A 63840-nucleotide genomic window follows, 5' to 3' on the forward strand; every position below is an offset into this window, starting at 1 on the left:
AGGATTTACGTGCTGCGGAGATGGGCAGTAAGGTGTAATAAGCATAATAAATCGCTTAAGAAAATGTGTTAGGGAGCTTTCATACCAAATGAGAATACGAGCCCGGGAGTTAATCGCAGGCTGTCCATACACACACACACACACACACACGCACACACACACACACACACACACACACACACACACACACACACACACACACACACACACACACACTTTTTTCTTTCAGCCATTCACTAACTAGATCATCCATTCACAAAACTGCGGCCATTAATTCACGAGAGAGAGAGAGAGAGAGAGAGAGAGAGAGAGAGAAAGTAAACGCTACCATGATTAAGACACCTTGTAATGATTTCCTTACGGTAATATTCATCTCTCTCTCTCTCTCTCTCTCTCTCTCTCTCTCTCTCCATTTTCATTCATTTGTTCATTGTTCAGTCATTCACCCATTTATCCACGCTTTATTCACTGACTCACCCTTTGCTCATTCACTCATTTACCCATTCATTCATTCACTCACTCATTCATCAACCCATTCATTCATATATTCTCCCAACCACTTGTTCATTCATCCACCCATCCATCGATCATTCATTCACTTATACACCAGGCTGTCCATTCATTCATCCAACCATCTATCCATTCACCCATTCATTCATTCAGTCATCTATCCACTCACCCATTCATTCATCCAGTCATCTATCCATTCACCCAGTTATTCATCCAGTTATCTATTCATTCACCCATTCATTCATCCAGTCATCCATCCATTCACCCATTCATTCATCCATCCATTCATCCAATCATCTATCCATTCATTCATCCAGTCATCTAGCCATTCACTCATTCATTCATTCAGCCATTCATTCATCCAGTCATCTATCCATTCACCATTCATTCATCCAGTCATCTGTTCATTCTCCATTCATTCATCCAGTCATCCATCCATTCACCCATTCATTCATTCATCACAGCCTCCAAAAAATCACTACCACACCCTACAACGCCATCTACAGGAGCTACCACGGCCCCACCACCACCCCCTGTCACTCACACACACTCACCATAAATCTGCCTGCCTCACCCCACACCCTGCCTCACCCCTTCCCTGCCTAACTCCTATCCTGCCTCACCCCACACCCTGCCTCACCCCTTCCCTGGCTAACCCCTTCCCTGCCTCACCCCACTCCCTGCCTAACTCCTATCCTGCCTCACCCCACACCCTTGCCTCCCTCACACCCTGCCTCATCCCTCCTCCCGCCTAGCCCCATCCACTGCCTCTCCTCAGCTGTTTAAACCACCCTCTGTTTACCTCCACCAGCTGTTTAAATCACCTTCTGTTTACCTCTATCAGCTGTTTAAACCACCCTGTTTACCTCCATCAGCTGTTTAAACCACCCTGTTTACCTCCACCAGCTGTTTAAATCACCCTCTGTTTACCTCCATTAGCTGTTTAAATCACCCTCTGTTTACCTCCACCAGCTGTTTGACCTCATCACTCAGGTAAGGGGGGGATGGGGTCAACTTGGATCATTAGCGAGACACGTGTGTTTTTTTTTTTGCACCTCTCTCACTCCTGGCTCTATTAATCACTCTCACTCCTCCCCCCCTCCCCTCACTCCTCCCCCCTCCCCTCTCCCCACCCACTCACTTCCACTGAGAAACTGTCCATCTTATTAATTTGCAGTTTAAATGATTCTCTCTCTCTCTCTCTCTCTCTCTCTCTCTCCCGTTATTAATTTCCAGTTTATATGATCCTTGCTGTGTGTCTTGTGAGAAAGTGCTTAATTTCTCTCTCTCTCTCTCTCTCTCTCTCTCTCTCTCTCTCTCTCTCTCTCTCTCAAATAAAATCGTCTGGCAGCAGCAAAAATCTATATAAAAAAAAAAGGCTACGTCCTCGGGGTGAAGAAGTTAATAATAAAAATAATGTATTAAAAACAAATCTTTATTAATCTTTATTACTTATTTAGTGCATTTTTTTACCCTGTATTTTTTCTTCACTATTTTCAAATTTCTAGAAAACTTAATAATGGGGTCAAGCATAGAAATGTGAGAGAGAGAGAGAGAGAGAGAGAGAGAGAGAGAGAGAGAGAGAGAGAGACAGACAGACAGACAGGAAACTAGGGCCAGAAAATTAAAAAAAAAAAAAAGGAGAAAATAAAAAAGCAAGTGAGAGAGGCCAGGCTTTCTTCCCTCCCAGTGCCAGTGCCTCTCAAGATTGATTAAGGCAGTTTTCTTTCTCCTTCTGCCTCGCTGCCTCTTGTGCTTAGGTTGGGGTTTCTTAGATGGGGTCAAAGCTCTCTCTCTCTCTCTCTCTCTCTCTCACACACACACACACAGACACAGACACAGACACACACACACACACACACACACACACACACACACACACACACACACACACACACTTCCTTTTCCTCACAATCCAACCTTCATTAACTCCTCCACCAGGTGACTTTCCCTGAGATAAACAAAACCCTCAGTCGCGAAAAAATATAATAATAATAATAATAATAATAATAATAATAATAATAATAAATTAAAGCTACGTCATCAGAGTGAAGGGACGTAACACTTACAACCATCGACTTATCCACGCTAATAAATAAATAAATATATATATATAAATAGATAAGTAAATTAAATCAATAAATGAAGATAAAAAATAAATTAATAATAAATAAACTAGATAAATAAATGAAAATAAATCCTCTGACAGTAAAAAATACACTAAGAAAATTACATATTATGGTGGAGTAGTGGACGTTTTTATTTTTCTTTATCTTTTTTTATTATCGTACATTTATCATATTGGGGAATTTGCTCAGCAGTGTAAATATACCGGAGAATTTCACGTGTCGCAACTTCGGCACCAATACCCACCGTCCGTACTGTGGTTGTTTGTTTACTCGTGAAGAAAGAAGGACAGGCCGAAAGAGAGAGAGAGAGAGAGAGAGAGAGAGAGAGAGAGAGAGAGAGAGAGAGAGAGCATATGTGGGAGTATACAATAGTGCCATTTGACGTGACACATTCACTTTCGCTATTTACACAAGAGATCCCACTCCCTCCCTCTGACGCATTTCTTTAAGTCCAGAGCTAATGAGAGAGAGAGAGAGAGAGAGAGAGAGAGAGAGAGAGAGAGAGAGAGAGAGAGAGAGAGAGAGAGAGAGAGAGAGAGAGAGAGAGAGAGAGAGAATAGCTATATTTCTACGTCATTCGCTATACTTCCTTCACCTTAACCTGGTCCAGATTATCGTCCTTTGGCACCTTATTTTCCGTGCGCTATATCCTCTCCATAGCACTTCTTCGTGATTAGCACCGCACTTTACAATAAATCTATTCTTTGCCGCTTGCTTATCGTTGTTCAGTGGCGGTTTAAGATCATGCTTCGGCTCTGGATCATTTCCATAGCACTTCTTCGTGACTAGCGTAAATCTATTGGTATTACGCATTATTGAAGACTGAGATGGCAATGCTAGGTCAGTTATAAATACAGCATAACACATGACAGGACACACTGCCAACACCCACTCAGAATATCATCATCATCATCATCACCACCACCACCATCACCACCACCACCACCATCTCCACCACCACCACCATCACCACCACCACCACCATCATCATCATCATCACCACCACCACCAACACCATCATCCTCATCATCACCACCACCATCACCATCACCACCACCATCATCCTCATCATCATCACCACCACCACCATCATCATCATCATCAAAAGTGGGTGACCTGGGAAACCTATCAACGGTATATATACCCAGAAAAATGGGCCAGACACTCATTCGCATTACCTTCAAGCCCTTGGAGTCCTGGCTGCACCTCACGATAACGATGTGTGTGTGTGTGTGTGTGTGTGTGTGTGTGTGTGTGGTATCGAAAACTGTAGGTGCGTACAGTGTGTGTGTGTGTGTGTGTGAGTGTGTGTGTGTGTGTGTGTGTGTGTGTGTGTGTGTGTGTGTGTGTGTGTTGCATCGAAAGCTGTGTATGTGTAGTATGTATGTATGTATGTATGTGAGTGTGTGATGTATTAAAAACTGTGTGTGTGTGTGTGTGTGTGTGTGTGTGTGTGTGTGTGTGTGTGAGGTGTGAAAGGCTGGTAGAAGGTGTGGGCGGTGGTGAAAGGTGAAGGAGCACTGAAGGAACCAAAGGAGCTTATGAAGGAGGGAGGGAGGGAGAGAAAGGTGAAGGGAAGGAGAGAGAGAGAGAGAGAGAGAGAGAGAGAGAGAGAGAGAGAGAGAGAGAGAGAGAAAGAAAGGAAAGGAAGGGAGTGAAAAAGGAAAGAAAGATGAAAGAATAGATTGAGAGAGAGAGAGAGAGAGAGAGAGAGAGAGAGAGAGAGAGAGAGAGAGAGAGAGAGAGAGAGAGAGAGACCTTTTATAAGAGGTTTTCTATATTGAGTATACACCAATATGTATACTGTAGGTTGCATCACTTCACTCTACAGATATTTCATACCATAAACAGTCATACATAAGCAGGTATACTATTTCACCATCTATCTATATATTGTCAGATGCCTCAATCCCGTAAGGGGTGGCCACAAACAAATCGCCTCCATGTCGCCCTGTTCAACACCATTTCACTGCCTTGCTCCCAGCTCACACACCCCTCTCTCATATACCTCTTCACTCCATCCCTCCATCTCATCCTTGGCCTCCCCCTCCTTGTCCCAACTCCCCTCCACCTCACTCGTATAAATTCTCCTGGTTAGTCTCGCTCTCCATCCTCTCCACATGGCCAAACCACCTCTCCTAACGCTTCCTGTCACATCCACATCCACACCACAACGCTCCTTCACTTCCTCATTTGTCAATTTGTCTCTCCACGTAACTCCTCATGCTCCTCTCAAATAACTCATTTCCACTGCTCTCCCTCTTGACTTGTGTCCTTCTAACAAAGTCCAGGCTTCACTTCCGTACGTTAGAGTTGGTATCACAACGCTGTCATGCAACGACTTTTTTATTCCCATGCTCACTTCCCTGTTCCTTATCACTGCCTTTAAGGAACCAGCAACCTTTCTTCCCTGTTGTACCCTTTCAAGCACTTCACCCTCTAAACTTCCATCCTTACTCATCACACTACCCAAGTACTTAAACGCACTCACATTTTCCATTTCTTTTTTTACTTTCCATTCACTCTTTTCACACTCATAATACCACAAATCACCATATAAACATTTCCTCCAATAAAAGGCCACATATATCATCCTCTCTCTATAAAAACGTTTTCTCTCCTTAAACGTTTTCAATTTCCTGTGGGCTTCTATCATTTTGCGGCAGTTTTCAAGACGGTTTGAGTGTTTCATGGTTCGCTTAATATCAGGCCCCCTCAGGTGTGTGTGTGTGTGTGTGTGTGTGTGTGTGTGTGTGTGTGTGTGTGTGTGTGTGTAATATTTAAGTCTGTCTCTCTCAGCCTCTCTCTCTCTCTCTCTCTCTCTCTCTCTCTCTCACACACACACACACTGACTCATCCATTCCACATATAACATTAAGATGACATGATAACATCCCTGGGTTTCGAAACTCACTAATAAGCACTTCCTTTATATCTTTATTAAGTGTATCATTATTCATGTCCGCCACTCAATAAATAAAGCGACTAATTAGCCTATGAATGGCAGATGCTTAACCCCTTCAGCCCGAGACGTATATTTTATTTTACCTACTTCATCATCATCATCACCGCATCATTATCATCACCATCGCCATCATCATCATCAACAACATCAAGAATTCCTTTTTCACATTTATTTATTTATTTATTTATTCATTTATTTTTCCTGCTAGCTTTGGACGATGTAATTATATTTAGTGGAAAATTTCCGAACTCTGCTATAATTCTTTCACTGGGGCTGGAGAGGGGGACCTTCACGCGGTGGCACGGATATGACCGGTCGGCTCCACTGCCCGGTTATACAATCGTCCCTCAACTCCCTCCCTATCCTCATGAGAGGAGCCTGGGGTTACTACTACTACCAGTACTACTTCTTCTACTACTACTACTATTACTACAACTACTACTGCTACTACTACTCACTATACCACCAAACTTATATAATTACAAGATGTATGCTGCATGTGTGGCTAGTTTGTTAATGTCAGGTATACATGAGAGAGAGAGAGAGAGAGAGAGAGAGAGAGAGAGAGAGAGAGAGAGAGAGAGAGAGAGAGAGAGAGAGAGAGAGAGAGAGAGAGAGAGAGAGAGAGAGAGAGAGAGAGAGAGATTTCTGACCAGCGGACACTAAGCCCTGAAGGGACCCACCGAAGTACTAAACCTATGTGTGTGTGTGTGTGTGTGTGTGTGTGTGTGTAGGAAAGATGCAAGACTCAGATACTGTCCCTGGTGAAGAAAAATAAGAGGATGTGTGTGTGTGTATGTGTGTGTGTGTGTGTGTGTGTGTGTGTGTGTGTGTGTGTGTGTGTGTGTGTGTGTGTGTGTGTGTGTGTGTGTGTGTGACTCCGTGGAATAAAAACTGAGACACGTGAAATGTACACCGAGATACACATGCCTCTGAGGTGCACATCATGAAAACATGTGTACACGTGTGAGTAAATGAGTCCACGTACATGTGTATACCTGTAGATGTATACGTGAGATATGCGTACATGAAGTATATAAAAATTCACTTATATGTATGGAAAGAGAGTACAGTAAAAAAAATACACACGTACACGCTAAGTGCACACGCATGGAAAGTCTACACAAGGGAAAAACCGTACATGGACGAGGGAAGAGGTCAGTAAGCCATCCGGGACCCCCTTGACCACAAACCTCTCTCTTTCTCTCTCTCCGTCACCACCCACTCGTGTCTTCTCCAGTACCACTTTTTTACCTGTGACTTCTCTCTCTCTCTCTCTCTCTCTCTCTCTCTCTCTCTCATTCTTTCCCAACTCTGTTCCATCCCTTTCGTCTCCGCCTTTTTCATTTAAACTGCTTCTCCGTTTCTTCTGTTTTTCTCTTCCATTTCTTCCTGTTTCACTTTGTTTCATTTCTTCTGTACCTGTGTTTCTTTTTATATCATTTATGGACCTCCGTAGCTCTAATAACACCTTCACTACGATGACGGGTCCTGGTGGGTCGCCTTCACTTGGTGGCGTAGATATAACGGGGCGGTGGAGCTGCCCGGTTATACAAACGTCCCCCGACTCCCTCCCTATCCCCCGAAAACAGGATTGTGGGCTGCAGGAGAGGAGTAACTTCAGCCTGCAGTCCACTGGGTTCACGTTCAGATGAGCCTAGGGTTGCAACTACTACCACTACTACTACTGCCACCACCACCACTACTAATACCACCACCACCACTACTACTACTACTGCCACCACCACTACTATTACTACCATCATTACCACCACCACTGTTGTTACTACCACCATCACCACACTACTACCACCATCATTACCACCTCCACCACCACTACTACCACCATCATTACCACCACCACCACCACCACCTTCCTCTCCCCACTCGCCAACATAATCTCCGGTGACGTAGTACCCTCCACCTCAGTCCACAAGCCGAGGCAAAACACACAGGCAGTAGATGTCACCTAAACGTATGGGGTAGGCGGCCAGCGCTTGGAATTCATGGATCCAATATGGCGGCGTGTTGACGGAGGGCGCGGGGGTAAACAGAGAGAGAGAGAGAGAGAGAGAGAGAGAGAGAGTTAAACGATACACCAGTTCGCCCTTTTGAAACGCGCAAAAAAATAAAAAAATAAAAACTAATAATAATATAGAGAAATAGAGGATCGTATTCTAAGAGGCCTTAGGAAGTTCGTAGCTCCTCTTCCTTAGTGATTTATTCTCCAAATTCTACAATCCACATCCTCTTGTATGTGTTGGTTATTCTGTTAGCTGTTGCACGATCGTCATTCAAAGCCAGGCGGTGAATGGCCTCCACTTGATCATCCGTGGTCAATGATTTAGGGCGTTCTCCCTGCCCCGCTTTAAATCAGCAGCCAACTTCTTTATAGCCGAATAGCAAAGACAATCCCAACACACACACCACAAAGCCAGTCAGGAGACAGGACGTGTGCTGGGCATTCCCCAGGTCCTGTTCTCCCCACTTACTCTTTTTTTTTAATCAGCCCATACACCACTGACTGGGCTAATGTATGGCCCGGCCTGCGCTATATGTGCAGGGAATCTTCCAACAACAACAACAATCCCAACCAAATGTGTTTACCATCTCTTAGCGGATTTTCTTGGAGGTCATACCCTTGTTTTACATATATCTGATCACAGCGCGGGCATTTTTCTTGTCTGTTTTGGGGGCTGTTGCTCTGACCTACAGAACGTCAAAGAATGATGTAAGTTCTTGTTTACGGTCATATGAGGCTTTATATTATAGCCATATCCAAATGTTGTGGTTACTCCCCTTGTTTCTGGACGAGGCCGAGAAATTTCTGAATGACCATCGTACTGGAAAAAAAAAAAAAAAAAAGTTATCTCACGGCCATGATGACTCAGATTTTACCAGATGTTAACTAAATATGGTGGAAATGGTGAGGGCCATCCAAGGACGTTTTTTTTTTTTTTTTTTTTTTTAAGCTGACCATTGCGTGCGTGCGTGCGTGCGTGTGTGTGTGTGTGTTAACGAAATAGCCTAACTTTAGTAGTTTTGATCAGATTTTAGCCAACTCAGTGTTATAATGATACCTTTTAAAATAATACAAGTCCCAGCCTCAACCTGTAAAGAAAACGTTCGGGACTATGGGTAACGTTAGTAAAGATAATTTCTGTGCGTCTTTCCTGCTTGACCTTCAGCGACGTTCCCCAGAGCGTTGAGGTTTGTACTGAATGGTAAATAAAGAATCTAAATAAACCCAGAGTCTTTTCCTCCTCAAGTCGTCCCGTGTTTCTTTACTGGGTTTGTAAATGAACTGAATATGATCATTTTTAGTTTTTTACCCCATGCGCCAGTGTCTCCCTTTGCTTTCATGCTTTTTTTTTTTTTTCTGAATGTTAAATAAAGAATCTAAATCTAAATTAAAAATGTAAGGTGCTCAATGAAACTCAGGGTGAATCTAATGAGAAATACAGGTAATAATGACAAACAGGTAATCAATCATACATCTAAGAATAATTTTGAGGTGTTGCCCATATCGCTTTCCAGAGTAATAAGGGTTTGGCATCCTCTTTCTCTCAGTTAAGTTACATTTGTTACTGGAAGGGTTAAGGGTCACCCAACGAGGAACTCCACATTAAGAACAGGTAAAAAATCAAGATCACACACACACACACACACACACACACATAGGCCAAAATACTGTCCCTGCTTCATAACCCCGAAACACAGGGGCCCAAACTCACAGCCTCCACGTAAACATCAGCAGTTCCTAATTGCCTTGTGTACTCGTAGTTGACCCGCCTACGTAACAACCACCCTCACCCCTCCTGACCCTTCCCTCCCTCACCCTGACTTCCCTTCCTTACTCCACCCCCTCCCTAACCACCATCACACTTTGCCCTCACTTCCACCCAGATCCCCTCCTACACCCCCACTTCACCCCCTGTACCCCCCTCCCTCCCCTCCCCATCCCATCACCTCTCTGTCTCCCTTCCACTCTATCCCCCTGATCTCCTTCCACACTCCACACCACCCCCTCCCTGACTCCCTCCCCCTTCCCACCCCCCTCACTTATACCCTCCACACCCAACCTCCTCCCAGACCCTCTCCCCCACCCTCACTTTACTCCTCCCTAACTCCCTCCCCCATCCCTCTCCCTGCCTAACCCCCTCCCCTACTGAGTGATTCACATTTACCTTTATTTACGGAAGGTACTGAGGTGATTTTAATGCTAGATGTTTATTCCAGTATAATAATAACAATAATAATAATAATAATAATAATAATAATAATAATAGTAATAATAATAATAACAAAGAGCAATTATGATGATGATGACGATGATAGTAGTAGTAGCAGTAGTAGTAATCGTAGTAGTTGTTGCTGTTGTAGTAGAGTAGTAGTAGTAGCAGTAGGAGGAGAAGGAGGAGGAGGAGGAGTAATAGCAGTACTAAATGAATGAAGGAATGAATGACTAAACAAAAATCTTTCTCCAAACACGCAGCCCTAAATACCTATCCTTCATAAGTCACTCTTCATCCACTCACTATCCCCCTAGAGAGAGAGAGAGAGAGAGAGAGAGAGAGAGAGAGAGTTTAAATTTTCCCCTCAGAACTCAACGCCTAGGATATATCATTTTCTTTTTTCTCATGGGTTTTTATATTCGTTTGTTTTCATCTGACGGGACTGGGCCACTCTCACAGCTTCAGTGCTAAATATTGATTGTATGAAATTGATAAGCCTCAGTTATGAGGATGAAGTGTCTCCGTAATTACTACTGTATACTCTATTCACTTCAAATACGTGTAAAATTGTCATCCCTCCATCCTAAATACTGAGCTGTAGCATTACTCGTAGAATATGGTGTTAGTCACGAAGAAGTGCTATGGAAAGGATATAGGGTCGTAGTACCGTCTTATTCTGCCACTGAGCTACAGGAAATAAGCTGCAACAGGGTGAAAATTTCGTTAATCGAAATCTCTCCATCCGAAAACCTAAGCTATAACAAATTAGCACTGGAATATGGTGCTAATCACGAAGAAGTTCGTTCGTTTCGTTTAAAGATTTCCTGCACAGACAGGTATAGTGCGGACTGGGCCATACATTAGCCCGGTCAATGGGATATGGGCTGGTTAAAAAAAGTGTAAGGGGGGAGGACAGGAACTGGGGATTGCCCAGCACACACGTCCTGTCTCATGGCTGGCTTTGTGGTGTGTGTGGCACGAAGAAGTGCTACAGAAAGGATACACAGTCGTAATATTCCCTCATTGTGTACCGAGCTGCGGGAAATAAACTGAAAAAGACCTACCGTAGATCTCCAAAATACACGTACTATTGGTGTAAATAATGCTGAGCTATAACAAGAAATTAACACTCAAATAGTATACTAGTCACGAAGAAGTGCTACAGAAGTCTCATTCCGCCACCAAGCTACGAGAAATACGCTGAAAAGAAAAGGAGCAAAAAGCCAGTTTAATCTGAACGAACACTAGGTTATTTTATGATTTATCGCGAGTGTCTAGTGAAGGAAGGGATGTTTTTTATGGGGCGTTAAATATTCCCTGTAAGTTATTTGTGCGAATTATGGCGATAGAAATGGAATATACTCGTTTATGACATGCGAGAGTGGTGTGTGAGTTTCTATGAGTGATCTAGTGCTGGCAGTAGGTGGAGGAGGAGGAGGAGAAAAGAGCAACATAATAATAATAATAATAATAATAATAATAATGATGATGATGATGATGATGGTGAGGAGGAGAAGGAGGAGGGGGAACCGGTGAAGAGGAGAAGTACGGTAGTAAAAGAAGAAGAAAGAGAAGGAGGAGCGGAAGAAGGAAGAGGAGAAGTAGTAGAAGAAGCAGAAGGAGGAAGAGGAGGAGGAGGAGGAGAAGAAGAACAAGAAAAGACGAAAGAGTAGTAGTAGCAGTAGTAGTAGCAGCAGCAACCCCAGGCTCATCTGAACGTAAACCCACCTAGTGGACTGCAAGGGTGAAGTCCTCCTCCAGTCCACTATCCTCCTTTCGGGGCAAAGGGAGAGTTGAGGGGGGTCTGTTTGACTGAGTAGTTGAGCAGCTTGGTTACATTAGTGCCACAACATGAAGGCATCACTCTTTTGCACCAAGAATGAGTAAAGAAAATTGCAGAGAGAGAGAGAGAGAGAGAGAGAGAGAGAGAGATTAAAACTACAAAATGATCTCAGTCATAAAAAGGTGCCATGGAAAGGCTAACCGTTGTATTACCTGCCACTGAACCACGGGAAGGAAGTAAACTGCAATGGGACAAAAATCTCCGGCAAGTTAAATATAAATAAATAAATAAATAAAATTAATCAAAATAAAAAAATATTACATCATGCAGGCACACAAATTGCAACCTTCATACCTCCTGGTGCTCTGCCTACGATTTTACTTTTTTTTTCCTTTTTCCGGGATTTACTCTGTTCACTCCTCCCTGAATGAGTCATTCAAGGAGGAGTGAACAGACCGACATAATAATATGTAGCAGAAAAGTCCAATGAAAAGGATGTAGAGCAGAGTTATTTTTGTATTCAAAGCGAGTGAACTACCGTATAACAAAATCACGAAGATCAATTCCGTCAAAACTATACACTTTTCACTATCTCGGCCTTGAATTTACGTATCTCCATCTTGAATGCTGATATGAAACAACAGATAAACACCAGAATATGATGCTACTAATGCAAGGACGTAAAGTCGTAGCATTATCAGATTTTGCCACTAAGCTATGTGAAAAAGACAGTTATGGAGAGTGCAAGGAAAGTAAGACCTCCCATTGCTCTTCTTCTTTCTGCAAGAACAAAATTAATCAATGTTATGAGTAAAATTATCGTGAGTTATTTTGTTTTGAAGGAAGAACATTCTTCTTTTTCCTGCGTGTTCACTTTACATGCCCATGCCCCCTTAAAGGGTTCTTGGGCCACCCTTATATAAACCTGGCCTGCCCAGTTTTTTATAATCCTAGCTATGTTCCTGAATATTATGTAATCATAGCAGACTGTCAAGCCATAATTAGCAGGGGAACATGGCGGTCTGGTGGCGTCGTCCTGGCACATGCGCAAGTTGAAAATTGATTCACATCCACGGTATGTTCTTTCGATAATAAAGAAATAAAAAGGTACCTCTTCCCCATTTTATTTATACATATTTATATAAGTGAGTGTTTTCGCAATATCAAAATATATTTAGTAAGCTCAGAATCATTGGCATAAAAATAGGTGTAAGACTTTTACCGGATACAGTTGAAGACATCCTTGGCAATCTACCTCGTGCCGTACTCGCCCAGTAAACATTTATATAATGCAAACCAGATAACGTTTATAACTGTATTAGTGTGTGCAGTAACAGAAGGGAGGCAGCAGTATGTCAGACCTCAGCCCTGTCCATCAGATGATCTCATCATGTACTGGGGCTGTTATTACATCGCTATTTAGTAAGTTGCAACTGCTTATTCTTATGCCATGTCATGGTTACAAAATTCATATTTTGTGTTACTGGTGGTAAATGTAGCACTTGACAAGTATCATTAAGCCTCTTAAACTGTTGTACAATGCCAGAGCTTCCACTAAGCAGCAGGCAAATTCACAGTACTTTCTTACATACATGAAAGAGCCTAACTGATGAGAGTTCATCGTGTTACTAAGGCCCCATTTACATCACGGAATATATGTGAAGTTAGGCATGCACTACCCACAGTTTCCTTCTTAGAATCTGATTAAAAGTGGGATGTGAAAAGCACTCAGGGAATAATTTGAACATCTGATTATAAGTGGTATGTGAAAGGCACTCTGGGAATAGTTTCATCTGAAAATGTGGGATGGAAAGCACTGTGGGTGGGGATCTTAGTATTTTTTTAGGTTTGGACATTGGGGAATTTCAAATACTGTATTAACCTCCTCAGTCTTCAGATCTCCTTATCTGGAGTGTTTTGAACTGTTGAACGCCCAATTGGAAATTAATAATACCGTCATAAATGATTTTACAAATTTTTTCGGTGTTTTGGAACAGCCTATGTCAGGAAATCTTTCACATGTCATGACAGGGCTCCTGTTTGTTCGTACGTTCATTATTAGTTGCCAGTCAACGTGTGCTGTGGTTGACCATGTTTTTTTAGGGGACAGCTGATTGGTGCTTTTGTTTTCATCTCCACCAGTCACAGGTTGGCATAACTGGTGGTCACTTCGCGCCGGATAATTTGCATTTCAGTATCAGGATGGCATCTCCGTTTTCTGGCCGTGAGAGTAATTGCAAAATTTCACAGGGATTATTCAGACAAATCTGACGCTACAGTATTAAGTTTTTAAGACATTATGGTGTTCTGGCAGCTCAGGTAACTGTAAAAATCCGTGTTGCTTCAGAGATGATAAACTTATTTGTTTTTTTGGCCATAGCAACCCCATTCCAAAAACAAAAACAAAAGAGAAGAAAGTTTGATTGCCAAGTGTCTGATTTTAAGGGTACTTGATGTGGGTAAGCTAGGTTAGTATAGGTTCAGCTGGGTTAGGTAAGGTTAGGTTAAGGATTTAGGCTAGACATGCAAACTACTGGTATGTTTTCCGATGTTTTTTTATGAGTTTTGAACAGTTCTGACCATTATTTCTATTAGAAAGTGCTAGTTTTTGTGATTTTGCCCTAGCAAATCCCCAAGGTGGGGATGGAAGAAAATTGCAAAAACTAGCGATTTATGATAGAAATGAAGGTCAGAATCGTTCAGACCACATCAGAAGCCACTGGAAAAACATTGTTTTGCATGTTGAAATCCAGAGATGTCTGAAACTAAAAAATTTACTAGGATTTTTTCCCCCAACATGGAATGGGGAGAAACATCAGAGAACATTCAGTACCATCCAAGTCCCTACCCCCATGAATTTGAGATTATCAGATACATAAATAGGTTTTAAGTGACAGCCATTTCATTTAAGGTAGACCACAGAATTTGGAATGTATTCTTTTGCTGCTATCCCACAAGTTTAGAGAAATTTAGTGGATGAAAATTTATTGCAGTAATGTGAACAGTGATACCCAGCTGTACACTTCCACAATACTGTACTGTATATACTTTTACCATCTCTAAAGCATGTCAGTATACCTTTGGCCAAGAAAAAAGGAAAGATCAGGCATCAAGACAATCATGAATAGGTTGCAATAGTGTCACCGTTTGTTACTGTATACAGTACCTTTCTAATGTCACTGTCTCTCCCTGTCTGTCTGTCTGTTTTACCTCAATAGAGTATTACAGTATATGTCTATAAAATATATCAGTAGGCTTGTTGGGATCATACATCATTTTTAGTTGGAAAGGGATGGTCAGGCTTGAGGTAAAACATTTTCTGTACTGCATTTTTTTTTTTTATTATTATACAAGAAATAGTTTAGAGGAACCAAGATACACGGATTTAGGATAAAAGGAGAACAAGGTGAACACATTAGCTATGTAAATCAGAGGATCATTGTATTGTGGTCCTAGTATGGTATTAATTTAACAATACACCAGGTGCTGGACACTCTCTGAGCAGATAGTCAGCACCAGTTGGTCACCAGATCTTTTATTCTTATACGGTACATTATGCATTTCAGAGTGCTATGCTTGAAAACTGAATAAACCAACAGAAACTGCCACTTTTGATTCTGTATGGGTTTCTAGTCATAGCCTTTGTGTTGCAGTGTTAATTAAATGTAGCAAACTGGGGGGGGAGGGGGGGGGAGTTTACTGTCTGTAGTTTCCATTAGACTTGAATCATATTTGGCCTGAATTATTGTACTCAGTGTTCTCTGAATGTATTAAAAACCAGTTTGAACCACAGTTTCCAATAAACACCACTTATATATCTCATGCTGTGTGTTGCTACATTCTGTGGGAGGCAAGCAGAACTAAGACATCTGCTGTGAAAGACAAATACCATATAACTGAATACAGTGTTTCATGATTATTACATGACGTTTCATCTGTGCTATATTAATAGGCATTTCTAAGGTAGTCTGTTTCACCAACCTGTACTTTTGACATCTACCTCTCCAGCTTCATCCAGATTGTCTGCCAGGTACAGTATTTGCTTTATCATTTCTTGCTGCATCAAGAGCATAGGAGCCCAGGGCTAGTCTGCTTAGTTGAGATATTTAAGGTGAGAGTGACCTGTTAACTGCTCCTGACTAATGGTATAATGTGAGCAGCAAACTCCAACCATTCTTCAGATGTTAACCCTCTTGAACCACATGTGGTTGGAATGCTGTAACCTGCTAGACCACCAAGCTACCATCAAGTACACATGCTTAAAACCTTTTGTGTGTTTCAGTGACACCATTTGATGTGGTGAAGGTTCGCCTACAAGCCCAGCAGCGTGCGGAACTAAGTCGTACATGCTTCCTCTATTGCAATGGCTTGATGGACCACCTGTGTAAATGTGCACCCAGCATCTGCACTAACCCAGAACATGGTGCATGGTATGAACGACCTGTCCCTGTTCACCTTAATGGAACAGTGGTAAGACTTGGCAGCAACCTTTTTCATGTATGCAGCACTTTACTGTAGCCAGGTTAGGGAAAAATTGTAAATTAGTTTTAGAAGTAGTAACTGAACTTTTGGATTTAGATTATGCAGATGATATAGTTTTGATTTGTGATGGGCCAGAAGAGATGCAGAGAGTGTTGGACTGTTTGGTGAGTGAAGGTCGCAAGGTGGGTTTGGTTATTAATTGTGGAAAAACTGAAATGATCAATATGAATATGGAAAATGCGCAGGAATGTGTAATTGGAGGTATGGTTGTAAAGCAAGTTGATAGGTTTAAATATTTAGGTACTTATTTAGCCAAGGATGGTTCTTTGAACTTTCAATTCGAGGAAAGGTTAAAGAAGGCTAATCAGGCAATGGGAATGCTTAAAAATATTTGGAATAATAACAATTTCTCTGTGCATACAAAAATCAAACTTTATAAGGTAATGGTTAGGAGAATCTTAATTTATGGACACGAGTCTTGGTACAGCACAGTGACTATGGAAAATAAATTCTTGGTGTTTGAAAATAAAGCACTTAGAAGAATATTAGGAGTTAAGTGGTGGGAAAGGATACCAAATAGTAGAATTAGAGAAATAACGGGAGTGCAGCCGATCGGTGAATATGTTAGATTCTCACGATGGAAGTGGCTAGGACATGTGTATAGGAGACAGGGAATAGTACGAGGTACACCAGGGTGGGTGGCACTTGGTAGGAGAGGTAGAGGAAGGCCAAAAGAGACGTGGGTGAGGACAATGAGACGGGAAGCTGGAGATGAGTGTTGGGGAGATCTTGAGGAGTTAGCACAGGATAGGATGTGGTGGTGTGAGTTCATTGAGGCCCTATGCATCCCCGAGGGTGCCACAGGAAATGATTGATTGATTGAACTGAAGTTTAATAGGCTGTATTTTAAAAATTTGCTTTGAGCTTAAAAGGCAGTTCCAAAAGAAAAAAAGATAAAGAAAAAAAAAAAAAAAAAAATTTATCTATCTATCTATAGCCCGATGCCCTAATCCCGCAAAGGGTGGCCGCAGACAAAACGCCTCCAAGTCACTCTGTCACCCAACATTTGACTCCCCTCCCCCCAACTCACCCCCCCCTCCCTCATATACCTCTCAACTCCATCCCTCCACCTCATCCTCGGTCTACCTCTCCCTCTCCCTCCCTCCACCTCACCTACATACACCCTCTTAGTCAGTCTTTCATTCTCCATTCTCTCCACATGTCCAAACCACCTCAGTGTATTTCTCCTAATCTTTTCAACCACCCTCTAAATTTTAAATAAAACAGACCACTAGTACGTGGGCTTAAATTTTCAAGCTGTTAAAATTAACTTGCTTTCAGATATTGAGGTAAATATTGGAATAAAATCATCATTGTGGTCACTGCATTTTCAAGCCATTGCAGCCAAAGCAATACTACATACTGGTAGCCGACTGCAGACCGGTATTAATTCATTGAGAATCCTTGTTATTCCTGAGTTCTGTTGTCATTTTCATACTGTAAACTGGTATTAAATGTAAATGGAATTGACATTGTATATATTTTTACAAAATAGCACACACATATACTCTACAGTATTTTGAATCATATTCATTCAAGGCATGTTGTGCTTTGTAAAGTATTGTTAAACTTTATTCCTCCAAGCTGGACTTCTACTGATTGAAGGGATGTTTTAATTTGGAATTGTTTCAGTATCTTTTATGCTGAACCTTTGCCTTCTCACCAGGATGCATTCGTCAAAATCAGCAAGCAAGAGGGCATACAGTCACTATGGTCAGGCCTCTCTCCGACTTTAATTGTAGCGGTACCCAACACAGTCATCTACTTCACCACATACGAGCAGCTTCGCACAGTCTTTCAGAGGCACTTCAGCAGCCAAGATAACCCATCCTCCTTGGCTGGTGGGATGGCAGGTGGACTGGCTAGAACCTGGGCTGTGACAGTAGTGTCACCATTTGAGCTTATCCGCACAAAAATGCAAGCCTCCAATATTTCTTATAGTGGTAAGTTGGCAGGTAATGTGAAATACAGTCAGCAAAACAAGTGTCTCTTCTCAAGGTTTGATGAATACATAGCAGAAAAGTCAAACCATCTGTGACACTCATTAATTGGGATATGACTGATGGTAGCCAGTCATCCACTACGAGGTACCTCAAAAAAATAACTCGATATTAAATTCACATCAGTTACAAAAAACTGTGATCATCACCTACAGCAACAGTTATGACTTGTGATTATCAAACACAGATATGCTGGTCTTGATTTACATATGCACCATTAAGGCAAATGGCTATATTTTGCAGGTCAAAAAGTCACGTCAACACATTATAGTAAATGTACCGACATTTAAAAATCGTAAAACTCTCTGCAACTTGCACCCTGTACATGCGCCTGTCAGTTTAAGGAGCCTGTTTTTTTTTCTTTTAAGCACTCACTAAATACTGTAACAGAAAAGTTACCTCAGAGTTCCACTGAAACCTATGAAGGTGATTTGTTAGTTTTTTTAATAACTTCATCACTTACTTTTAATGATTACCTGCACAGAAATCAGTTCTCACCAAACCACCATATGTTATTAAATAAATCCTGCTTCACTAACACTTTAGCAATATAGAAATCTGTACTTGCCAGTCACTAAAATGTATTAATGTACAGTACTTGCCAAATAGTTACACTGAGTTACTGAATAGATCATACAGCACTGTCTGACACATTAGCTACTGTACATGTAAGTTCGTACTCACCAACTTCAGCCTCTAATGAAGCACCTCACACCCTTACAGAGGTGACCAAAGTGTTAAGGACGCAAGTCACAAATAGTGGCATCCAGAGCTTGTGGCGAGGATGGGTGCCCACTGTCCTACGAGATGTCCCGTTCTCAGGTTTGTATCGTGGTGATCTGGAGGAAAGGGATATTTGCATTACAGTTTTGGTACGAGAAATAAATATGTATTTTAACACAGTATTGTTATATATTAATGATACAACAGGGTGAATGGAGAGCGAATGAGTTTGTACAGTATGTCCCATGTCACTAGGCATGCTGTTGCCAAGTTTCCTTTTGTGTTTTCTCTTTCTTTCGATTTTGGAACATGCGTCACCCAGTCCATTGGTTGGAAAAAAGAGAGGGGGGGGGGGAGAGAGAGATTGGAATGTTGGTGATAGAATGTCACCTTCTTTAGTTGTTGTTGACACATTAACACAATATATAAGTGTGATACAGAGAAACCAAGAGAAAGTTATATTCCTGACTGGTTTTGTTCTGAAGATGCTGATTGGCTTAATGGGTTAACATACTGTATGTTGCATCTAGCTCATTCAGTTCCAAATCCTATTTAAACTTAAGATAATCTGGAAATAGCAAGACTTAACTCAAAAGCGTGTCATCTAAGGAAAGAGGTAAAAAAAAAAAAAAAAAAAAAAAGTAGGTCATATATAACAATAAATTTCTATACCATAGTCCCTTTCCTGCATGCTATCCCACTTACATCAATAACCACTATCACCAGTAAGAGTTTTTGTGGTACTGTAAAGTCAGTGGTGCTGAAACAAAGTGAAAACAGTAAATATGATAACAGCCAAGCCCATTTTACTCCATTTGAGGTGTATGGAACTAGGGCTAGACTACTATAGTCCAGTACCGTATATGTGACGATAGATAATTAGTCAACTTTCGGTGTTAAAAATAAAATTAATAATAATTACCTCTTGAGGCTCATACTAATATAAGACCATCACTCCGAGAAGGGTATTGTAGCCACTAGACCATGAGGCAATATCTAGTTGTTAGACCAAGTTACTCCTTAATAATCTCTGCATTGCATTTGGAACTTCAGTATGAGATGGGATGGATCTTCATTGTTCTTAAGATACCTGATACCTGGTGTAGCCTCTTAAATTCTTTAGCTCAGTGACATTTTTCCATTTTAACCAGTCCACTACCAGATAATTTTATGCAGATGGCATAACCACTTCAGTCCAGTGGCATATTATTCTCTTCAGTCGCTTCAACACTAAATCTTCTTGTTCTTCCAATATGAGTCTCTAGTTATGAAAAGGTTAATGATTGTTATATTGAACCCCTCCACATGGAAAAATAACTCATAAGCTTAATAAAACCATCTGAAGGTAACAAGAATAAAATAAAAATGACTTCCTCAGACTGTATGGGGTTGCATTAAGGCTGTTTTGAAATCTGTCTAGATGGAAAAGTCCCAGATGCTGAATGAAACCATCTGAAGGTAGTAAAAATAAATAAATCAAATAATAATGGTGATGATGATGATGATGATGTCTTGTGGCTGTAGGGGTTAAATTCTCATCTAAAGGCAGCAAAAATTAAATAAAAGTGCTATTCTCTGACAGTGCTGTGAACTCCATGTTGTCTTTCAGTGCTGTATTGGCTGACATATGAAGAGCAGAAGATCCTAATGAACCAACAGCAGCCCACGTTTGAATTTACCCTGTGTGCTGGGGCCATTTCAGGAGGGGTGAGTAGGCAGCTGTACAGGTAGTCAATAACATACAGTGTACAGTCGATACATGCTAATTGCCACCCTTTTTTATTTATTTATTTTTATTTTTTGGATATTAATGGCAGTTATCCATATATAGTAAGTCCTTGTTATAAGCCATCCTTTTTTATTTTTCATTTATTTATACAGTATACATTTTTTGTCTTTAATGGTAGCTTCCCATACACAATAAGGCCTTGTTCAAAGCCATCCTTTATTTATGTATTTTTGTTACTAAGTCTGCTGTAGATTACCAAAAATTGTTTATTAATATTCCATTGCTGCATATAAGGCTCATTTACCTGTTGCCCTTAGTTTACAGTACCAGTTGTATAGAAAAGATTATTAAAAAAAAAAAACTTACAGTATAATGATAATTGCCTTTGCTTTATGTAGGTTTGTGTTACGGAAAACTTGGCTTGACATGATCACTAAAAAATTATACTTTTTTTTTTTTTTTTTTTTTTTTTTCCTCACTGGGCTTTTCTCTCTGTTTATACTGTACACTCTTTAACTCAGAGTTGCTTTCTAGTGCAATTTTTAGTTCAAGCACACAAGGAATGAGATGTTAGAGTATCCTAAGAGTATTAGCAGCATTTTCTGTTTTTTTTTTTTTTTTTTTTTAATGGCATTTGCTTAGTTCCATTTTAAGTAGAAATACATTTTACTTAGTAACATGTAAACCTAACCAAAATAAACTGTGACAGTAAATCTTTAGTGTCCAATCAAGAGAGTAGGGGCTTAGGGCTGTGTTACTCATTCCATTGATATATTTTCTCTTTTATCTTTGCCATCACCAGCCAATTTATTCAGCTTAGGAGAGACATTTCAAACAAGAAAAGTCAGATATTGCCTTCGTTAACCCGTACCACATGAAGTTTCCCAAAGCTGAATAAAATAATATAGAAAAAGAAATTGGAGTATATGGTGCTAGTCAGTTTGAATAATGATAGATGACAATAGTGGTAATGATAGATGATGATGGTAGTGGTGGTTGTGGTGATGGTGATAATTTTATCCAGTACTTTGAGGCAGAAATTGAAATCCACATTATTTTTCAGATTGCAGGCACACTAACTCTGCCTCTAGATGTGATAAAGACACACCGTCAGATTGAACTCGGTGAGGAGATATTCTCAGGTCAGCCTGAACCACCACACCCCTGCTTTGTTCTAACACTGATTGCTACAGTCGGGTGGGGAATGCAGGAGTGGCAGCCACTATGGACAGCCATGAGCATAAGTTTACTGACAACCCCCTGCCAGCATTGTGTCCTGTCTTTCATATTTCTCATTCCCCCCCAAACAACAGAGCGTACTTTTCCTTCTCGTGCTATTTTATTGTGTGCTTCATATTGTCATAACATACAACAGTTCTTGTAACACCTTGCATTGACATACCTGGCTAAGAAGTGTTATTGAACTTTTCCTCATTGGTGTACATTACAGTATAATTATACTAATATTGCTTGTTCACTGATGTACACTGTTATAGACACATTAACCTGTTAGACTGTACTAATGTTCACTAGCATGCAGCACAGTAGTTGGGACTTCTGTAAAACCACATTCTTGTTTGAGCACTGAATACTAGTTTGGTGGGGAATGTAGCAGTGGTCGTCAGTAGAGACATAAATTTGGAAGATTGTAATATTATTTGGTCACTAATATTGTTGAAAGTTCATTAAAAACTAGTAGTCACATGTTAGAGTAGGGAACTGCAGACTGAGACAACCCAATGTCAGTTGTAGGCTAGGGCGGAAAACAGTCAAGGGGTTTGAACATTATTAGAACAGTATTTAGTGATCTTCCACAACACTCACTGACATCACAAAAACACACCTGCCTTTTGATTGGCATGAAGGACTGCCAAGTGATACGTCGTCATTTTCTAATGCACCACATCAGACTTTGGACATTGGAAAAGTACCATAGCCAAATCTCAGAGATTGTAAGCTGAAGTTTTCATTTTCATGGCTGGCTGCATGCTTGGCCATGTTGGCTGGGCAGTAAATATTTTATACTATTTGACTGATTCTTTTTCCCAAAAGTACATTGCTTTTATTGCCATACGGCACACACTATTGTTTTCCAAATTATCACTCTATCTTACAGGTGGATAAATGAAATAAAAATCAAGAATATGACTACATTTCATCTCTTTGAATTAAGAAAAGCATTTTATAAAAATATTCTTTGCCTTGTAACTGAAAACTTCCCACAGCCATAAAGATTTAACAGTAAATTTAGAAGCAGATTATCGTAAGTTATCCAATTGTAGTTTTGGAGTTTGGTACAACCAGTAGTTCCTAAAGAAAACAATAAAATAAAAATTAGGGAAAGCATATCTGAGCCAGCAGCTTTAGGCATGTCTCCTGCTGCTTCTTTGACCCTGCGAATGGGTAGAGTGTTTTGTTATGTTTCGTGGAACCTGTAATCCTACTATGACTCGTGAGAACATGGCGCAAATCACTTGAATGTTTTTCATATTAACTGCTTCTGGAAGTGTTATGAAACTGTTCACATTACCAGTGACTTTGTAGAGTCAGCGAGGCAGTACTAGAGTTGTGTTGACTATGAATGGGTTATTGGTGACAATACAGTAGTAACTTTTGCAGGCTCCTTTGGCTCACTCTGAGCCAAATACAGTCATTGGGCATTTGGTGGACTGGAATGTTAGAGTCATCCCCACCATGAAAGGGCTCACAAGAATTACAAGAAGGGTTTATTTAGCTCAAGAAAAGAGTGACATGGGCTTGAAAGGCACTGATCAGGAGCCATGATCTTGTCAGTTATGGAAATTTCATGGCACCCCTTCTTCAGCAATTTGTTTATGTATACAGCACATCAAACAGTATTGTCTGATGTGTTTTGTTTATATATATATATATATATATATATATGCTATCTTATTACTGAAAAGGTACTAACATACTATACAAAAGACAGGTGTAGTATCCAAAGTTGTTGTCATTGCTCTACCCTGGTCTGTCTGGCTGAGCAGACGGAGTGGAAGGAAGCATAGTCCTCGAGAGGGTGTGCTGCTTGCTAAATGTGGTAGAATTCCCAGTCTGGGAGTATTGTCCAAGGCCAGCTACCAGGCCTTGACCCTGTGGTAGTACTTTCCAGGATAATGGTAACCACTCTGATACCTTTTTTTTGGTGGGTTAATGAGTGCTACACCATGCCCAAGGGTGACCTAGGATTATGCAGGGCAGGGGCAATCATCTCCCCAGACGTGAACACTTGCTTCTGGTGCATACCCTAGATATACAAAGTAAAGCTAGAAAGTTGCACTTTGGTTTTAAAGAAGCCTCCCGCTGCCAGTAGAGCGTTAAGGGAATTGAACCTGGGTTTTCCTTTCATATCCGACTCATATGCCCTAAGGAGATAAGTAGCCTTGCACTTTGTCTTCACATTCCATGTGAATGTAGGATATGGGTTAGGATGTTTTTGTTTTATGCAAGGGTATAAATAGTTTGTAGCAATAAAAACTTCATCCTCACCCTGCTAATCTGGATTTCTATCTTGTTTTGAGGAGATGGGGGGGGAAAAAATAAAAAGTTATTGTGAATTGTTTAAGCCATGACACCACCGTACATACTGACTTGTTATTAATGAAATAGTAGCATGATTCCAGAAGAGTATTTTTACCGTAAAAATTATTCCATTGTGCAAGTCAAGTGAGGCATTACCACCGTAATCATCGAGGAACCTAATAAATCGGAAAGGATAAGCACCAGCCACCCTGACCTCTTCAGCCTGGTTATGTGTTTTTCATTTTATTGTCATTGCCTTCAGATGATTTCATTCAGTCTAGGGGAGGCCTCTTGTTACCTCCACCAAGGAGGTTATGTTTTTTGCCGGCATTTATTTGTCTGTTAGCAGGATTACTCAAAAGTTAAGAATGGATTTTGCTGAAATTTTTTGGATGAGTAGGGTTTGGCCCAAGGAACAGTCAGTTAGATTTTGGTGGTATTCTGGAGTATCATCCAGATCCAGACATTTTTTAAAGGATTCTGTACCATTGTGGGATGGTGGTAGTTTCAACCTTTTTGCCTGTAACTCGATAAATAATGCCTACAATGCTTGCACAAAAATTACAAGATGACATCTCCACAAGATCTACAACACACTCCACCTTGGCAGAGGTTTGCAATCTTGGATTGCTCTTGTTGTGATTGGGTTCATACAGTAAAAGGATGTGGTAGTACTGTAATGATAAAATACTGTATATCATCAGAGAGAAGGGGTGAAGTTGTATCATCTCATTACACCACCAGTTTGGGGCAGGATTTTAATTCAGTTTAAAAGACATGTTTCCTTCAGAGCATTTTCCCCCTTAACAGAAAATGGTGGTAAGAACTCCGGCTCTACCAAGCACATGTTGAAGGAGATCTACCGGCGCCAGGGGATCCGAGGACTCTTCTCTGGCCTGGTCCCTCGGCTAGCCAAGGTCATGCCTGCCTGTGCTATAATGATATCCTCCTACGAGTATGCTAAGAAGGTCTTCAGGCATCATCGGCAACAGCTGGCTGTGGAACAATAACGTTAATGGTTTATCTGCTTTGTTGCTGTGTTGAGTGCTTTTAGCCCTTCTCATCTATGGTACAGTAAGAATCCTTTTATTTATAGTTAATTGGATTGCCAGGCCAGAGGAATAATTCAGTACAGAATATTAATACAGTTTAATATACACAGAACATTATGTTGCTTACAATTAACTGCGACTGTTGCCTCTCAGAGAAGAAGTTTTTATATGTCAGTAAATTTTGGTCAGATTTTTACCTAATTTAATAGCGGTATACAAGTGCGCAGCACACACAAATTTGGCTATATAGTCTTTGAAGGGTGGGGGATGAAAAAAATGGATAATTGGGGAATCAAATTAAAGGGTTCTAACTGTACAGTACACTGCTTTGTTATTCTTTTCCATTTGTCCAGCAGTTTTATTTGCCTTGGCTACATTGTTCTCTTCTTGGCCAGTATGTATTTATTGTTAGATTCTCACACTTCAGGATCTGTACCTGAATATAATGGAAATGTGTTAGTTGTCTGGGAAATATGGTACATAGGTCATTAATTCCACGAGGGCATAATCAGTAGAAGTCACTGCAAACAATGTAAAACAGTCAGCAGAATCTCTAACCCACAAGTGTTGCAAATGGAACTCAGTCATATTAAATATTAATATATCTTTGTGTGGGAGATTTACAGTATGCATCTTGGGCGGAACAGAGAGCTCAGTGTTTGAATGATGAAGTAATTGATATAAATGACAAACTAATTGATATATGACCCATTTCACTGGGCATTCTGTTGATAGTTCTCCAGCTTTGTGCTTCCCTTTCCTATGTCGAGATTTTACGCACCTTATTTTTTTGTTGGAAACGGTGAGGATGGTGATGCAATTTGAAGGTTGTGATAAATGCTGCTGCTAAGCAAATTTGACAACAGAAGAATGAACCTGTATATGTGAATTTTACTTGTAAGGGTATGCATGTGACTGCTGTTAAAGAAAATGTTATATGTTGAAGATTAGTGAATGAATTTATGATGTTAAAGTTATAATGTTGTATCAGTTTGATGTACAGTAATGCGAGGTTGGCAGTAGCATCAATTTTTATTTGATTTTTTTTTTCCCCTTGATATGACCAGTACATTAGCCCCTTCAGTACAGTGACATTATTTGTATTAATAGTGGGTTACTGTATCCAGCTTAGGGCATATGTGTTTTAGTGAAAGATATCACGACTCAAAGGGATTATAAAGTCTATACAGTATTAATCTCCCTAGTCAGAAAAATCTCTCATAAGTTAAATAATATCATATAGATATTGCAAGCGTAAAATAAAAATGACGACTGTGGGCTGGAATTAATAGTTGTGTGTAGGTAATGACAATGCATAATAGGAGGGACTTTTCTAAAAAAAAAAGTAATAATAATACTTGTGATTGATGTGTAGTTTTATTTCACTTTGTTACAATTCTTAACCATTGACTAATATTACTTGCCATTACACATGTGGTGTATAAAGTTTGTGAGGAGGGATGAGTTGGGATTGATGTGCTCATGTACAGTAGATGACTCAGGATTCCCCCTACCCCCACCCCACCCCGCCAATGATGTGATACTAGTGTTTTGTAGTAGCAAATATGTAGACTCCGAGATGGAATGGCATTAATAACCCCTTGAATCTGATGACTTAAATGTCAGCACCAACTTGCTTAGCCCTGGGCTTCTACGCTTCTCATGGGGCTGATGATGATGCTTCCTGCTATACCCCTTTCACTCTAACTTGGCCTCAAATTGTTATATCTCCATTTTGAATGCTGAGTTGTAACAAGAGATCAACACTTAATATATGATGTTAGTCATGAAGTGTTATGGAAAACATGCAGAGCTGTGGTATTGTCTTTTTCTACCATCAGCCAGTGTGAAAATGCTCCCAGAGGACAAAAATTTGGCCAAGTTAAGGTGAAATGAGTATTGTACCTGATTATATTCATTCAGCTTAAAAGAGCTCTAATACTGAAGTTAATTAAGGTTATACTTAACAGTCGTTGAAAATTTCTTGTAAGCTGACTAAAGTCACCAGAAAAGGGCAACAACTAAAATAAAAATGCCATTGGATTGAAGGGATAAAATATAAGATCATGAGGGCAAAGTAAGCCCTCAATATTTTACTCTCTTTGGTGAAAATCATGATGACAACAAAATATGACTTCCCTCCTCCCTCCACATTCTCGCTGGATACACTCTGTAACATGGTATTCAGGCTAACTACATCTAATAGTCGCACCTTCTCCATTAATGACCTAAGAAATTGAGGTCTTGTATTCACATAAGTGCTATCAGTTTCAGCTCCTATAGTCCAAAAAAATTTTTAAAATATATTCTTGTTGCCTCTAAATGATTTAATTGAACTTAAGTTGTGGTCACACAAGGATGTTTATGAGCAATTCTTACTTCCTGAATTGGGTTTTCCATTTGACACGCTATAATTCAAGAGTTTTCTGGGCAATTATTTGTGAACTGTTTTGGTACAACCGTGTTTGTATTTACATGAAAGATTTTAGAGAATATTTTATTACACAAAGTGTAATGCTCATTTTTAAGCATATTTATTATGCTGTAGCCAAATAGTGTCCTGTACACCAGGAAACCATTTACTACACTGGGTGGTAACCATATAACCAAACTATGACATCTAGTGATAGTGAGTGATTAAGTCGCTCCAACCAGATAGAGCCTGTTTAGGTTTATAACCATGGGGTAGTTGGGGTTTATTGCTCACATAATCCCACTCAGGGATGTGTGAGGCTAGTCACTCTCATCTTAAATGTCAGGACCAACTTGCCTTGCTCCGGGCTCCTACATTCCTCATGGGGCAACGCAGGATTAAATGATGTGTATGTGTGTATGTATTATACTGTATGTAAATAGTTATAAGAATAAAATACTCAAATAATTTAAGACCACACGAGTAGTATTCAGTGGATGTTAGTCTGTTCAGCTTGTGTTAACAAAGAAGCCCTCTGCTCCCCCAGCATTCACAATAATAGGAAAAATTAGGCAACAGATGAAGATTTTAGGATTTGCTTTGTGGTATCCACTACCTCATGGTTTCTGGGTTCTTCTGACTATGCTCTCTGACCAGTTTATAGCAATGTTCTCTCACTCTTTTCAGGCAAGCCACTTCTGAGTCAACAGATGTTTTCTGTTAAGATTCCATTTCCTTTTTATAATCAGCCAGAATAGCAGCAGCTGCTTGTTTGGCCATTATCTTCGTTGCTGTTATTGCTGTGGTTGTCATGTGTACCAGTAGGACTCAGTGTGGAAGAATATGATTGTTCGTTTCTCACTTTCTTTGCAGCATTCATTTGTTTTTTTCTTCGGGGATTGTGTGGACAAGATGGCTCGTGTGAAAACTTTTGAATTAATTGCTCTTCAGATTGCTGTTGCTTGAAAATGTCCATGTGACCACAGCTTTAGGAAGGCTTTCAGAACTGGAGAAGTTAGATATACCTTTCAGTAACCCTTTCACTATTGGAGGTCTTTCTTTAATTAAATAAAATCAGTTGAATACACCAAGAAATTGTCACTGGATTGAAGGGATTAATATTATGACCCAGCCACTTCATAATTGTTAGTCATTTAGGTACTGATTCTTACTTGACTCTTTTGTTTGTGTTGAAAATCGTACTAGAAGTATATGTGGTGATTATCTTGTTTCTTCTGGACAACACAGTGTACAGTCTTTTATTTAAGAAGTGTCGGCTTTTTATCAGAAATACGAGTACAGTGTATGTAAACTACTTGAGATTATTAACACAAGTTGAATATCATTGTACAGTAGAGTGTTTCATGCCCTGTAAATAATATGCAAGTGTCTAAGAGTGAAAGTTGATGGTATATAGGGTTATAATAAGTACTGTCATGAGCAAAAATTTTTGGACAATCCCTTGCCAGCTTTGTGTTTTGCATTTCATATTTCCCATCCCTCCCCAAATGTCAGTCTCCTTCAGTCTCATACTCTGTTGTATACATCATATTGTTATCACTTATAAATACTGTATGTAACACCCTCCATCTCCATAGTAGGCGCGGAAGTGTCGATGAACTTTTGATAATGATAGTACAATTTCATGCCCTATAACTGGAATGTAATTGTCCGTAAGAGTGAATGTGATGCTTTGTGTAGTTAAGTCCTGCACTTACAAGTGTTTGGAAGAGTGAAATTTGATGCTTTTTTTGGTTAAGTCTGGCTCTTTCTACAACTGGATAATAAGCGTCTATAAGAGTTAATGCTGTATATGGTTAAGTATGGTTCTTCCTATTGTATAAATATGAAAAAGTGAAAGTTGATGCTCTTTATGATTAAGTCTGGTTCATATATATAAATATCAAAAAGTGATAGTTTATTCTCTCCATGGTTAAGTCTTGTCATTCCTACAACTGGTATATAAATGCCTGTAAGAAAGGTGATGCTGGATATAGCTAGCTGTGGTTCTTCCAATGATTGGTATGAGTGTTTGTAAAACTGCAAGTTGATGCTGTGTATGATTAGGTCTGGTTGTTCCTACGACTGGTATTATGAATGTCTGTAAAAGTGAAAGTTGATGCTGTGTATGGTAAGGTCTGGTTCGTCCTACAACTGGTATTATGAATGTCTGTAAAAATGAAAGTTGATGCTGTATGTAGTTCAGCCTGGTTTTTTCTATGCAACTCATTTTGCTCTGAAAGACAGCTGTGGCTTGACAGACTAGCTACTGTGAAAGCAACTAGAACCATTGTAATTACATGTCCAGAACTCTATTTATGTAACATTTATATCCCAAATATATACAGATAATTAGTTCTTATCTCATTTCTCACCATACTGGAATCTCTGAGTTTGTCACAAACAGGAGTAAGATGATACAAAATAATGTTACAAATATTAAAAATATAATGAATTAGACTCTTGATTGGCTGTGTGGAGAGAATGGAGAATGATAGACTGCCTAGGAGAATGTAAGTGAGTGAGGTGGAAGGACAGAGGGGTAGGGGGAGGCCAACGGTGAGATGTAGAGATAGAGGTGGAGAAATGCATGCTGAAGGGTAGAGAGAATTGGAGAGAGGGCAGCCAGATGGCTTAGAACAGGGTGATAGGGAGTCGATTAGTTTATGGCCACCCCTTCCAGGGTAAAGGTGTATAGCTATACATAAATAGGTAAAAAGTTAATTACTTTCGTTTTCGTTTTTAAAGGCTCCAACATGCTTGCATGTGTCGGCCTTGGTCACCTAATGGCGGCTCTCCACACTGCATGATCCATTGCAGCCTCCCTGTTCAGTCCCTTAACCCTGAGGTCACACTTAATGACCTCGTCCCATGTCTTTCTCGGTCTACCCCTCGTAACCCCACCCTCAATATTAACACTTTCTCACCTTCATCACCCAATTATCATCCCCCATCCTCTCCACATGTCCAAACCATCTCAATCTACCTCTCCTCATCACAACACCAATACACTCCAGTCCCATCCTACCTCTCAACTCTTCCATCGTAAACCCAGCCCCTCCAGGCATGGGACACAGGGACGCACTGCACATCCACCTAATCTTTGTCATTTCTGAACGTCTGAGCCGACGAATATCTTCCTCCTTCACTGCCCAGGTCTCACTACCATACAGCATTACACTCCTAACACATGCTGCATACAAAGACCCCTTAGCACGTAGGGAGAGCCCTCTCAATGTCAGGAGAGGCAAGAGCTCTCTGAACTTTATTGGTGAAAAATATAGTTACACTTAAGATCCACATCAGTCTATCTCCTGATAGCTAGATACAATTTGCCTTGATGTCGCCCAGTCCTCTCCCATTTAGCTACCCGTGCTCCAGCTCACACCCGTTCTCTCAATATATCTAACCAATCCGTCCCTCCATTTCATCCTTGGTCTCCCCCCTGCACCTCACTTAACATACTCTCTTCTACTCAGTCTCTCATTTTCCACCCCATCTACCTGACAAAACAGTTTCAGAGTATTTCTACTCTTACAATCACATCCACATCAACACAGTACCACAATAATCCTTTCTTTCGTTATTTGTCTATCTCTCCATGTAACTCCAGTAACTCCACATATGTCTTTTCTCCATGTAACTCCACGTATCATTCATAAATTGGTTACAAACAGAACTCAACACACCTACACATCAGAGGGACATGTTATGCAAATTTATACAGTAATTTGCATGCTGAAACTTTCCTTACTTTAATGATTTACACTACCACCCACACTCATCAGCACGCAAATTCCATGACATGCACTCGCACACAAGCACCCACAAACATGCACATAAATACTTGTAGGTAGAAGTTCACACACACACACACACACACACACACACACACACACACACACACACACACACACACACACACACACACACACGCACACGCACGCACGCACGCACGCACGCGCAAACGTATAAATACAGTAGTTCATTCAAGCATATATTTACACACACACAAACGTATAAATACAGTAGTTCATTCAAGCATATATTTACACACACACAAACGTATAAATACAGTAGTTCATTCAAGCATATATTTACACACACACAAACGTATAAATACAGTAGTTCATTCAAGCATATATTTACACACACACAAACGTATAAATACAGTAGTTCATGCAAGCATATATCTACACACACACACACACACACACATTTAAAGCAAAATTTAACTTGCTGAGAAACAGAGACAGGACCCCAGGAGCGTAGCTCATTTCCTGTATATCACAACTAGATAAATGCACACACACACACACACACACACACACACAAATGTGCAAACGCATTTGCAGTAGGTTTATACACACAATGCTAGGTACTAGACCTACCTGCATACATACACACATACCAATACAAGTACACTTATGCTCGCACAAGTACGCATGCACTTGTAAGTAAATACATACCAAACACCAACACATACTCAACGAAACATACATACAGTATACATAAAGTTCCTAAATTAATACATACACGTACACGTGAATGCTACTCATGTACTTACAACGGTGTAGGCATAATGAAGGTAATTACAATACTGTAGGCTACACCAGTTACTCTAACTTGGCCCAGATTTTCGTCCTTTTGCAGGTAATTTTCATGTAGCCCAGTGGCAGAAAAAGGCAGTCCTATGGCTCTATATCCTTTTCATCGTACTTCTTCGTGACTAGCGTAATTTTCTAGTGTTAATATATTGTCACGGCTCAGCATTCAAGGTGAAGGAATGACAATTTTGGGCCAAGTTAGCGTAAAAGGAGTATCATATATCCACCCACGGGAGCACAAATCCCCCCCCCCCTCTCTCTCTCTCACACACACACACACACAGATATATAGATGAGAGAGAGAGAGAATATCAGCAATTCCATACATCCCTCCCCCCACACAAGCGCTGCAACATAACGCTCAATAATGCAAAGGATGTGTCGATGTTGCAAGAGACTGGGTGAGGCGGGCGCACTTCCTTGGGGGACCCCTCAGAAGGCGAGGCATAAGGAGCAGATCTGAGGGGTTGACTTGAGGTTTGGGGGAACCGGAGGGAGGTTGGAGGGGTGGGAGAAAGGAGGGATGGAGGGAACGAGAGAGGAGAGAGAAAGATAGAGAGGGAAGGGAGGAATGAGAGAAGAAAAAGCACTCGCAAGCCTTTTCCAGAACAGTTGAATTGCCAAACCTACATAATGTCATTGTCTTCTTCAGTTTTGTTTCATCGTCAGCGTTCTACCCTCCGCCTGACTCCCCCTGTGACTTTGCTTGAGAGAGAGAGAATAGGGTGGGGATGGGAAGGGAGGAAAAGGAAAACTGAAAATAACGGAAAGAGGAAAGGGAAAGAAGGGCATATGCAGGGGTAGAGGAGAGGGGATGCTAGGGAAGGGAAGCGGAGAGGGGAGGGGTAGGGAAAGGGGGAAGACAGAACAAAAATTATGTACAGCAGTTGAAGCAGAACAAACATACAGTCTTTCAAAACTCTCCTTCCTGTGTTCCAGAATGCAAAACACACAAGTAATGACATTTTTTTCCAATGCACTTAGTTTTCGGCTGTCATCAGCCTACATAATATTTAAGGTGTTTCTGGAAGTGAGTGATTGACGGGCTTGTATATTAAGTGGGTCTAGGCAGTTTGTAACATAACTTCCTTTGCAATTTATTTGTGTACTGAACAACTTTATTGCCCGGTACGTTTCTGAGACAAGCCGTCGACACTACGTAAACATAGGCTACAAATGGAAGCAGATGCTATGAGGCGCTGAGCCGCGGTGCTTATCTCAATTGCATAGGTTCTTGAGCCTTACACGGGTTATTCATCCACTATCCTGGGATACAAGGCCACTGTATCACCAAGGTAACCAGTTACCTCCCTTAGGTGTTACCTAAGGTACTCATTTTACATACCAAGCCAAAAAGGGTTGATGAACACCTGAGTCGAGCAATTCCAGCTGCCCCTCACCAGGATCCGGATTCTGGTGCTACAGCAGGCGATCAGCGAATAAACTATTTAGGAAGAGGTGCCACGACACCAAACTGGAGGATCGACAGTGCTGGCGATTACTGTGCCTCAGAAACGACCTCGGTCACTGACTTCGGATGTGTGACTGACGAGGAAAGTACTCAACTGCAAACTTTTTCACATTATTCCAGTTAACTCTAAACGACTTAATTCCAGATAATACCAGTACACCACCTCAAATGATAAATGATAGAATAACTAACGTTTTGGGACAATCAACAAGCAACCACAATCAAACCACACGACATTTAACCGGCCAACGCAAGCAAAGGAATAAGAGAACAACAAACCAATCGCCTCACTGAAGACATAATTAACCTCTTTACCCACATCACGTTTTACTTATTATTATTTTACTACTACTACTACTACTACTACTATTTTAATCTCGCAACCACAGCCGGATCAAGAGTTGTGGTCCCCTAACGTTGGCCCAGCCCAGTAAATAGACATCCCACCGCATTTTTAAAACTATGCCCAGCCTATACGGAACAAATATCAGTGTTTGCTGTTCCTTCAAGCCTAGGGACATGACATTTCCAAGATCAACATTCACTCTGTCTTGTGGGAGACTCCTTTGCATGGAGGTTCAATGTTATAACCCTATTTCCCCCCTCCTTCCTCCGTCTCTCCCTCGCTCCCTATTTAGCCCGGCCCTGCTTGCGACCACCCCACCAAAATTGCGTGTAGATAGTAGGAATTAATTTTAAAAATTTTTCATTGGATTTATAAAGGACAGCTGAATAAAATCGTCTGGTAGCGTCCCGAAAAAAAAAAAAAAAAAAGTCACAGCTGAAAGGGGGTTAACGGGGAGGAAAGTCAATACCTCGTGTTTTAGCCCCAGCGCACATCCGTCATAAGGCTCATATTACTTATTCATGTACTGCTTCACGGCTGCTTTATGGACGGTACGGTAGGTAAGGTATGTTGTGACGTCACGGTATGCTGGCATGGATTTGGGTAAGGGGCTGGCGTTAGCACTCGAATTTTCGGCGGAACAATGAGTACCAATTATTTATAAAAGTGTTTGTTACCAAAATATATACAGTAAAAATCTTACGTAAATGTTATCACAGAATCGTAAAAAAATGGCAATACATTTCAATTGTTTTCATGGACTGGGTGGCAACTCCGCTAAGAATCATGCCCCCCCACCTTTTCGAAATTGCTACATCCAACCCTGGGGTGTGAGTTTGTGACGTCACTGGGATGCTGGAATTTTGTCTTATCAGAAAGAAAGGGGTGTGACTAACTGGCTTAGACGAATCTGCCTGGGAACAGGTCGACTTAGGTCTAGTTTAAGCTGACATAATTAGGTGTACTATTTTTACTCTAACTTGGCAGAAGGCGATACTAAACCTCTACATCCTCCCCAGGGCACTTCTCTGTGATGAGCACAATATTTTAGTGTTTATCTATGGCTGTAACTCAGCATTCAGGATGGAGGGGATGGTAGTTTTAGACAAAGTCAAGGTAAAGTGAAAATAAAAAACAAAAAGAAAAGGGGGGAGGGGAGAGGCCTGGATGGAATGAAAAAAGAAACGGAATTGGTTAAGAGCTTGTTATAGAGAGGAGAGAGGCGATTAGCTGAGAGGGTTGAGCATGGGTTCAAAGCTGAGACATGGCCAGCTTGACGAGTAGCTGGCCAGGTTGTTGTTGCAGTGGCCCCAAGCCCATGTGGATGTGAACCCAGTGGACTGCAGGCTGATATTACCCTTTTCTTGCAGAGTCCACCATCCATCTTTTGGGGAAATAAGATGGAGTCGAGAGGGCCTTGTATAACCAGACAGCAGAGCAGCTCGGTTATATCGGTGCCACAGCGTGCAGGCGTCCCTCTTTGGCACGCACAAGCCAGAAAAATAAAGCATACTGTATACTGAAGAAGTACGATTGAATGAAATAAGTAAGCATGGGATCGAATGGAATGTGATTGGTTAAGAAGAGTGAGCAATGGGTATAGAAAGGAGAGAGGCAATTGGCTGAAAGGAGAGAGACTGGGTTAAAAGCAGGCACGCGATTGGTCAGCTTGGTACGTAGTGAAGGGAGGTGAGTGGCCAGGTATGAATCACATATCGACTACTCCTGAGAAAGGGACAGGGCGGTGGGTGCGTTGGCTGGCGGCGGGGCAGGATAAGGAGGGTCAGTCTCGCTCATCGTGTGGTCATAACAACGAGGCCGCCCGCGCGTCTTTGAACGTTTTCGACTTGGCTCTTCCTAAACGTTTCCTTTGCTGTAGGTTTATCATTTCCAGTTCTTCAAGACCTTTTTACTGAGTTAGATTTTTTTTTTTACTCGTTTACCGTTTTAAAATGGGTGTCCTATATCTCTGATGTAGTGGATGGTAGGTGGTGGCGGCCATCATCCACTCACTTGATGTAGTGTTACCCTACATCTTCCTTCGCCTTTACCGTTCTTTTTCTGTCTGCCCACCGCTCTTCCTGTTGCTACCATCATTTCTGTAACTTTTTATTACTCCTCTTTCGTTTTCAGGTGGCTTTACATTGAATGACAAGCCTGATGGCTTCCTGTAAGCCACGAAACCATTTACAACGCTGGGTGGTAACCATATAATCAACCCATACGGTACGTGTTCCTTACGTGTCAACAAGTGGGTTGGCGGAGGGTTAGTGCCCCTTCCCGTAAAACAACTAACTCAACGTCAAACAGCCACCCCTTACGGGATTATTGTGTCTGGCTATAGAAAGACAGATAGATATTTATGTTGTCCTTTTCTTTACATTTTCTCTAGGGTTAGAAGCACATTTTTCCTCTAAAATCGCGTAACACTTGTACCGACACTTAACAATTTCATTTCGGATTAGAAATACATTTTTCCTGTGCTGCAGTATGTCAAAATGTTTGTATAAGCATCTTTTTCCAAGATGTTTTCTTTCGAGTCAGAAGTAGGCTATATTTTTCTTATACTTTTTTAGGCCTTTGACGATATCTTTTTCAAAGACGCTTTCCCTCGAGTCTGAGGTATATCTTTCTAACATTTTCAAAACGTTTGCATAGTTATATTTTTAATATGCATCCTTTCGAGTTAGAAATACCGTACATTATTTCCTTTATTAATCAGAATGTTTGTAAGGAATGTTTTAAGATATAGGCTTTGAATCAGAAGTATGTATGTTCCGTCTGATATTTTAAAACAGTGTAAATTGCTTGTTTCCTATTTTTCAAGACTCTTAGTTTTAGTAGAACGTTTTCTAACCCTTGCACTAAAAAATAATAATAATAATAATAATAATCCTTCCTTGTCTTTCTAGATGTTTTCTGTTAAGTTACACTTTTATTTTCTTTCTATTATTTCAAAACTTTCCTTTCCAGTTTTTCAAGACAAGTTAGATGTCGGCTACGATTTTTTCTTTGCTATATCAAAAAGTTTGTAAAGGTATCTTTTAGAGTTACATGAGAGAAAGATAAAGTAGACAGAAAGATGTGTTAAGCTACAGAAAACAGAGTCACAGATAAACATATAAGTACTGCAGGTATATTTCAAGTACAGAAACTCCTGATATGATTATTTTCCTATTAAATCATTGCTATTTCCACTTTCATTCACTTTTTTTTTTTTTTTTTAAAGTCCTAAAGCTATTTGATAGAATCGCTATCCCAGGAACTCATCCCCAACCCGTTTTCTTTACACAGTACCTTGAAGATTGGCATAAGAAATAACCTGCAGAAAAACGAGAGGAAGGCATAGAAAACATAACAAGAAAGAAGATAGCAAAGGAAAGAAATATGAAGAGCTAATACTTTACGGAAACAAACGCAAGGAGAATGGAAATTTGAGAAAACAAGGAGAGATTTAAAAAGGACGAAATTGATCGAAAAAGAAAACGGAGCGAGGATATGAGAGATCTCTTCGAGTTTGGCGGACGAGTGAGAGACAGAGGGAGGAGAAGGAGGGGAGGAGGAGGAGGAGGAGGAGGAGAAGGAGGAAACCTGCAAGAATCCCCGGAGATAGATAAATTCGTGGAGGATCTATTCTTCAACATGGTTCACCCGGGAGGAGACGAGGAGGGTGGAGGTGGAGGGAGTGGAGAGACAGGACCCAGAACGGAGGGAAGAGGGAAGAAAAGTGGAGAGAATGGAGAGACTTCTGGAGACACTGGACCCAGCATGGAGGGAAAAGAGATGGATGGAGAGAGATCTAGAGAGACTTTTACAGGAGATAATGCTGAGAGACAGGAAGGAGATGAAGGCAGAGAGAAACTTGGAGAGACATCCACGGAGAAACAAATGGATGGAGGGCATGGAGAGACAACTGCAGGAACCTCGAAGGGAGAAGGTGGAGAGAAAACTGGTGAGACGGGAGGCAAAGTGGAGAGAGATGGAGAGAGTTTTGGAGACACATTAACCCTGGACCCAAAAACTAACCCACACCCCACAGGTACAGGCGGTGCAGCAGATGATGATGATGATGATGATGCTCTTCCTCCAAACACAGGCTTAACCTCCCCTCCACCCTACTCAGAGAGGATGACTCGACCCTCCACCCTCAACACACCCCCACACACTCACACTACACACCCTCCCTCACCCTCCAAAACGCCTACCCACGCTAACAGTACTAACAACACACACTCTACCATTCACCCTACCTCACCCTCCAAAGCCCCACCCAGTTCTACACGTTCTGCCAATCACATATCTCTGCCCACACACACAACTACTACACGCCCTACTCTGCTCAAATCTCTGTCTGCTCATGCTGCTTACCCTACCCCTAAAAAAGCCATCTTGCCCACACACAACACACTCTCCTTTGACACCACTACACACCACACTCAACTCTCCCCTGCCAAGGCACAAAATACATACACACAGGCCACACACCCCTCTACACACACCCTACGAAGCCACACCAACGCACACCCCTCCACACACACCCTACACAGCGACACCAACACCCACCCCTCCACACACCACACCCCCACCAAATCAACCCTCCCCAACTCCACCATCGCCCACAGCCCCTCCTCCACCCCAGGCACCCCCACGCTGAGGAAGGCGGTGGTGGGGAGGGGGGAGATGGAGGGGGGTATTGTGAGGGGGAAGATGATGGACCCTCTCAAGCCAGCACCACCCCACCCACTCAACCACTACGACAAACTCAGGAACAGTGAGTATTAAATGGCATCTTGTATTTATCTTAATGTCTTTATTTTGGTTATGTCTTTATTTATTTACCTATTTATTTATCTCTTTATTCGTGTTGGTACACCTGGCCAGTCGCTCTACAGTAGACATTATCAGATAATACGCCTCTGTTCTTTTTTTTTTTTTTTTTCCTTTTTTGGCTGGGGTGTGACGCCTTCCCGTGGTGGCACCGATCTAACCTGTCGACTACTCTGCCCGGCTCTGCAAATATCCCTCAACTCGGTCCCTATTCCCTATTCCCCAATGACAAAAGAACGACAGTTTTAGCCTCTGGTCCATCGAGTTCATTTCCATATAAACCAGGGGAAACAAAAGGAAGAGGAGGAGGAGGAGGAGGAGGAGGAGGAGAACGAAGATGATGATGAAACAATACTGTCCTACCTACCATTCCAGGCCACGTCTTTTGCAATTAAGAGACGAATTTCACGAAGAAACCAGGATTGGGGACATTGATTGGAGAGAGAGAGAGAGAGAGAGAGAGAGAGAGAGAGAGAGAGAGAGAGAGAGAGAGAGAGAGAGAGAGAGAGAGAGAGAGAGGATTGGTTCAAGGAAAATCATGGAGCGTGAAGACACTGAAAAAATTAAGAAAGTGTAGAATTACTGACTGAATGGAGCTTGTGGATTGAGGTCACTGAGTAAAACGGGATAGGCATTGATTGAGAGATTGGAGACATTGACTGAAAGAGTTATTGGTGAGTGAAAATGATGGATAGAATGGAGCTTGTGGACTGAGGTCATTGAGTAAAACGAGAGAGGTATTGACTGAATGATAATAATGGACTGTGGAGACAATGACTGAAACAATAATTAGAGTGCTGAAGTACCGAGTGAATGAAAGGTGTGGATTTGTGGGCATTGATTAAAAAAAGATGTATTGGCTGAAAGAGAATCGTGGAGTGTGATGAAATTGAGTAAAAGAATTATCAGCATGGAATTACATACTGAACGGAGTTTGTGGATATAGAGCACTGATTTAAGGGAATTTCTAGGTGATATGGATTTAAAAGTAGAGTAGAAGGAGAAGTTTCTAGGTGGATAGAACTTCAAGATAGAGGTAGTGGATGAAGGAGAAAGAACGAATGGGGAAACACTGACTAAAAAGAGGGAAATTACTAACTGAAAGATATCTGTGAATTTGTGGATAGAAACTGAGAAGTATTATATTTCTTTCATCTCAATTTGGCCCAGATTTTCGTCCTTTTGTAGCTTAGTTCACGTAGCGCAGTGTCAGAGAGAGAGAGAGAGAGAGAGAGAGAGAGAGAGAGAGAGAGAGAGAGAGAGAGAGAGAGAAGGAGGGGGGGGGTTGCATCTTTCCGCCTGTCGTGAGGGGGGGAGGTGGTGGTTGCAGTCGTTTTAAGTCATTTCCACGTGACGACCATTTATATTATCACAGGACCATTTCTTCTTCACACCATTCCATCACAGTTATTTCCATCTTGTTATATATCTCGTTTTCCCTTCAAATCTTTTCATTATTTTCTTAATTTTTACCATAACCGCACTTAGTATTATTAGAGGATCATTTCTTCTGCCAGCCATTCCTTCACAGTTATTTTCATCCATTTAATCATTCTCTAGCTCTAATATCTCTCTCTCTCTCTCTCTCTCTCTCTCTCTCTCTCTCTCTCTCTCTCTCTCTCTCTCTATTTCTTGCTCTTTTTTTTTTCTTCATTTTTCACCTTAACCACCATTACTATGATCATAGGACAATTTCTTCTTGGGGCGACTCGTTTAGGTATATTTTCACTCTTTTTCTTTTATTTTTTTCCCCATTAGTATTATTACAACTCCATTCCTTTATTTTCAATCGGTTACTTAAATTTTTCACACTTCTTGATGTGTCTTTTATTATTTTCAGTTCCTGATTATGGAAATCGGGTCAGGCAAAAAGGAAGCGATTCAGTTTCTAGAGCAATCAGTCAAAGGTCAAGATCACAGGGCATGGTAGAATCTGACCTCTGTATCTGTATGCGCGCAAAATAACGAAGACACGTTTATGTGATTTGGTTCAAACTTGGTGGACGAGTTGAAGATCACCCAAGAGGTTGAAGGTCACATGGTAATATCAACTTAAACACTTTTCATCCACTTATACTACACTTGTTGGATTGAAACAGGGATGTGTATTGTGTCACGTCTCCACGGCTGTTCAATTTGTAAATGAATCGGGTTATAAACGAGATACAAGGTAGGGTAGTGGACGTTGGAGCGGCCCTAATGAGAGAGGGCAGCATTTGGAAACTTCCTGTTCTCTTGTTTGCAGATGATACTGTACTGTTAACTGAAAACAAAGCCGAATTGCAAGGCTTGGTGAGTGAGTTTGGGAGAACGTGAGAGAAACAGAATCTAAATGTGAATGTGGGGAAGAGTAAAGCTGCGGTCTTCGAGAGAGATGAAGTCACTGAATGCACAGTGAGGCTGGATAGTGAGGAAATGGAAATGTGAGTTCGTTTAAGTACTTGGGTAGTGTGATGAGTAAGGATGGAAGTTTGGAGGAGGAGGATGTGCTTGAAAGGATACAACAGGGAAGAAGGGTTGCTGGTTCTTTGAAAGCAGTGATAAGAAATAGTGAAGTGAGGATGGAAATGAAAAAGTCGCTGCATGACAGTATTGTGATACCATCTTTAACGTATGGAAGCGAAGCTTGGACCTTGTTGGAAGGACAAGTCGAGAGTGAGAGCTGAGGAAATGAGTTATTTGAGAGGAGCATGTGGAGATACATGGAGAGACAGACTGGCAAATAAGGAAGTGAAGGTGTGTTGTGGTGTGGATGTGGATGAGATAGAAAGCGTTAGGAGAATTACACTGAGGCGGTTTGGCCATGTGAAGAGAATGGAGAGCGAGAGACTAATGAGGAGAGCGTATATGAGTTTGGTGGAGGGGGAGAGAGGGAGGGGGAAGCCGAGGATGAAATAAAGGGATGGAGCAGAGAGGTATATGAGAAGGGGATGTGTGAGCTGGGTGGAAAGCAGCGAAACTGCAGAGGACAGGGTGACATGGAGGCGATTTGTTTGTGACCACCTCTTACGGAATGGAGGCGCCTGGCTATAGATAGATAACACTAATAATAATAACAACAACAGTGGTAACATAACACACACTACATACATTGACAGATACCCAAAACGCCTATCCCTACTACACTACATAAAAGTACCTATCACACAAGGACCAGTATTCGCGTAGGTTAAGGGAGCTCCTTAACACTTTTTTCTAAGCGATTTTGTTTGTTTATTACACCTTACTGTCCTCTTCTATTACATTAATTCTTCCAATATCGCCATACTCTGCATTAATAACGTTCAAAGGGAAATTAACCAGCCATATCCCCAAAACAAATCGCTAAGGAGGAGGTGTTAGGGAGCCTCCTTCACCGACGAGAGGGGCACTGACAATACGGAAATTCTCTTTTCTTCATCGTACTCTAGCTGGTACAGAAGGCGTCGTGGCTCCTTTTCTCTGGCGATTTATTTTACCTCTTACATCTTAACATTCTCTTGTATGCTACTTCAATCGTTTTAAAAATCGATATAGCTTGCATCAGGAACGTACAAGAGGAAACTGAGGGGTAAAGGTTCAGACTAAATCGCTAAGGAAGAGGGGTTACGAAATCTCCAAAGCTAGTTAGAAAAAGCCTCTAGGTACGCCATCAATAATTCTAAAACGCTTGGGTGGTTTTTATGAATCTCGCTCTAGTGTTACGGGCGTTTGGGGAGCGTGTTTTGGGTTTATGTCGTTGTGCGTTCACTGTACGAACCGATTCACTGGGGTACATTGATTTTATGAGCGTACTGCAAAATGTGAGGCAAAAAGACGCTTGTGTGAAGGAACCATTATGGGAGGAGGAGGGGGAGGAGGAGATGAAGACGAAGATGGTGATGATGGTGAAGAAGATGATGATGAAGAGGAGGAAGAAGAAAAGAGGAAGAAGAAGAAGAAAAGAGGAAGAAGAAGAAGAAAAGAGGAAGAAGAAGAAGAAAAGAGGAAGAAGATGATGAGGAGGAGGAAGAAAAAGAAGATAATGATGATGAAGAAGAAGATGATGATGATGATGATGATGATGGTAAAGAAGATAATGATGAAGCGGATGAAGAAGAGGAAGAAGAAGAAGAAGAACTCCTTTTACCCTTTCTCTCGTTGATATCTTCTTCTCTTATTCCCACTGCTCTTTCCTTCCTTCTCCCTCCATCACGTGTCTCTCCCTTTCTCTTCTCCTTCTCCTCCCTCCATCATTCCCTTTCCTTCCCCCTCCATTCTTTCCTTTCCTCTCATTCCTACGCTTCCTCCTCCTTTCGTTTTCCTCATGTCTCAACCTTTCCTCATTATCCTTCCCATTTTTCTTCCCCCTTCTATCTTCCCTCCAACCATCCCTTTCATCCCGTTTGATATCTCGTCCTTTCCTTTCCATCCTTCTCATTTCTCCATCGCCTTACATTCTTCCCTTCTTCTCTCTTTTTTCCATTTTTCTCTTCCATTTCTGCCTTCTCCCTCTCCCTCCTCCCCCTTTTTCCTAGTTTTCCTATTCCTCCCCCCTTTCCCCTCCTTTTCACCCTTCCTTTCCTCTCCCCCTCCCCTCCATATCCCTCCTTTCCTCCCTCTCCTACTCTTTCATTCACCTCCCCTTCTTACCCACTCCTTCCTCCCCCTTTCACTGTCCTTTCCTGCTGTTATTCCCATTCCTTTTCATCTTTCATTTCTCTCCCCCTCCTCCCCTCCCGTTTCATTTCCCCCCTCCTCCTTTACTCTAACCCCTCTCCATCTCTCCCCTTTCTTCCCATCCATCACATTCCTTCTTCTCCCCTCACCCCTCCTTCTCTCCTCTCACTTTGTTTTCTCCTCCTTTCCTTCAACATCCTTCCCATTCCTTCTTCCACTTTCATTCTTCTTCCTCATCCTTCCTTCCTTAACTCAATTCCTTGCTCACTCTTCCCTCCCTCCTTCCATCTCCATTCGTCCTGTATTTTTCATTCCTCCTTTGTCTTTCATTTCTCTCCCTTTCTCCCACTCCTTCTCTCCCTTCCTTTCATTCCTCTTTCCTCCCTCCCTATTTCCCATTTTCTCCCAGTGATTCACACACTCCTTCCCATTTTTATCTTTCTTCTTCCTTCCCTCCCCTGCCCCTTTTTCTCACTCCCCCCTCCCTCCCTCCCTCCCTACCATTTCCTTCCATTTAATCCGTCACCCTTCTCCTCCTCCTCCTTCCTTCCCTCCCTTTCCCTTGCCCTCCCCTCCTTCCTTTCTTTCTGAAGAGAGGCGATACATTAAATAGATTACCCCATCACAAAGACGTTTACATCAGTACGTTCAGGATTATCACACACACACACACACACACACACACACACACACACACACACACACACACACACGCGCACCTAAATGGTTAATCCACACACATATACACCACCACTCAGAATATTAAAACACACACACACACACCTCCGCAAATGACTGATAATACAAATATACACATACACGACCACCCAAATGATTAACACACACACACACACACACACACACACACACACACACACACACACACACGCACGCATGCGCGCGCGCGCGATATGATGTCCACTGCAGGAACGGATCTTCTTGTCAGTAGGGAAAGTGACAGCTAGAGTATTCCCTTCCCCCATGCTGACTAAGTACGGAAGAGAACGAGATGCATTAAAGCAAGAACAATGCTTGAATAAATCTAAGTGTTTGTACTGACTATGTGTTGTTAATGTGCTGGTGCAGGAGTGGGATGCCTTCATGTGGTGGCACTGATATGGCTGGGTGAGTGGGTGGAGCTGCCCGGTTATACAAACGTCCCTCAGCCCCCCCACTCTCCTATCCCCAAGTGGGAGGATTGTGAACTGCAGAACAACAACAAAAACTGCCGATACTACTACTACTATTACTACTAAAAAGTATGTGTGTGTGTGTGTGTGTGTGTGTGTGTGTGTGTGTGTGTGTGTGTAGTACCGAATCAACTGCCTGCTAACCTATGCAAACTGACCCAGATTTTCGTCCTTTGGCAGCTTAATTCACGTAGCTCAGTGGCAGAAAAAGACAATACTAGGCTCTACATCCTTTCCACAGCACTTCCTCGTGACTAGCATCATATTTCAGTACTGATAAACTGTTAAAACCCATTAATAAATACAGAGATGACATTTCCTCTAAGCCAAGTTAAAGTGAACAGAGTATCATTACAGTAATTTCCCCAGTACTGTTATTATTATTATTATTATTATTATTATTATTATTATTATTATTATTGGTGGTGGTGGTAGTAGTAATAGTAATTGTAGTGGTAGTGGTGGTGGTGGTGGCAGTAGTGGTAGTAGTAAGCGGTGGTAGTAGTAGTAGTAGTAGTAATAGTAGTGGCAGGAATAGCGGCAGTAGTAGTAATAGTAGTAGTAGTTGCAGGAGTAGCAATAGTAGAGGCGTGGTAGTAGTAGTAGTAGTAGTAATAGTTGTTGTTGTTGCAGCTGTTATGTTGTTGTTGTTATTGTTGTAGCCTCAGGTTCATCTGAAACGTGAACCCAGTGGACTGCAGAATGAAATTACCCTTCTTCTGCAGCCCACCATCCTACTTTTGGGGGACAGGGAGGAGATGAAGGGACGTGTGTATAACCAGGCCGCTCCACCACCCGGTCATGTCAGTGCCACCACGTGAAGGCATCCCTCAGCAGCAGCACCCCCCCCCCCTCTAGTAAAAATTCCCGATGCATTCACGAACACAATCAATGCACACACAAAACCAGTCTCTCTCTCTCTCTCTCTCTCTCTCTCTCTCTCTCTCTCTGTATCTATAAATCTATACCTATCTCTCTTTATCTTTATGCCACACACACACACACACACACACACACACACACACACACACACACACACACACACACACACACACACACACACACACACACACACACACACACACATGCATACTTACTCAATACCTGTAAGGACACACACACATGTACACAAGGCAAGTACACAGACACACGGAAGTCAATACATATGCGTACAAAAAGAAGCAATAAACACACTTACATATGGGCTGCACGTGCACAAATCAAATACGCACACACACACACACACACACACACACGCACATTCAGAGAGAGAGAGAGAGAGAGAGAGGAGACAGTTGTGATAGCGATAGCAATAATTGAACACCTTCGTGATACACCAACAGGTAACACAAGGCTGGTTGGCGTGCTATAGAATTATTCACTAACAACCCTCTTAACTACTCCCATTATAGTTATTTATCTTTATTATTATTATTATTGCTAAAGGCAGACGATTTTGTTACACCTGCACTCGTGAGGCGATAATGGGTGTTGTGTTTTTTTCAGTGTGTGTGTGTGTGTGTGTGTGTGTGTGTGTGTGTGTGTGTGTGTGTGTGTGCGCGTCAGAGTGCGTGTGTATATCTAATGTCGATAGGGACTGCATAATTAACGTACAAGAGAGCACAGTATCATGACCACAAATACACTATACTTTGTCTTCACCGGACGGAACTGGGCCACTTCCACAAATTGAATACTATCTCATGGCTGGAAAAAAAAAAGTAGAAAAAGAAAAAGAAAAAACGAAAAACAAGTTAGGATTAAAAAATTTGCACCTGTCAAATCAGTCCTCCAATCTGACTACACCTGGCCATTACCTGAGCTGGCAAGGGGTCAAAGGTCTTTGTCAGGGTAGGGTAAAGGCGTAGTCACGAAGAAGTGCCGAGGACCTCCTACGACGACGAGAATACGGCAGTTCCGGTATGTCGGAGCATTGTTTCCTGTTCCGGGAAGTGAAGATATCGAACGAGTGGTGTGAGAGAGAGAGAGAGAGAGAGAGAGAGAGAGAGAGAGAGAGAGAGAGAGAGTTCATCAAGAATATATACCATTTTAGCCGCTTTATGGATCCAAAATGGCGGACTTGGCATTATGCACACCTGTGGAACACCTGTGCGGCTCAACAAAGAGTCGTAATCGAAGGCGGTTCTGAGAGTTCGTAACATTTATTCCTAAGTGATTTATTTTGCCTGTTGGACCAAAACATGTTCTTCGATATTATTTATGCTAAGTATATCCACGCTTAAAGAATGTTGAAGAGAGGAGTGTGTGAGGGAGGAAAGGAGGAAGTGAGGGTGGAGAGGAGGAAGTGAGAGATAAAAGTAGGAAGTGAGAGAGAAAAGGAAGAAGTGAGGGAAGTGAGGAGGAAAAGGAGGAAGTGAGGGAGGAGAGGAGGAAGTACGGAAGAAAAGGAGGAACTTAGGGAGGCAAGGAGGAAGTGAGGAAGAAAAAGAGGAAGGAGGAGAGTCAATGAGGGAGGAGAGGAGGAAGTAAGGGAGGAAAGGAGGAAGTAAGGGAGGAGAGGAGGTAGTTAGGAAAGAGAGGAGGAAGCAAGGGAGAAGAGGAGATAGTGAGGGAGGAGAGGAGGAAGTGAGAGAAAAGAAGGAAGTAAGAGAAAAAAGGAGGAAGTGAGGGAGAAGAGGAGGAAGTGAGGAGGAAAAGGAGGAAGTGGGGGAGGAGAGGAAGAAGTAAGGGAGGAAAGAAGGAAGTGAGGAAGGAGAGAAGGGAGTGAGAGAGAAAAGGAGGAAGTGAGGGGGAAGAGGAAGAAGTGAACGAAAAGGAGGGGAGGACAGAAATGAGATGAAAGAGGCAGGAAAAGAGGATGTGAAGGAAGGAAAAAAAGTTAGCAAGCAGGGAAGGGATGCCAGGAAAAGAGAGGTGCAGAACGCAAAAAATAAATCACAAAGGAACAGGTGTCACGAAATCTCCCCTAACCAAAGACCACGACGCAAAAGAACCCCCTCCTCCCGCACGCACGCTCAATCGGCGAACCAGCACTGGGGTTCAAAAAACACATTCCCTCTGTTCACTCACCGATCCTGCTTCGATTTATCCTGCAGAAGGTAAAGGGTTCATAAGGTTTCGCCAGGTAAGGATTTTATATTTTTGTTTGTGCGAAAGATTTGATTATTTCTTATTTTTCATATCTATCTACCGATCTATCTGTGTATCTGTCTATCTATCTATCTATCTACTTTAATTACAGGTAAAGGAGGTTGTTATAAAATGCTATAAATATTAAATGCTATACTCTAACGTGGCATAAAATTACCCTTTCTGTGTCTTGAATGTTGGGTCGTAACATTAGATTACCACTATAGAATAAGCTAGTCACGAAGAAGTGCTATAGCTAAGATGAAAGAACCGTAGTGTGACTATTGTTTCCTTTTATTTTCTTCTTTTTAATTACATGGGAAATAGTAAGGACAATGATAAAGTCCTTTCACCTTAACCTGGCCCAGATTTTCGCTTTTTTTTGCATCTTATTTCACGTAGATGAGTGGCAGAATAAGACGATGCTACGGCTCTGTATCCTTCCCATAGCACTTCTTCGTGACTGGCATCATATTCTAGTGCTAATCTATGGCTACAACTAAGCATTCGTGATGGAGAGGGCAATTTTGGGCCATGTTAAAATGAAAAGAGTACAGCATTGTTAGTATTCTCTTGGGTTAGGATAGGATAGGTTAAGTTAGGTTAGGAGAGAACAGGATAGGTTAGGTTAGGATAGGATAGGACAGGCTAAGTTAGGTCAGGAGAGAACAGGATAGATTAGGTTAGGTTAGGTTAGGATAGGATAGGACAGGACAGGACAGGTTAGGTTAGGTTAGGATATGATAGGCCAGGATATGTTATAATAGGTTAAGTTAGAGTTAAAAAATAAATTGATCATCCTGGCAAAATGAAACTTAGCTCAGAGAGAGAGAGAGACCGCCTTCGATTTACGCAGCAAAGGTAAACTATCGTCATGGAGAAATTTTAAGTTACGGTTGTGTTCTGTAATAAAGCTGGAGTGCTAGTGTGCTTAGAGGTACTTTTGTTACTTTACTTCTGTATTGATGTTATTGTTACTATTATTACTTTTCTCTTACGTGCTTTTAGTGTGGATACTGTTACGATACTTTTACTTCTTCTTTCTCTTTTGTATTTAGGCTATTGTTATTTTTCTCTTGTTGTTAGCATGGTTATTGTTATTTTTTCTTCTTTGTGGTATTGCGGTTATTGTTATTTTTATCTTATTTTTGGTGCGGCTATTCTTACTTTTCTCTTTCTTGCTTTAAGTGTCGGTAATGCTACTTTTTCTTATTTGTTTACGCATTTCTTCTTGCTTTTATAGACCTTACTGCTGCTTTCTTCTTGTCTGCAGAGAGAGAGAGAGAGAGAGGGGGGGGGGGATCAATGCACGTGTCCAACCTTGGTGGATGAAGCCCTTTTATTAAGCATATATCTGACCCTCCTCCAATTTCTGTGTTATCCCGAATCTGCGTGTGTGTGTGTGTGTGTGTGTGTGTGTGTGTGTGTGTGTGTGTGTGTGTGTGTGTGTGTGTGTGTGTGTGTGTGTGTGTGTGTGTGTGTTGTGTGTGTGTTACAGTACAGGACAAAAATTTGCCTACTACTCCACTGCGTCTATTTCATATTTGGAGCATGTCCATCCATCACTTTCCTCCCTGACGCATTATTTAAGTGAGTGAGTGAGTGAGAGAGAGAGAGAGAGAGAGAGAGAGAGAGAGAGAGAGAGAGAGAGAGAGAGAGAGAGAGAGAGAGAATCATCTACGAACAAAGAAACCTACCAAACCTCTCTAACCTCACAAATATTAGCCAGCAGAGAAAAATTAGTGAAAAAAAAAAGAAGAAATGAGGAGAGGTGAAAAATTAGGAGAAATGAGGAGTAGAGGAGATGAAAGATTAGGAGAAATGAGGGGCAGAAGAGGTGAAAAACGAGGAGAAATGAGAGTAGAGGAAGTGAAAAATGGAGAAATGAAGGATAGTGGAGGTGAAAAATTAGGAGAAATGAGAGGAGATGATAACTTAGCTATGAGAAATGAGAGTAGAAGAGGTGCAAGATTAGGAGAAATGAGAAGCCGAGGTGAAAGATTAGGAGAAATGAAAAATACAGGAGGAGAAAAATTATGAGAAATGAGAGTAGAGGAGGTGAAACTGAGGTGAAATGAAATGTCTATTAGGAAAAATGAGGTGAAGAAAATTGGAAAGGGTTAGAAGAGGGATTAAGAACAAAATAATAATACTAATAATAATAATAATAATAATAATAACAGAAGTACTTTAATCCCTTCCTAGAACGTCATGCAGTAGAAAATATATGACAGTGACGGATCTATAACCTTCGATCTAAGCATTGTTATCACGTGGGATTTATTTAGCACAGGATTTTTTTCATGGGATTTTTTATCACAGGATTTCTTCGTGACAGGATATTTATCGCAGGATTTTTATTGTACAGGATTTTTTTTTCTCAAGATTTTTCTCATATAGCATTTTTATCATAGGATTTTTTTTATCACAGGATTTTTCTTGCATAGTATTTTTCATCACATTTTTTCTTATCACAGGATTTTTATCATTTTTTACTCACATAGGATTTTTATCACATACGGAAAATCGCCAGAAGTCAACTATTTTTTCACCTTAACTTGGCCTAGATTTTAGTCCTTTAATTTCCAGTTTATTTCACGTAGTTCTGTGGTTGAAAGAGACAGTACTACGGCTCTACATCCCAGCACTTCTTCCTGACTAGCATCCTATATTAGTATTTAGTCTACAACTCTCCCCTGAATAAGGAGAGATGGCAGTTTTAGGTCGTTAGTGTAAAACGGGTACAGAAAATAACATGGGATTCGTATTTTATGCTTTGGAGGTTCGTAACAGATCTTCTTGAGTGATTTATCCTACCTATTATACCTCAATATCTTCTTGTATATTACTGATGCAAACCATGTAAAAAAAATTATAATGAAATAAGTAATACTCAAGAGAATGTTAACGTATAATGTGCTAAATATTCGTAACACACTATCACAGGCGATTTATTTTGTGCATTATACTTCAGCATACTCATATATATTAATGCAAACCATGTCGATAAATAAAACGAAATGAGTAGCGCACAAGAGAACGCTAAAGTGCAATCTGAATGAGTCGCAAAGGAACAGGGGCAACGAAGCCTCCCGTGACACCTAAACTAAGGTCCTCAGGTAAAGGGGAAGTGAGTCTATGCAATATGAAAGATACGGCTAAGTGAATCTATAACTCTACGACTGCGCATAGCCTTCCCTTCACCTGCATAGAAACACAGGTAAACTATCTAAATTGCAAAGAGAGAGAGAGAGAGAGGAAGAGAGAGAGAGACGTTACGAAACCATACGCGCAAGCCAAGTGTTCAAATATAAGCTTCCATACTTCAAACACCCCATTAATCCACTGGACGGGATTTGCGAGATTTTTATTCCATTTCCCGTTAATTTTAGGGGATTTCATTAAACTCAGGGACCTGTAGTTTTAGCTGAGTCAATAATTTTACGGTTTCAGACGATTTTATTCAGCTCTGGGAAATCCGATGCCGATAAAGGATTGGAACCGATTTTTAAGTCGTTGTTTACATATAGATTTTTCTCTCACTCCTTCCCTCTTCCTCGCTCTCTCCCTCCTACCTACTCTCTCTCCCCGCTCCTTTCTCTCTCATTCCTTTCCTCCACCCTCTCCCTTTCCTCCTTCCACCCTTACCTCATACTCTGCACCTCCCTCTTTCCTTCTCGTACTCCTCTTCTCCTCCCTCCTACTTCTTCCTGCCTTCCTTCCTCCCCCTCTCCTTTCCTCTTCTTTTCTCCTCCCTCCTCCTCCTCTTCAAATTCCAACCTCTCACTCTCCCATCCTTCCTCCCCTCTCCTCCTTCTTTCCAACCCTCCTCTACTCCTCCCTCTTGCTTCTCTCCCTCCTCCTTAACTCCTTCCTCCCTGTCATTTCTCCTCCTCCTCCTCTTCTAGCTCCTACCTCTCACTCTCCCATCCTTCCTCTCCTTTTCTCCCCTCTCCTCCTTCCCTCCAAGTCTCCTCCACTCCTCTCCTTTTCTCCTCCCTCCTCCTTCTCTCCAAACCTCCTCCACTCCTCCATCTTTCTTCTCTCCCTCCTTCCCTCCTTCCTCCCTGTCACTTCCTTTCTCGACGTATGTGTAAAGTTTGAATTCTTGACGTTAATAGACAAGTGAAGTCAGTCTGGCAATGCACAGTTGCCATTCGTTAGGGGAGAGAGAGAGAGAGAGAGAGAGAGAGAGAGAGAGAGAGAGAGAGAGAGAGGATGAATGAAAACGAGTGATAGTCGTGGGGAGAGGTAGACGGACAGACAGATAGATAGATAGATAGAGAGAGAGAGAGAGAGAGAGAGAGAGAGAGAGAGAGAGAGAGAGAGAGAGAGAGAGAGAGAGAGAGAGAGAGAGAGGCGTACCCTAAGTGGCACAGGAGGCTTCGTAAAACTATTTCTTTGGCAATTTATCTTGTATATTACACCTCAATATTTTTTTTAATGGTATTTGTATCGCAGTTGACCTTCGTGTGGTGTGGTGCGGTGAGGATCTGTCCCTTCTCCCCTTGGGGCTAAGATGCAAATGAATGTGCTTGTGTTGATGAGTAAATTGGGGGGGTGTCGTTCTGTCTCGGCTACCTCTCTTTCTTTGGGGGAAGCAGCCTAGGTGTAGAGATAGACAGATTTACATCGTTTGAATATCGGCGAAGCTTGCATAAATAACACACAAGAAAATACTGAGGCGTAATGTACAGGATAAATCGCTAGGGAAATGGTGTTGAGAGATCTCCATAGCCCCTTATAATACGATCTCAAGTTACGTCATCGAATCGGTCGTAGAATTAGGTGGGGAATCTCTCTCTCTCTCTCTCTCTCTCTCTCTCTCTCTCTCTCTCTCTCAGTTTACAAGCACCTTAGCGATGTCATGTGTGTGTGTGTGTGTGTGTGTGTGTGTGTGTGTGTGTGTGTGTGTGTGTGTGTGTGTGTGTGTGTGTGTGTGTGTGCTCAGTATACAAACAAAAGAATTATATACACTATGGAAGTAATGTTTTTTTCATCTGTGTATAACTCTGTGGAGGTTACTATTATGCTTGGGGCAAATCTTAAGTCACCTGGCTCAAGACGGAGGGTTATGTAGGAGGGAAGGAATGCTGTCTTACGTGTTTTGTTACTGATATGACTGGTGATTGGCTGTTTTGAATAAGTATCTTTTGTATGATTATTATTACTACTACTACTATTACTACTGCTACTACTACTACTGGTAATAATAATAATAATAATAATAATAATAATAATAATAATAATAATAATTCACACATCAGCCAGTCACCAAAATTCAATTAATCCAGCCATCCAATTACAGGAGCGATAAATTAAAATAAAGAATAATAATCATGCAGCATTAAATGAGAGAGAGAGAGAGAGAGAGAGAGAGAGAGAGAGAGAGAGAGAGAGAATAATGCCATGTTCAATTTATACACCATTAAATTCCATAAAAAAAAGAAAAAGAAAAATGTGTTTAAATATATACCGTGATATTAAAAAAAAAAAAAATCCTGACATTTATAAATCTCCCACACTCCTTCCTATAAGTTACAGTGCTTCTTGTAATCCTGTAATACCACATAAATCCTTGGTCAGCTTCTTGTAATCCTGTAATACCACATAAATCCTTGGTCAGCTTCTTGTAATCCTGTAATACCACATAAATCCTTGGTCACCTTCTTGTAATCCTGTAATACCACATAAATCCTTGGTCAGCTTCTTGTAATCCTGTAATACCACATAAATCCTTGGTCAGCTTCTTGTAATCCTGTAATACCACATAAATCCTTGGTCAGCTTCTTGTAATCCTGTAATACCACATAAATCCTTGGTCAGCTTCTTGTAATCCTGTAATACCACATAAATCCTTGGTCAGCTTCTTGTAATCCTGTAATACCACATAAATCCTTGGTCAGCTTCTTGTAATCCTGTAATACCACATAAATCCTTGGTCAGCTTCTTGTAATCCTGTAATACCACATAAATCCTTGGTCAGCTTCTTGTAATCCTGTAATACCACATAAATCCTTGGTCAGCTTCTTGTAATCCTGTAATACCACATAAATCCTTGGTCAGCTTCTTGTAATCCTGTAATACCACATAAATCCTTGGTCACCTTCTTGTAATCCTGTAATACCACATAAATCCTTGGTCACCTTCTTGTAATCCTGTAATACCACATAAATCCTTGGTCAGCTTCTTGTAATCCTGTAATACCACATAAATCCTTGGTCAGCTTCTTGTAATCCTGTAATCCCAACGTAATCAGAATTTTCCATTGTGTGATTAAAGTTGGCGATACTCCTGGAAATTCGCGATTCTGGTTTATTTCTTAGTTTGTCATTCCTTTGTTGATATATTAACCAAAAATCTATTATCCACGCGCGAGAATTCTGTTTATCTATCTGTCTGATCTGTCTATCTGTCTTCTGATTTCTCTCTATCTATCTACCTATTTCTGTATATCTATCTATCTGTTTCTATCTATCTACCTTTTTCTATATCTATCTATCTACCTGTTCCTATATACCTGTTCCTATCTAACTGTCTATCTATCTATCTATCTATCTTCCCCCTCACTCTTGTATATCCATGACAAAAGTTTGGTGTTCCATTTTTCCTTCTTCCTACCGAGTTATACTTTCTATCTATCTATTTATCTATCTGTCTGTCTGTTTACTTCTATCAAGTCACCTATTTGTCAATGTACATCCATCTATCAGCTTCCCTATTTATGTCTACCTGTTAATGTATCTATGTACCTATCAGTCTGTCCATCTGTCTGTCTGTCTGTCTATCTATCTATCTATCAGTCTCTCAGGTCACTCTTACTAAAAATCCCAGCTGTCTGCCATTTCATAATTTGCCAAGAATCTTCAGTTCCTATAAGTATTGTTGTTTACAGATGGAGAGAGAGAGAGAGAGAGAGAGAGAGAGAGAGAATGTGTGTGTGTGTGTGTACGTATGTTTGTGTGTGTGTGTGTGTGTGTGTGTGTGTGTGTTATAGATACACAGGCCACACAGGCATGCTTTTGAGGTAGTTCATCATTGATTATAATCCTTAATAACAGGAAAACACACACACACACACACACACACACACACACGAGGCATTTCTGGTGTGTTGCGGGATGACTCAGCGTTATCAGTGTCTAACCTGCGTCATTTATTCATTGCCTACTCCCACTGCCACACCCACGCCCATGTCAGCAGACTGAGCCGTTCCCAGGTGAGTCGCTAGTGGAACGCTGTTTACGGACACCCTAAAAATTTATCTATAAGTCAGTCTATCTATCAGTCTATTCTCTAAGCCTCTTCTCCACAACTTTGTCTACCAGCCTATCTATCTATCTATCTATCTATCTATCTATCTATTATCTATATTCCAAGCCTCTATCTCCACAACTTTTCTCTTTATCTATAAGTTTATCTATCTATCTATCTATCTATCGCTACATAACTTCCTTCAAGCAACAACCACCTGGCAACCCTTAATCAAAATGCAGGTAAAGTGTCCATTTACATTGATGCGGGCAATTAGCAGGTGATTTCAGGGTTTGATGACATAATTGGGTATATTACATTGATTTGCGGGGAGACTGGGGTACGATGGAGAGAGAGAGAGAGAGAGAGAGAGAGAGAAAGTGTGTGTGTGTGTGTGTGTGTGTGTGTGTGTGTGTGTGTGTGTGTGTGTGTGTGTGTGTTTCATGCAAGGAAGAAGGAACCCAAGGCCAGGAGTCTGCAAACCGTTCCCTCCAAGAAAAAAACAAAAACAATACAAAAGAGAGCCAAATTCATGACCAGTTCATTTCGAGATGCCTGAACACACTGCGTTTGAAAGACTGAGATCATAGGAAGCAGGAAATACAGACAAAGGGAGACAGTTCCAGAGTCGACCTGTTGCATAAATAAAGGACTGCGAGTAACGGTTACCTCTTGCATTAGAGAGTTTGACAGAAAAGGGATGAGAGTTTGTTGCTATAGACGGGTGCGTGTGTGTGTGTGTGTGTGTGTGTGTGTGTGTGTGTGTGTGTGTGTGTGTGTGTGTGTGTGTGTGTGTGTGTGTGTGTGTGTGTGTGTGTGTGTGTGTGTGTGTGTGTGTGTGTGTGTGCGCGTGTGTGTGTGAGGAGGGAGGGAATGAAAGTGGGTGTAAGAGTGAGTGAGAGTGAGCTGAAAGCGTGAGTATGGGGAGAGAATGTGAGTGTGTGAGAGACTGCGAGTTAGTGAGCAAGTGTGAGTAAATGTGGGTAGAGAGAGTGAGTGTGTGTGACAGAGTAAAATAAGGTGAAATGGATAGTAATAACAGTGTGGTCACATTCGCCATATTGGTTCCTGCTGCAGTGAAAGAACGAACCAGATCAAGCGTTTCTTTATTCTCTCTCTCTCTCTCTCTCTCTCTGTTTATCCTATCTATCTGTCTACTCCTCCCATCCTATTCTTATTCCTTTCACATTTTCTTTACATTCACCTTTCATTGTCTATTTCCTCAATCTCTTTCCCTTCCCATCCTTCAGTCTTCCTTCCTCTGTCCTTCTTCTGTTCCTTCTTTTCTCTCCTTCCTTTTTCCTTCTTCCTCCGTTCCTCCCAGTCGTTCCCTTCCTCCCTCTCCCTCACTTTACCTACATCCCCCCCCCTCCTCTCTCTCTCTCACTTCCCTTCCTTTATACCCCAATTTCCTCTCTTCTCTCCTCCCCCTTTCCTTCCTTTTTCCCTTTCCCTCCAAGCTCGTCTGCCTTCTCACTTCCCTCTTTCCTTCCTCTCTTCCCTGTCTTTCTCTTCTTCCCACTTCGTTCTTCCCTCTTCCCTTGCTTCCCTTCATTCTTCCCCCATTTCCCTCCCTTGTTTCCCCTCTCCTCCCTTTTTTCCTCCCTCTTCCTCCTTCCCTCTCTCCCTCCCATCCTTCATTTCTCCAGCCCTCCTTTCTAATCCCCTCCATTCCCTTCCTTCCTCTCTCCTTCCCTTCTTCCTTTTCTCCCTACCCTACCTTTTTTCCACACCTCTCTCCCTTCTTCCCTTTCCTCCCTTTCCAGTACCTTTCTCTCACCTCCCTCCCTTTCCTTCCTTCTTTCCTCCCTCCTTCCTTTCCTTCGTCCCTTCCTCCTTCGCTTCCCTTCCTTCCTTCTTCCCCCCCTTTCCTTCCATCTCACCTACCCATCTATTATTAATGACTCCTTGACCTACCTATCTAACACCAATCTATCCACCTTCATTATCTATTGTACTTCCTTGACCCATAGAACGGAGGAGGGGGAGGAGGAGGAGGAGGAGGAGGAGGAGGAGGAGGAGGAGGAGGAGGAGGAGAAGAAGAAGAAGAAGAAGGAAGAAGAGGAGGATGGTGATAATAATAATAAAAAAATAATAATAATAATGAGAGAGAGAGAGAGAGAGAGAAATCAATAAAAAAAGAATGGACTGTAAACTGTATACTATATATATCAACTGAGCAGAAGAGCAAAGGGGTTTTCAAAAATAGATAAATAAATAGATACAGAAAAAGGGTACGCCTCAGTTCTCTCTCTCTCTCTCTCTCTCTCCTACCATAGACAGCCATACAGTACTATTGATCTGAACCTTTTGGCGCCACGATGGACCCCCCTCTCCCCCCTCTATCTCATTTCCTCTCTCTCTCCCTCTGCCCTTCTTCCCTCCCTCCCTCTCTTCCCCATTCGCTCTCTTTATTTCTCTTTTCATTTCTCTCCTTTCTCCACTGATCTCTTTCTCCTTCTCTTCTCCCTTCCTCTTTTCTTTCTTTTGTCCCATCCCTCCTTTCTCAATTGTCGCTCTCTTTCCTCTTTTCCCTCTCTTCTCTCTACTCGCCCTCTACTTCTCTCCTTTACCCGTTTCTACACCGTGTTTCTCTCCTCCCCTCTCTCATTTTCCTCTCATTTCTCAGTCCTTCCCTTCGTCTCTCTCTCTCTCTCTTTCATTCCTTCTTTTCCACTCGTTCCTGCACCCTCCTTCCTTCCTTCCTGCATTCCCTCTTTCTTTCCTTCCTTTTCTTACTTCAACTCCTTCATTCTCTCTCTCTCTCTCTCTCTCTCTCTCTCTCTCTCTCTCCTCTCCTCATTTACATTTTATACCTCACTTACACTCTTTTACGTCTCTCTCCCTCTCTCTCTCTCTCTCTCTCTCTCTCTCTCTCTCCGCGCTGTTATTCCACCTGTTGCTTTCTAAACGTGGATGTCGTTAACGAGAGAGAGAGAGAGAGAGAGAGAGAGAGAGAGAAGGGCGGTACGGGGAATGAAGGGTCAAGTTACGTAGATACACATGCCACACTATCACTTAGGAAGAGAGCGAGAGAGAGAGAGAGAGAGAGAGAGAGAGTTCTGGGATTCAAGGACTCTTACATTAGAGAGAGAGAGAGAGAGAGAGAGAGAGAGTTCTGGGATTCAAGGACTCTTACATTAGAGAGAGAGAGAGAGAGAGAGAGAGAGAGAGAGAGAGAGAGAACAGAATACCACAGATACCCCCCCCAAAAAAAAAAAAAAAAAAAAATCAACTCAACACTAGCCTGGACAACTCAGCCATTTTAAGTTGCGATTAGATGAAGTTAAGTTTGAGGCGTAAAGGATAGTATGTACAGGATATAGAAAAAGAGAGATTAGATTTTATAAGGGATACTAAATTAATCTTCTACGATAATGAGTCTCCGTGGCAGTAAATAACGATAGAGAATAAAGTCGTCTCGCTAAATTGGATGTGGTGGGAGTAAAGATATAAACAATCGATTTTAAACACAATTTGAAGATTCAGGGAACTTTTGAATAAGCCAAAAACGGTTTGTATTCCCCGCTGACTTCTTACTCTCTCTCTCTCTCTCTCTCTCACACACACACACACACACACACACTAAAACTCACCATATTCAATTGACGGGTAGCTGAAACCAAGATGGCGACTTTGGCCAGTTTCATGGCAACCCCTTGTTATATAACCTTGGTCTTTATCCTCACAATTCCCGTCTCTCTCCCTCCCTCCTTTCCTCTCTCTCTCTCTCTCTCTCTCAAGGTATTTTTTTTGTCTGTCTCAATCTCCCTATCTCTGTCTATTTATGTCCCTTCTATCTCTGCGTCTATTTATCTTTATCTTTCATTTTAACTCTCTCTCTCTCTCTCTCTCTCTCTCTCTCAGTTCAGTGAACAAAACAAACACTCAAATCCCACAGACAACAACAAACACCAGAGTACAAACAATTACCCAAGAATTCTATGTAACAAAAGGAGATTACAGGGGGTCGGATAATTATACTTTAGCTTACCATGTAACAACGAAAACGGGGATGGGGCTTGCTATCTATCTATCTATTGCCAGATGCCATAATCCCGTAAGGGTTGACCATTTGAATTTGAGTTATTTGTTATACGGGGAGGGGCACTAACCCTCCACCAACCCACTTGTTTGACACGTAGAGAGCACGAATGGTTTGGTTATATGGTTACCACCCAGCGATGTAAATGATTTCTTGGCTTACAGGAAACCATTCGGCTTGTCACTCAATGTAAAGCTACCTGTAAAGGAAAGAAAGGAAGAGAGTAGGGCAGGCACAGAAAAAGAATGATAACGGCTAAGGAAGAAGTAGGCAACACTACATCAAGTGAGTGGATGATGGTCGCCACCACCTACCACCAATGGGGGTTGCACGAGGAGGAATAAGACGAATAAGAGGAAAGACGGAAGGAAGAGGAAAAATACTAGGAAGGAAGAAAGGAAGAGGAGAAATAATAGGAAGGAAGAAAGGAAGAGGAAGGAGGGAAGGAAGGAATTAAACGGAGGAGGAATGGAAGTAATAAGTGGAAAAGGAGGAAAGAGGGGAGGAAGGAAGGAATAAGAAAAATAAGAGGAAGAAAGGAAGGAATAGGAGGAGGGAGGAATGGAAGGATTGAGATGAGGGAGGAATGAAAGAAATATGATGAATAAGGGAGGAGGAAAGGGTGGAAAGGGAGGATTAGGAAAGAATGAAAAATAAATCGCTTAGGAAGAGGCGTTAGGGAGCTTTCTTAACCGACGAGAATACACGCCCAAGAAAATATCTGAAGAAAGTGCGCGTAAGGAAAGAAACGAATACAAGGACGAGGGTAGAGAGATGATTGAAGATTCAGAGGAGTGGAGTAGGCCATAAATGAGGTAGACAGGCAACATTCTCTCTCTCTCTCTCTCTCTCTCTCTCTCATGGCATGTTCTTGTTCCCATACGCATTCTCTCGCAGATGAATAACTAATGTAAAACCGTAGAGTATGAAAGAACATGGTAGAGTTTCGCTTTTTTATGGCCCGGGGGCAAACAACCTCCATGGGGATAACAGACGCACACACTTTACACACTCCACACATACACATGATCTCTCGTACACACAGGCTACGCACGCAAGCGCAAAAAATCTCTTGTTCTCTCATAACTGCTTAACAATTTTCCTAAGAACACACAAGCCCATATAGTAAAGAAGCAAGGATATATTACAGTGAACCACGTCAATAATATCACATCTGAGGCACAGAACACATCAAAAGGACCCCAGAGACAGGCGAACCGAGAGGTCAGTTATGTCTTGAAGTTGCGAGAGGTAGGGTGTGTGTGCAAACTCTCTATAATTTTTACCTGCTTTTTTAAAGGTAAGTAAGCTGTTTCTTTGTCTCAACCAGGTATATTTAGGTGTACTGATTGTATATAAGGAAGATGGTGTTATGTAAGGGTGATGTTATGCTCTGTGGAGGAGGCGTCTTATACAGAATGTTTGTGTTTTGGTTATGTGTTGCCTGATAGCATTTTTTATTCCAATTATTTAACTAATTACAGATTGAAATATAGCTACCCATATAGATAAACCTGGCAGTAGTAGTATTATATAACCCAATTTATATCGTTATGAACCCGTCTCTGATTCAAGTTTAACGCCAGATAAATGAGTAAATAACGCGAGTAAATGGCAACTGAACGGGCGCGTCGTCCATGTGATAAAGATGCCTTAGGCTTGTATACTTGCCAGCTCCGACTTGTCATTCCATTTTTATTATTCTCTCGTAAGATATATTCCTGGACAACGTGTATATGAAAACTCAACAAATGCAAGCGAATATGGCGTAATGGGAAAGATACATCGCGAGGGGAGAGGGGCTAGGAGGCTTGGAAGTCAGCAAAAGCATGGTTGCCCCCCCTGTCGCCACGCTTAGACATCTCGGGAGCTGGCGCCAGGGAGGTTCCAGGAATTACAATGACGCTGAATGGGATTGCCATGGAAATCCCAGCTCACATTCACGTTACATCAATGAAAGATCATATGATGGGGAAAAGTTTTTAGTGAGCTGAGGAAAAAGAGTGATCCTAACTTAAAATAATCGGTATCCTATTTTGAATCTAAGTTACGTAATATCAGAGCAGATTATTTACCCCCGTTATAAATCAGCAAACGTAATAACAAAAATAAACATACCTGTATACTAAAAAGAATGCCGAAACCTTTGTACATTCCCACCACATGCAAACTTGTTATCATCTCTACCTTTCTCACGCTGGGATGGTTTGTTGAAGTCAGTTACCATAGAAATAGTGTAGAGAAAAAAAGAAAAATGACAGTGCTCGTCGACCTTCAACAATTCCAGGCGATTGTCAGTAGTGGTCTTGGGTGTGGAGGGGTCAGGTGGAATGAAAGTGGAGCCGCGTGAGTACTGGGAATACTTTTGTGTATTTTTAAGAATTTTTGTGTATTTTGATGGATGTACCCGTAACCTGTTGTACTTTGTAATGAGTTTATGTATTGTAGTACCGCTGCTTATTTCGTTTTATGTGTACTGGTATGTAGCTATACTGCGTTTGTGTTGTAATTGTGATAATGAATGAATTACATTTAAGTACTGTGTGTATGCTTTCATGTGGATCGTTTTAAGTAGGCTATGATCTCTATGAAATGGCGTGTATGTGTAATTCACCGGGTCGGTCAGGATCACTTGATGGTCGTGATCTTCAGCTTTTACCCTCCCGGAAGGGAGCTGGAAGCTCATATAGTCCGATCTAAGGGCAAGGCTGTGACCCTCACACACCCACACACCCGTCCCCTTGCTGAAGGGGGACAGTAACCACCCACTTCGTCAATGAAACTTTTCGCAACCTGAGCGAGGCGCGAACTCCCGTCCACCAGATGGGGAGCGAGAACGTTACCACTGCACCAGCGAGCGGTGTGTGTGTGTGTGTGTGTGTGTGCTGTAATTTGTGCAATGGAAATGCATATGTTTGTACTTCGTGTTATCGTGTGTGTCTGTATCGCGTGGTGTGTATAACCTTTCGTGACTAAATGTGTGTGTGTGTGTGTGTGTGTGTGTGTGTGTGTGTGTGTGTGTGTGTATGTGTGTGTGTGTTTATGCTGTAATTTGTGAAATGGAAATGCATATGTTTGTACTTCTTGTTATCGTGTGTGTCTGTATCGCGTGGTGTGTATAACCTTTCGTGACTAAATGTGTGTGTGTGTGTGTGTGTGTGTGTGTGTACCATGTCTGCTTGTGTGTTTTTTTTTTCAGGGTTATGTGTAGTGGTCGTATAGTAACTCTCTCTCTCTCTCTCTCTCTCTCCACCCGTTCTTCACCTTCCTCTTCCTTACCCCTATTTTCTGTTGCGTACTCTCGCTTCCTCCCTTTCACTTATCATTTTCGCTATCTTTCTCCCTGCCTTCCCTCCCCTCCCTCTCTCCTTCTCCCCCCCACCCTTCCTCCCTCTCTCCTTCTCCCCCAACCCTTCCTCCCTCTCTCCTTCTTCCCCCCACCCTTCCTCCCTCTCTCCTTCTCCCCCCCACCTTTCCTCCCTCTCTCCTTCTCCCACCCACCCTTCCTTCCCACTCTCCCTCCCTCCCTCCCGCTCCTTCTGCCTCTAGCTCTCTTTCTCCCCACAACTCTCCTTCCCTTCCCTTCCCTTTCTTTTCCTCCCTCTCACTCTCTCCCTTCCTCTCTCTTGCTCATCCCTTCTCCTTCCCCTTCTCTCCTCCTCTTTCTTCCCTCCACGCCCTGTCGCTTTCTTCCTTACTCCCATGTCTTCCTCCCCACCCTTCTCTCTTCATCCCTTCCCACCTCCTGTCCTTCCTCCCTCTCTCATCATCCCTTCTCCTCTCCCTTTCTTCACTCTCCTTCACTTCTGCCTACTTTATCTCACTATTCTTCCTCTTATCCATTCCCTCCCCCTCTGTCTAATTCCTCGTTCTCCCACTTCCCCTCCCTTCTCCGTTCCTTCCTACCTCTCCTTCCCTCCTGCTTCTCTACTCTGCCCCCCCACTCTCTCCCTTACCTCCACCTCTCACCTTCACTAACATTTCCGTGTAGCGGTGATCACAAAGTCTTACCTACTTTTTGCCCTTAATAATGCAATAGGCACGATACATTCTGGTAAAGGAGGGACTTTACTCTCTTTACTCTAAACTGAGCGTAAAATTTGCGAATCTTCTGCTCACATTTATATACCTTGTTCACTTCTATCTACTCAGTTCGGTTTTATATACTCTGTTCACTTTTATCTGTGTTCCGGCATAGGGGAGACACTCCTAAACAGCACCACGCCTTAACACCATTTTCATAGCACTTCTTCGTGACTAGTACCATATCCTAGTGATGTTTATTTTACACAGCTCAGTGGCAGAAAAAGAAGGGTCAGTACTTTTTCAAAGCACTTTTCGTGACAAGCATCATTTCCTAGTATAGTTTATTTCACATCTCAGCAGACGAAAAAGACAACACTATGGTTCTGATTTTTTGTCTGAGCACTTCTTCGTGACTAGCATCATATCTTAGGGTCAATCTACTGCTACAGCCCAGCAATCAAGATGGAGGGATGGCCGTTTTAGGCCAAGTCAGAGTACAAAAAGCATGGCAGAGAGCATGTCAGTAAAGGCTAAATATATATTTCGAATCGCCTCTCTTAAGCTGAATAAAATCGTCTGGAGGAAGCAAGAATGAAATATAGGGTGGTCCATACATAGCCTTTCTCTTACACTTCGCTGGGGGATCTCGTGTGTTGCGAGGACGGCTAGCTAAGTCAGGGTTAATATTCTCTCCTGCGTCGTCGTTTATTCATTTCCCACTCCCA

The 63840-nt window shown here is 41.6% G+C and overlaps 1 protein-coding gene across 1 annotated transcript; it reads left to right on the forward strand.

Moving 5' to 3' along the window:
- Positions 1-12936: 12936 nt before the first annotated feature.
- On the forward strand, positions 12937-26529 carry LOC145402255 (mitochondrial glutathione transporter SLC25A40-like). The gene is made up of 7 exons (XM_080274380.1): positions 12937-13044; positions 15905-16092; positions 17831-18107; positions 18888-18986; positions 20497-20594; positions 21680-21740; positions 24967-26529. Exons 1-7 carry the CDS (start codon positions 12975-12977, stop codon positions 25164-25166), a joined length of 993 nt encoding a protein of 330 aa, XP_080130506.1. The 5' UTR covers positions 12937-12974; the 3' UTR covers positions 25167-26529.
- Positions 26530-63840: the final 37311 nt, after the last annotated feature.

This window comes from Coenobita brevimanus, chromosome 57, assembly GCF_032717465.1.
Source record: "Coenobita brevimanus isolate Jiangsu-jjx chromosome 57, ASM3271746v2, whole genome shotgun sequence".
Classification (NCBI taxonomy): domain Eukaryota; kingdom Metazoa; phylum Arthropoda; class Malacostraca; order Decapoda; family Coenobitidae; genus Coenobita; species Coenobita brevimanus.

Bases quoted from the DNA above. Each gene is read 5' to 3' on its own strand.
- LOC145402255 (XM_080274380.1), top strand. From the start codon at position 12,975: ATGTCAGACCTCAGCCCTGTCCATCAGATGATCTCATCATGTACTGGG. The intron at 18,108-18,887 runs GTAAGTTGGCAG...ACACCCTTACAG, and splicing joins CTCCAATATTTCTTATAGTG to AGGTGACCAAAGTGTTAAGG. The intron at 20,595-21,679 runs GTGAGTAGGCAG...ATTATTTTTCAG, and splicing joins CTGGGGCCATTTCAGGAGGG to ATTGCAGGCACACTAACTCT.